Source organism: Varanus komodoensis, unplaced genomic scaffold (genome assembly GCF_004798865.1).
Source record: "Varanus komodoensis strain SLA01 unplaced genomic scaffold, ASM479886v1 scaffold37, whole genome shotgun sequence".
NCBI classification, from domain to species: domain Eukaryota; kingdom Metazoa; phylum Chordata; class Lepidosauria; order Squamata; family Varanidae; genus Varanus; species Varanus komodoensis.
Window position 1 is genome coordinate 3,413,865 of NW_025335889.1, and position 60,948 is coordinate 3,474,812.

The 60,948-nt window shown below is 43.4% G+C and overlaps 1 protein-coding gene across 1 annotated transcript; it reads left to right on the forward strand.

Moving 5' to 3' along the window:
* Positions 1–28,562: 28,562 nt before the first annotated feature.
* Positions 28,563–54,044, forward strand: LOC123028493 (thyrotropin-releasing hormone receptor-like). Its single transcript, XM_044440329.1, has 2 exons — positions 28,563–29,372; positions 53,664–54,044. Exons 1-2 carry the CDS (start codon positions 28,563–28,565, stop codon positions 54,042–54,044), a joined length of 1,191 nt encoding a protein of 396 aa, XP_044296264.1.
* The last annotated feature ends 6,904 nt before the right edge of the window (positions 54,045–60,948 follow it).

Below are 60,948 nucleotides of genomic sequence, written 5' to 3' on the forward strand. Positions count from 1 at the left end.
CTCAGAACAGTTGATTCTGATTTTAACATTTCTGTTTTTGCAGTTTAGTCCTGGTGACATCCTTTTTCACTCCATCTAGCTTTTCCAAGCTGAGAAAAAGTGGTTAAGCAAATAAAGAGAGGCATTTTGTGACTATGCTTTGATATGCATTCCTAAAGAATTGTCCGCTGAGAGACATCCAATGAAGGAAAATGTTAAGAACTATTGAAAAATATTAAGGATTAAGGCTCAGGACCAAACTAAATGCTGTTGCTGTTTCTTTGGTAAGTACAGCCTAGAAGATGAGGTGGTGATCTCTCCCTCTCTCTCTCTCTCTCTCTCTCTCTCTCTCTCTCTCTCTCTCTCTCTCTCTCACACACACACACACACACACACACACAGAGAGAGAGAGAGAGAGAGAGAGAGAGACTTTAACATTTATTTATTTAAAGTTTATTGTGCATGAGCAATAAAAGTTTATTTATTGCTCATGGACAGTATTGACTCATGGGTCCCTTAAATTACTCCCAGGGCAACATAAGAAAATAAAAAGAGCCATGCTGGATAAGGCCAAGCGTCCACCTAGCTGAGCATTCTGCTTACACAGTGGTCAGCAAAATGCTTGTGGGAAATGCTTATGTGGAACATGAGTACCTTCCTGGTTGCACTCTCCAGCAATTGGTACACCAAGGTGTACCGCCTCCAGTACTGGAGAAATACACAGTCATCAGGACTTGTAGCCATTGGCAGTCTTACCTGTGAATTTGAAATATGCCCTGGGTGGGGAATGATGATAGGTGCAGGAAAAGCTGTGGCAGCTGGGACAAGCCGGGCCTGTACTTGAACCAAAGATGGGCTCCACTTGAACCAAAATGGAACCAGATTGCTGGTGCATAACATAAAAAGGTGGCAAAGCAAGTTTTAAGTTGAACCCTGGGAGAAAGCTGCCTGGAGCTGGGAAACAGTTAATCCGGAGCATCAGATCAAATTATCCCTAGGGGTTTAAGAGGAAAACACTTCTGATTGTCCAAATGTAGGAGCAGAGGAAATAAGCCAAAAGCTTATGGCAAGGCAAGATAACCAGCTGGAAAGGCTTAAGTATTCAAAACTTGTAGATACAGTGTGCAACTACAACTTAGGAAAGGTAACACAAAGTCCAAAAGACCATCAGTATGGTTAACACACAGAGCCAAGGGAGCTATGAGAGCCAAGAAAACTTCCTTCAAGAAATGAAAGTGATGTCCCAATTCTGGAAAATGAAAGGAAGAGCAAGTTTGCCCAAGGTAGACATAAGCAGGCAATAGGAGAAGCAAAGAAGCATTTTGAGATGCACATTGCTAACAACATCAAGGCCAACAATAAATATATAGATAGCTTCCTCACTGTCAGAGGAATACAACAGTGGAACCAGCTGCCCAGAGAGGTGGAGGGCTCTCCCACACTAGAAACCGGACAATCATCTGAGTGGGATGGTGTAACATGGTGTCCTGCAACAGCAGGGGTTGGACCTGATGGCCTTCATGGCCCCTTCCAACTCTACTATTCTGTGATATCAGAAGAAGGAGAGAGGCAGTTGTCCCATTGGATAATAATGGAGTTAAAGGAGCACTAAAGAAGGTTCAGAGAAGCTGAATGAATTCTTCTCATCTGTCTTCACAGCTGAGGATACAGAACAGATACCTGAACATATGGCTCCAGGAAGAGGGTCTGAGAAATTAAGGCAGATTTTAGTGGCAAAAGATGAAATTCTCAATCTTATTGACAAACTGAATGTTAATAAATCACTGGACCCAGATAGCATCCATCCTAGAGTTCTTCAAGAGCTCAAATATAAAATTGCTGACCTTCTTATGAAAATATGTAATATGCCCATCATATCAGCCTCTGTATCAGAGTACTGGGAAATGGCCAATGTAACACCATTAAAAAAAAAGAATCTGCAGGAATCCAGGGAATTAGAGCTGGTTAGTTTAACATCTGCTCAGAGTAAATAGATTGAAAGCAAAGTCCACAGAGGGACAAGCAGTGAAGTGGCCAAATTTCTGATGACCTCAAACTATTAAGGTGGTTAAACCCTAAAGGGATCGTTCCAAAGGGCTCTCTCCTAGCTGGGAGAAGGGGCATCAAAATGGCAAATGCAGTTCAGTATATGCAAGTGTGAAGTGATCCATTTTGGAGCAAAAATCCCAACTTCAGGTATAGTCTGAGATAGCAATATCTGATCAAAAAAGGATCTGGGAAGGGGAAGGGGTGCCGCACTGCTCGATGAAAATACTGGTTCATTGCACAGCTCATGTGAAAGGGCCGACTCTGTGTTAGGCATAGTTAGGAAAGTAATTGAAAATAAAACTTACACTATCATGCTTTCCCCTTTGATGTGTCCTCACTTTGAATATTATGTACCATTCTGGTTGCCTTACCTGAAAAACGACATTATTGAGTTGGAAACAGTACAGATAAGGACAAATAAAATAATGAAGGTTGGAGCAACTCCCCTGTGAGGAACAGTTATAACCGGGATTGATGAGCTTAGAAAAATGGTGAGCAAGGGGAGACATGGTAGAGGTGTTTAAAGTTATGCATGGTGTGGAAAAATCGAGGAGGGAGACATTTTTCTCCTTCTCACATAATACCAGAACTTAAAGTGGGTTGTTCCATGAAACTGATTGGTAGGAGATTTCAGACAGATAAAAGGAAGCACGTCTTCATACAGGGCATAGTTTATTTATTTACTTATTTTATACTGTTATTTTTAATGTTATATTATTATGTTTGAAACTCAGTGTATTTTTTGTATTTTTGTATTTAATGGTAATTTATTATGTTCTATTGTATTTCAATGTATTTTATTGTGTTGTAAGCCACCCCGAAGCTTCAGCAAGGGGCGGCATAGAAATGTAATAATAATAATAATAATAAGAAGAAGAAGTATGGAATTCACTGCCACAGGAAGTAGTGATGACCACCAGTTTGGAGGGCTTGAAAGTGGAACTGGGCCGATTCATGCAAGAGAAGGCTCACAAGGGCCGGCGCTTGTCGGCTGTGTGCTGTTATCAGAGGTTGCAAGCCTGCATGCACTGGTCGTTGAGGAGCTTGGCAGGATGAGGCCTTTCACCCATCCTGCTTAAGGGATCCTGTAGGCCACTGGTTTGCCAGTTTGGGAATGGAGTGATGGATTGGATGAATCATTGGTCTGATCCAGCATGGTTTTTCTCATGTCTTTTTTCTGTTTTAACGTGCACTGGGATTGCACTCTTATCTCCTTTAAAAGCCATCCAAACTGATGGCCATCACTACATTTTCTGACACTGAGTAGAATGCAAGTCGTGCATGTGAGAGTATTCATTTTTAAAGCTTTTATATACTGTCTGACTACTACAGTCTCAGGATGGTCTGCAATAAAAAGAATAAATGAAGCACAGCATCCAGTAAGTCCAAAGGAAATAAAACCCACATTAAAACCTAATCAGCCTTAAAATAATGGGTGAATAAAAAGAATAATTGAATTAAAAATAATAATTGGACTAACTGCCTGCCTGCTAGGCACCGTTGGGCTTTCCCACATGCTTCGGTTCATCCCTGATCCACACCTGCAAAGCAGTAGCAAGGCTTCCTCCCTGTACCCTGGCAGACACTTCGCACCATCCGCCTCCTGCCCCACCACTCCACGCATTGCCCCCACGCGGAGTGCATAATTTCTTCATTAAGATTCTGCGCTACCCTTCAGCAAAGCAGATTATTAAGTATCTGTTTATTCACCAATGTACAAGCCGCTCATAAAGGAGCAGGGAAGCATTTAGGCAGCCTCAGCAAGTCTTTGAAGCTGTTCCTCCATACAGGCACCCTTGGATGGCTGACAAGTTATGACTTGGCAAAAAAGAGGAAATGCATCACTGAGAGGGGGTGGGGGGAACACTGATTTGCCTAAAATAATCATAAAGAAATTCACATATGGACATACACTTATAATTAATTCTTATACCTTAAGTATAATCATTATTAATATATGTCTATTATATGTTTTTATCTATGTTTATTCCTTTTATTTACTGCTCAGTAGCTGAACCTCTCAGGGTGATTTAGCTTAAATTGATATACAGAACATCGCGGCATAATGCAGAAGGCTGTGACCAGCGTGTCTTGCTCAGACTGCTCTTGAGATGCTGTTCATGGGCTATTCCAGGAACTTTCCTCTCACTTCTGTTGGTTCAGAAGTTTTAGAATGGGCTTGGACCAGACAGACCTTCAAAGAAAGGGCCATGCTTTGTAAAAGATGACACAGGGCCACCCTATCTTGAACTCAAGTACAAACACTCCATATTTCCCCTTCTGGCTGTTTTTTCTACAGTTTTTTCAACACTGTTCTCTGCCTAGTAGAGATGCCATCAGCCATCACAAGCCTTGTACGAACCATCTCCTAACCGTAAATATGAGCTGACATCTCTAGCTAGTAACTAAAGAGAGGATGATGGTGAGAGGGAGATGGTAATCTTCTCATTGCAGCTTTCCTTAATGTGGTGCCTTCTATAAGCTTCAGACTACAGCTCCCATGAACACAGCCAGCAGGCCCCTGCTGGCTGGGTTCATGGGAACTGTAGTCCAATGCATCCGTAGGATACTAGGTTTGGGAAGACAATATTGCAGCATATTAGCCAGTGAGGAAATCACTGGAACTTGTCTGCTATTTTTAGAATTAAGAAAAGCCATAAGAATGGCAGAGCACCAAGGAGCCTGGACCTGTGGGAAGGAGTTGAAAACACCAAAGATGGAGTTGGGGGGAAAAGATGCAAGGACTTGCTCAATATTGATGGGAAACAATGACTCAAATAAAATAGCCCTAAAGGAATAAACAAAAGAATCTAATTGTATAGCAAAGTAATAAAGAAATGGAAGCAAATGCCACTTTTGCACGCAAAGAACCACTGCATATTTTTTCTGAATCATAATTTTTGCATATTGCCTTGGAGCACAGAATAGGACCGGTGAATTAGATGCTAATGACATTGCATTAGAGGAGGTTAATATCCTTATTCCACTCACACAAGGTTTCCCAAGGCTAATTTGTGTACGAATGCAAACAGGTATGTGATCTCCCTCTGGATCAGGAGCTGCATGCATGATTACAGCCCCTCGGTGTCCACATCCAGCACTTTGGAAATGTAAAATACATCAAGCACCCAGAAATCTTTGGCTTTTCTGCAGTACAGAAATGCAAGTACCTGACTTAGGAGAATATAACCAATGAGACGAAAAAGAACACTTTGTAGATGTGTTGTGGTATCAGCCTTCCTTCCTAGGTTGCATCCCTATATCTGTTTACCTAGCAGTAAAGGAGGAATGCAGTGGAACACATTATTGACTTACTGTATGTAGGCTTGTGCTGCAAATTAGTCACCTGCAGGTATAACCAATCTAATAAAGCATAATCAGGGGATGGCCAGAGTAAACAAGTCTTTCAGGGTTTCTTAAAAGCTTGTAATGATGGAACCATAGGAAATTAAACTCTCTCTCTCCCCCCTCCTCACCCCATGATTCCACTTTCCAAAATAGTTATTTGAATTTCAGAGGAAGCTTCCATCTGTGCTTATTTATGGGAAGGTCTTTGGTGGTGCAGCCTGTATCTTTAGAGGGTCAATTGTAGGTAGGACCTCAGGAGTGGGGGAGAGTGATTAAACATGCCCTCTCCATTCAGCCCATCGACTCAAGGCTGCTCTGGTCCCTAAGGCTGCTGTCTACACTGCCAAAAACATCACAACGAGGTACTAGTAGTTGTTGTAGTGATGCTGCTCATATTAATAGTAATAGTAACAGTAATAACCAAATGCTTGTTCACTACATTTATTGGACCTGAAATGCCCAGGCACAGTTTTCAGTTTTATCCTGTCATTCTCTTGATGTCTTTCCCGTTTTTGCTTTGTTTGTGTCTTCCAGGCATGGCTAGTACAGTAAAGCATCCCCTGCTGCAAAAAGGATTTATAGTCAACTGACTGCATTCATGTACAAGCATTAAAATGCGGCAGCCAAAATAGCTGCGTGTTGATCTGCTGTGTGCACTTCGCTCTTGTGCATTCTTGGCTTCTTCCAGGCAAGGCCAGTGACCAACTATTATGAGTAATGAGGCAGAAGCAGTTCAGCAGCAAGAACACAACCTGGCATTATTTTTAATACGTGTTGCTTATCCTGCTGAATTACAGTAGTTAAAGGGGAAAGAGAGAATGATGTTTGCTCTGGTATGTTTCTTGTTCCTGTGGAGAAGACTCATGTTTATCACTTAATTTATTCAAAGAAATTAGTGAGAGTCACAGGGGCTGTCACAGTCAGGAGTTATTTGGTTGTGTTATGAATTCATCCATAGTATATCTTAAAAGGCCGGTTTGTAGTTTAGGAACAATAAGGCCAGTGAGAGACACTGAATGTGGCAAATTTGTCGCAAAAGCATTTGAGAGTGTTTTCCATGAGCCGATCTGCAGGTAAGTGTAATTTCTCCCAAATCACTTTTTTTTCAATTTTGTGATTCCCTCGTGACTAGTATTTAGTTGTAAAAGATAGAAAACATTCTTAGAAATATGCAGGCCCAGATACATAGTATTGCATTTATTATACTTGGTAACCATATTATCTATAATAATAAAAATATGTGCGACTGTCTGTTAGCACCATAGTGCCAAGAGGGTGAAACATAGCTTCTGAAACTTGGCAATGTTAGAAGTGTGCTTTTTAAATGCATTAATTAATATTAAGTTCAGTATGTTCGTGTCTTTGAAGCCTGCTGTTACATCTTCAGTCACTAGGTGGCAAATTTCCTTAGCTACTGCCTAGTTTTGCAGCTGATACAGTGTGAAGCCATGGGAGATCAAACAACAGCATTCTATTGTAGCTCCCTTCAGAGGAATGGTGTTGAGAGACCCCTCCATCAGGGGACAATAGATTGCACGAATGTAGAGGGTGTGCCAATGGGTGCCACAAGGCATGGCTTCACTCATATGGGGTGGATACTGTTTTGAACTCTGGTAATTGCATAAACATAGGAACATAGAAACAGAGCGAGTCAGAAGGGTCCTCCCGGGCCATCTAGTCTGACCCCCAGCTCCAGCCGGCTCCGCTCATGACAAGCCCACCATGTGCATGTCCAGCCTATCTTTGAACACCATCACTGATGGGGCCTCCACGACCTCTCATGGAAGCCCATTCTATACCCTTGGGGTCCGAACTGTCTGGAAGTGCTTCTTGGCATCTAAATGGAACCTTCCTGGAGCACGTCCTGCCTTCCACTGCAGGGGAGAACAGGTCTCTACTCATCTCCATGTGACATCCCCTCACATACCTGTATGTCGCCAACATATCCCCTCTGAGTCTCCTCTTCTCCAGGCTGAAGAGACCCATAAGTTTGCATGAAGGTTACTCTGCATTGAATTAAGAGTTATTCCAACCTGTGCAAAGAGGGATTTGTTTGCTATAAAACAACTCACGGAAATAATGAAACTTCATTCAGGCAAAGCAGTTCCAGTGGCTCTATCCATCAAAATCACCATTTGCACTCTCCCCTGTCAAACCAATGTCCCACCTGCTCACTTGGTAGCTAACAAAAGTGGTTCAACAGGTAAGCCAAGTTGTTTGTATCCACAGCGCAACACTGAACACCCTGCTATGGAGTTACCCCTGCTAATTTCCACTACTCATTCAGTACCTGGAACCTTGTCAGACAGACCTCTAGTCTTTGTTTTTTTACATTACCTAGGTAGTGGGTCTCCCCACAGCAGAAGACCTGTGGTCAGTTATCCAGTCTGGAGAAAGACAAAACCCCAATCTGGATGCTTCTCACACTGGCAAGTCTTGGGACCACCAACCATCTCCTGAGGCATCTCCTGCCTGAGTTCCATCCCAGCGAGAGGCAATCAAGCACCAATGGCCGTAGCAAAACAAAAACCAACCCCCCCCACCCCGTTTGGGATGGAACCGTATCATTCCATCTAATAAACCCAAGGAATAAATCATTCAAGCTTCCTAGCTTTCTTTCTACCAGGAAATATTACCAAGGGAACAGGGGACAAACGAAGCATAACATCTTGCTGAATCAGTTGTCCCTTATGCATCTATCCTTGGTTTACCTTCACAGCTACTATGCTTTAAGAAAACATAATTGCAGCCATGAGATTGTGGGAGGAGGAAAAGAGACATGAAGCTTAAAAATTTAAACTAATCATGCAGGAAAAGGAGATTTGGGCAAGCGTCACTGTCATGTCACTGGGTTAGAGTGACCAGGTGAAAAAAGAACAAGGCTCCTACTTTTTAATAGTTACACAGAAGAGGGAATTTCAGTCAGTGAAGAACAGTCCTCTTTTTTTACTTGGCCACCCAACTTAGAGTGGAAATGCTGGACTCTGCCTAAATTCCCTGTTATATTTCTACACTTACAAAAGCTCCATTTTCTGTTGCACTTAATTTATTTCCCTGGCTAAATTCACAATATCAGTTCCCAAACATGAACATTCACTCCTTATAACTCTTTTCTTGACCTAGATTTGGGAAGGCGACACACAAGAACCTAAGAAGAGCCCTGATGGATCAGAATACGGGTCCATCTCATCCAGTGTTCTGCTCACACAGTGGCCAACCAGCTGCCCAGAGGAAACCCACAAGCAAACGTGCTCTAAAGGTAAAGAGCCGCAGAACAAGAGGGGCAGGGCAGGGGCCTAGAAGTTGCCCATCCACAGCTCACACACTGAACAGGCAAGCAAGCTACCTGGTCACAATTTTCCCTACAAGGAAGAGGTGTATTGTGCTCCCATTTAAATCATAGCAGTTCTTTCTAAATGTGCATCTAGACATGCAAATTAACATATCCAATTGTCCGGACAAAAGTTTTCTTTGGTCCTCCTGTTTAGTGAAGTGCAATGCCCATGTGACACAATTAAAGCTTCCCATCTGCATGCATAAAACTCCAAATGGCTTTGACCTTCCTTCTCTGTGTCCCTTCAGTCTTTCCAGTGAGTGTGAAGGCAAGCTCTTCATGGTGACTTCTAGTCAGAATGGAAAAAAGAAAAAAGCTCCAGGAAGATGGTCCACACGGGTCAGTAGTTGCCTGTGCAGCATTTCCTTTTTCCATTGATCCTTCAGAGCTGAGTAATCCATAAAATTAGGGATAATCTCAGTCAGTAATTCCAAACCCAGCGGCTGTTTCCCTTCTGTGGGAATTTCTTCCGCAACTGCCTCATTTTGCCTCATGGTAGGGCTGGTCCTGTTTGTTCGTTTTTCCCATGTTACAGTTATTTTTACATTAGATATTATTTGACTTGTTTTATGACTTCTTAACAGCCTTAAATCCAGCCACACATGACTGGACAGCCCATTGGTCTCCCCGTCTTCATACAATCTCCCCCTCCCCCCAGTCTTCCAAATCTGCTCTGTAGGCCTTTGGAGAAAATGTGAAGAAAGGACAAGAGAGATGAAGGAAGGATAATTTTGCCAGTGATTTCGACTCAGATTGTCAGGGTTGGATATAAGTCATTGCTGTATTGCTGGTTTGCATTTTTACACTTTTATGCCACCCAGAAAAAAGGGGTTGTTGGGTAGTTTTAAAATCAAATAAATACATGGATTTATTCAAAAGTAAATCTATTGCATGCAATTAGACTTGCTTTCCCAGTAAGTTTTCTCATGGCCACTGTCCTAGACATTCATTCAGTTCTCATGTATTGTGTTTTCTTCTTACTTCATTTATTATCATTGCGAATAGTAGAGAATTACTGTTGAATGGGTTGTTCTGTAAATATGCTATTTTGCTTTTGTTTGCTTGTTTGCAGTGGGAAAGGTAACAATCAGGTGGTCCAATTGGCTGTTTAATATCCTGATTTCCTTGGCAAGCTATCCTAAAGTTTATTTTCCTGTATAATTTTGGCAACTGAGATACCAGCCAGATATGTAAATTGCCATCAGTATACTTTCTAACTGTGCAAGATCTAACTGTACTTTCTTTCCTCCAGTGGTTCTGGAGGCACATGAAACCTCTCAGTGTCTGGGTGCATATACTTTGCAATGCGTGATATGTCTGGAAGGAACATGAGGGTATATGACTAACATTATTTGCAATTCTTCCAGTTCATTATTTTCCATTTCAGGGTCTGGGTAGGCTCTGAGATGACAAGGCTTAACATTTTCCTCCTCTGAGTCTTTGACACTTTGGATTGTTCAGAAGCAGTTTCTGCTCATGCCAGTGCCTATGTGGAAATGTATGCCATCTAAAGTGCAGACTATCCTTCTTTACGTACGCATGTCGTCTCATGACACTTCAGGAACATGGAGTGGAGGGAGGAAACAGTGTGGACTCTCAGCCTTACCACAAGGACAGCCTTTGACATTTTGGTCACTGAAGAAGTGCATCCTAATGGCAGCCCAGAGTGGTGGAAATAGACCCACAAAGCAATTCACAGTCTGAGCCTCTTTGTAGGGAACACTGAAGTCTGCAGCTGTTAGGACTACCAGCTTTGCAAATGGCCTCTGCTCTTGTCACTTCAACAGCAGCAGATGCTAGTGGGTGATCATGTTTGCCTCTGACCGGTGCTCCTCGGCCGCTGACCAAGAAACAAAGCAGACCCATTCCCACAGATGGGCTACTATTGGCATGGGGTTGTCATGGTTGGCAGTGCCTTGTCCCCAAAGGAATGGCTGGGCTGGACTCAGGTCTCTGCCATCGCATAGAGGACTATATGACCTCATTTCCAGCTGCCATTTAATGTCATTATGGAGTAAATAGAACTGCATAAAAACAATGGTTTAATCTGGAGATGGTGGGTCTTGAACAGTCCCCAGTCATGGAGATAAAGGTAGGAAGTAGGCTAAAGGTTACTCTGGGCTGCAGGAGGAGAAAAGCCTCTGTTCCTTATTAAACTGACTGACTGAGCTCTTTTTCACACTGTTGCATGCACTCTTGTTCTTCAGTGAGAAGTCCAGGGGTGCAAGCATTACTCAGGATATTGGTTTTCTGGGAATAACTCTGGAAGCTTAGGCTATTTTTGTGCTATCTGGTTTATTTGCACACACATGCAGCTTGGGTATAAAAAAGAATTCACAACAACACCATCTTTCTATGCTGACCGCAGATGATGTGAGTTGTCCTCTCAGATACCTTGGGGGAGCTGGGTTAAGAGTGGCCAGAGTAAAGGATTTCAGACTAAACTTATAATGGAAAAAAGAGAGCCATAGTTTCTACGTCATAAGAAGTAGTTTTTCTACTTCATTTTGCACAAATCAGGTCTAGTCCAGCATACTCTGTCCCTTTCTGAGTCCCACAGTTTTAAGAAGGATATGCAGACAAATTAGAATGGGTTCAAATGAAGATGGTCAGCAGTATATACTCAATAGGGCTTAGAGTTCTTGTTTGGAAGTCCCTGTAAAGAAGATAATTGAGACCCCCAAAAAAGGCTCAGAGACATTGATTTTGCTCTTTCTCTCTAAAGATTATAGAATACATCTTAAAACCTTTGTTTAGAACCACATGGACAAGGATGGGGACTTTAGCTGTTGAAACCTCATTACTGGAATTAATGAGATAAAATTATGTATGAATTTTTATTTATTTAAAATTATTATTTAAGTCAGAAAAGGACTTACTCCCAGGAGATGAAAGGTTGTCTCTGGCAAATAAGCACTCCAGACTAGATTTTTTGGTGCTATTAAAAACACAGAATGGACCTGCCTTCATGGCGGGAGTCAGGTGCAGCACTATTGATTATATTTTGATCAGTGACGATTTATTAAACCAATGTAATGGCAACATTTAATCCAGGCAGCTAAGGATAAAAACTTGGCACTCTCCTGGAAAATGATACATAATCATTACTTCAAGAATTCCTCCCCTTTAGACTCCCTTATAGTGGCAAGCAACTGAGAATCCTACTTTCAAGAGTTATATGCAGATTCTATTGGTCAAGGCCCATTGCAAAAGATTCCCCCATGGCCCCCTTTCTCAGCCAAAGAAGTAGCATCACTCATCAACCAGCTCAAAAGAGGCAAAGCCCCTGGGATTGGCAACAACCCTCTTGGACTTCTTAAAAATAGTGTGGACTACTCCCTTTTTACTTTTATTGACTCCTTGGGTTGTATACCAGAGGTTTGGAGACAGGCGGTCATAGTCTCATTTTTTAAGGCAGGCAAGAGGAATGACCCAGCTAGCTGTAGACCAATAAATTTGCTGCATATTATCAGAAAATTATATGCTGGTCATCTCTTAGACAAACTCAAATGCTGGCTTGGACAAGAAAACTTAATTGCAGAGGAGTAAGCTGGATTCAGGGAAGGAAGGTCTGCATCAGGCCACAATGTAGTCGTATAACATTTGATTGGAAAACATGTGGTTTACTGCCCAGGGTTTCTGTCCGCAGCTTTTATTGATCTAAAATCCACTTTTGACTCGCTCTCTAGGACAAGGTTGTGGGAGAAACTAGAGGCCACGTCTATTGATTGCAGGCTACTCTTTTTGATCTGTGCCCTTTACTCCAACACAGCCCTCAAGGTGGGATGCAGTAAGAAAGGGCACCTCTCAAATCGAATATCAACATCCAAAGGAGTTAAGCAGGGATGTGTTTTAGCACCCTCGCTGTTCATTATTTACACAAACAATCCAGTTGACGGCTTGAACTCTCCTGATTTCCACCATCCAACATTAGCTCTGCAAGTTACCTCTGCTTTTGTTTGCTGACAACACAGTCATCCTATCGAGAACATCCGTGGGACTCAGAAGGGCCTTAAAGAAGTTCAGTCTTTCTTGCGGGGAGAACCAGATCTTGCAACTACTAGAAAACCAAAGTTCTATCTTTTGGCAAGAGGCCTAAGATCAGGGTGTGGAGTCTCAATGGCCGCAAGATAGAACAGGTTCTTAAATATAAATATTTTTGGGGGCATGTTGCAATCATCTTGAGTGAGAACTGCCCATCAAGAATATGCAGCTGAATTTGCCCAGAAATCCACCTGAGCAAGAGCTCAATTTTCATGTAGTAATGGTGACTGGTCGACGAGGGTATTCCAGCAGCACTTGCATTACATAAAGCTAAAACCCTTTCCCATCATTTATATGGGGCAGTACTAGCTTTCCCTCCCCATGTAGCTTTGCCCCTCTAGAATGTGTCTAATCGAGGTTCTAAAGATCTGTACTTCAACTGTCTGGCTGTGTTGCCGATGTGAGTTTGCTCTTAGATGCTGGCTTGGTAGTAACAGTTGAGGCCAGGTTTTCCCTAGCCTCTATGTTTTTGGCTCCAGCTAAATTACAACCCACAGGGTTTAACAACTTTAATCCTCTGAGATAATTTCCGATCTTCCTGGCTTAAGGCAGTCTGACTGATGCTGAGGAATTTGGGGTTCTCCCGGAAAGTTGTCCTGGCAATGGATATGGACCAGGCAAAAGTGGCTGTAAGGCAGAGGCTGTTAGATATCGAATGACAAGAAGGTAGCAGCAGAACTTCCTGGCAGCAGAGAATGGTAGGTATGTTGTAGCACCAGCTGCTTACCTCTCGTTATTAGAGTTCCCGAGGCAAAGGATGGCTTTCTTTCTAGCCAGGGGGAGAATGCTTCCCTCAGCGGTTGTGGAAGGCTGCTATAGGATACCCCTGTCAGAAAGGGCTTCCCCCTCTGGTTCAGGAGGAGGGAAAACAATACAGCATGTCATGTTTTACTACTCACTTTACCAGGGAGTACGTGGGAAGTTATCCTCTCCTTGATTAGAAAATCACTTGGATGCAGAGGTGGGCCAAGATTTTTCTAATGGGAACTAACCCACAGATCACAGCTGGGAGTGTGAGGTTTTTGGCAGTCACTTATAAAATCCAATAGGGTATTGTCCATAACAAGTATAAATTTTAATGTCTGGCTTTTTCCTTTCCTTTCCTTTCCTTTCCTTTCCTTTCCTTTCCTTTCCTTTCCTTTCCATGCACTATGTATCATCATCTGCTTAGACTCTGGATTTTAAATCTAAAAGTACAGCAACTGGGATTTTGATATTGTTTCTTTGATTATGCTTGTCATAGACTGTATTAATAAACTGATTTATGTATAGAAAGCAAGTCTTATGAGGAAAAAATCAAAGAACTCTGGATCTTTAGGCTGTACAAGAGAAGATGGAGAGGGAACATAAGAGTATGTACTCTTCAAATGCTTGATTTTTTTTCCTCAATAAAAGAGGATAAAGACCTTTTCTCTGTTTTACACCGGGTACAGGAATGTATATTTCAAATGCATATTAGAACAAACTTTTTAACAATATGAGAGCATTCAACAATATGACCAGTTACTGTGTAGGTCTCTCCATACTGAAGATCTTCAAATATAACTTGCGATAAACATCCCAGAAAGCTTTGGCAATTGAGAAGTACAGAAATGAAATGAATAACCCTAGGGGGCAGGGGTTAATCTCTCTATTTCTTACATCAATTAAGGGGCTGGACTAATTGACTAACAATCCCACTTCTTGCTCCCTGCTTGTATGGGGCCAAAATGCCCATTTCTCCATAAGGATTTTCAAATGCCCAATTTCTGGAGCTCATTCTTCCTGCTTATCCTGAACAAGTTCCAGGAAATGCAGCTCAAGGGAACACTGGTTTTTCTAACCTTAATCTGGGCTTTAACCTAAAACCTTCTGTGGGGCCAAGATACCCATGCCTCTGTAAGGATTTCCAAAATGCCCATTTCCTGGAGATTTTTCTTAACAGTTAATTCTTTCTGCCCTTCCTAAGCAAGTTCCGGGCCTTGAACCTTAATTTTTCTAACCCTAATCCTTACCCAAGCCTCCACCATAACCCTTATATGGGGCTGAAATACCCATGTCTCAATAAGGTAAAGGTTAAAGGTTTCCCCTTGACGTTATGTCCAGTCATGCCTGATTCCAGGAGGCAGTGCTCATCTCCGTTTCCTAGAGCCAGCGTTTGTCCACAGACGGTCTCCGTGGTCATGTGGCCGGCATGACTAGACACCGAAGTGCATGGAACGCTGTCACCTTCCTACAGAAGTGGTACCTTTTTACCTACTTGCATTTGCATGCTTTCGACCTGTAAGGTTGGCAGGAGCTGGGACAGAGCAACGGGAACTCACTCCATTGTGCAGATTCGAACCGGTGACCTTTCGATCAACCAGCCCAGCAGCACAGTGGTTTAAGCCACTGCGCCACCTGCATCCCCATGCCTCAATATGTCACCCTATATTCACACCCTTCTTCTGTCTACCTGTACTCATTTTCTGTCCTTTCTACTGTTGTCTCCCCCTTGTGTTGAAATTAAATCATCAAATGTGTTTGCAAAAGGCAGGATCCTATGCTTTCAAATATCCTGCACTTTGATGGGACTTAATTAGAAAATAAGAATTATAGTCAAGTTCTTCATAAGCAAGCATGCACATAATTCATCCTATGAATGCTTTACGCAAAGGTAAGTTCCAGTGAGTCCTGTGCAGCCAATTTTGAAATCACTGTGCATAGAATTGCAGCTATATAATTGGATAGTGACATTTCAACTGGCACCTCAACTTCCTTTGATGCCTTAACTGAATTAGCTTGCCATGCTAGACTCCAGCAAGTAGTCCTGCATCTATGGGTGCAGTTTTTGTCTGGGCAGCTAGATAACCTTTCCATTTAATAATGCATTCCTAAGAATAAGTTCAATCATATAATTGAAATCAATCTGTTTTTCCCCTTTGCCCTTATCACTACCACTCAGTTTTTGATGGGTCTTGATAGCAATTCTGCTTTGTAAACATGATATGTGCTTGAGGAAATTATTCTGAAAACTGAATAAAGCTTTGGAAATGTGCCTCATCTCCTTACTCCCATTCAGATGCAGAAAGCTGCTAAAACAAACAGAACCCAGAGGCAGAAAAGCAAGTGTTATGATATTCCTTCCAATTATCACTGAACTTTTCTCTTGTGTAAACAAAATGGCTAGATTTGACTCTCCTCCTCTGTCAAAGGTCTGTGGAACTGTTTTCTCAAGGCATGGCTCATATCTGGGGCTAATGAAATAACATAAAGTAGGAGCATGGGCAGGGATCGGCTTGAGTTCTTTGAAGCAGGGCTACTTACGCATCACCAAATGGGTATAAAATTTGCATACAATGTTCTTGTGTTAATGTATGTGAATAGAAGCAAGGTTGAAAATACTTGCTATAATTTAAATAGAAATACATCTCATCATAGCCGGGAGCCCCTGTTCATTCCACTGCTCTCTGCTCAGCTCCTTTCCCCTCCCTTCTGTTTTCTGTTCTCCCTTCTCCTGGTTCTTTATTCATCTTTAAGCTGAAATTTGACTGGAGATCCAATACAGCATCTTTCTCTAAGCTAGTGCCCTCCAGAAGTGTTGGATGGCAATTTCTGTCAAGGTCATTGGCTGGCTGGAAATTTTGGGCTATGCAGTCCAACACATCGGAGGACACCAAATTGAGGAAGGCTGAATTAGAAGATGCCCTCTTCCAGAAGACTTCAAATAAAGACCTATGCTCTCTAAGGTAGGAAACTTGGCCCCCCTGCTTTCCGACGTGATAGAATGTTACAACGATCAGTGTTAGTTTCCTCACAATGCTGCAACTGTCTCTGTTTTCCTAGGATAGCCCTCATTTATTTCAAAAGGCATTATCCCTTTATTTATCTGCTTGCTTGATTAATATTTAAATTACCCATCATTCTTAGAGATGCTAGGATAGCGCAGCAAGTGACAGTTCAATCAGCTCTACAAAATAAAAAGAATGGCCAAAATCAGTCATGCAGCATACGATATAGAATAAAACAAATTGTTTATTAGATTTTGACTCACCCAATAACATGGATTTTCGGGTGGATTGCGTGATAACCACAGCCTTTAAGCCTATATGCTACCCCCAGTATCAGAGGCAGTATGCCTCTGTACACCAGAACATGGGTGGGAGGGTGCTGTTGTGTTCATGCCCTGCTTGTGAGTTTTCTGTGGGCACCAAGTCGGACACTGCATGGAAAGAATGCTGGACTAGATGGCCCCAAACTCTGATCCACATGACTCTTATGCTCTTATTTTCTTAACTAAATGCAAGCTTCAAACACAACAGTTAACGATCATCCACTGCATAGGGGATGAAACTTCCCCCATGCACTATAAATTACGTAAAGGCAGCAATTCTAACAATGAGCACTTAAGCATTCTCAAAGAAACCACTGTACCCTAGAACTGAAAAGAACTGCTTTCAGCTTTCATAGAAGAGTTAACTCTGCGCATGAGAAATGAGCCCCCTTGTGGTGCACATAAACAAGGCAGTCAGCTGGGACAGCCCTGTTCCTTATAACCACCAAAATGCATTTGATGGCGATGCCGAGGACTTTTCTGCATGACACATTTATTGTGCACTTATCCCTCTGTACTCACAGTTGCTTATGGATCCTTTAGGTGATAACACAACCCTGGACTTTCACTTTTATGTCTATCTGGCACTTTTGGCAAGGTATTTTAGAGCAGGAAAAATGCAACATTATCTGTGAAAGTAACAGAAAGCACAATTTCACCTTGCGTATTTACACTATTCTGTTATACCATGTTGCCACCTAGAGGTTATTTACGAGAAAAAACATAAATGAAACATTACATAGTGCTGTGATCTTAATCTTATATTTAAATTGAAAGTAGATACAGTGGATTACAGCTGATTAATAGCCTCATGTGGAAAATGACCTTACCATCTAGACATGAACCTATAGGCGATGCCCTTTAGATTGGGGTCAGCAACTTGTGACTTCCAAAAATGTAACCAACTAGGCCAAGGATGAAGGAAGCTGTAAATGAAAAGTTACAGCTATTAGCTGTAATAGTCTATTCTAAATTTTGGCAATATGTATCACGATACGTTTTCTTTTCCCCTCTTGGATACACAGCTTCAAAGAACTGAGAGTGTCAGAGAAGTCAAGAGAAATGCTACCAGAAGGCCAGTCTCTTTCTTTCTCCTAGAGGGGTCATGCAAGGTGAAAAAAGCTGAGACACCAGACTAAGATGCATCCACCCTCTATAGGAGTAACAGTCACATCAGCAGGAGAGAAGGGGCATCTCCATTGGTGGTGGGAGCAGGGAAACGCCTAACGAGCAGTTGCGGGGTAGCAGTGATAGCAGAAAGTGACGCAAGCAGAAGATTTATTGTAGACAATAGCAGTTATGCTCTGTTTAGCACTGCATGGAAGACACGCCTGAATATTCATAATTTGTAAAGCCCATGATGAAACAATCCAGAAGGAAACAAGAGAGTGTGTCAGAAGATGAGACTCTCAGACCAGAAGGCACTCAACCAGCTACTGGGAAAGGGCAGAGGACAAGAGTCAGTAGTGCTGTCGCTGATGACACAGCTAGATCAAAACTGAAAGGGAAGCTTGGTGCCCAACATGCACAGCAACAAAGGAAAGTCCAATTCTGCACAAAAGTGGGACATTTAATGGCTGAAGTTCTCAGCACGTGGGGTCACTAAACAAAGGTGCACTGGATTGGGACATTTTCAGTCAGACAAACACAACAAGTTTTGTTCTGGGAACGAGAAACTGAGCAAATCTGAGGTGATTCTAATACTGAGGCAAGTTATCATAGGCAGTAAGGGACTATCATACAATGTGCAAATGGGTTTTGTGGAAAACCTGTCAACATTCAGGTCTGTGCTCCAGTAACAGGTGCTGAAGGACACACGAAAACTTTTACAGAACAACTGAGGAGGAAACTGACATGCTGCTAATCATAGGTGACTGAAATGTAAAAGTAGAAAACAAAGCAGAACCCAATGTTGTGGGAGAATTTGGCCTAGGAGCCAGAACAAGTAGAAGAACAACTGTGAACAACAGCAACAACAAACAAAGCAGGAGATTCTGTGAAGCCAGCCATCTGTCACTTCAACAACATACTTCAGGCAACTGATCAGACATGGACCACATGGACATCACGGAAATCAAATAGACTACGTAACAGGAAGTAGAAAATGGAAAAACTGTATTCTTCAGGAGCAGATGGTGGTAGTGACCATGAACTATTCATATCCACATTCAAAATAAAGCTGAAAAACATCATTAACAGAAGCACACTGCCAAAATACAACTTAAATAACACTCCTGAGGAATTGAAAGCGCACATAAAGAACCAAGTTGCATTACTGAACTCAATTGACCATAAGCCAGAAGAAATCAGAAACGTTATTAAGGAAAAGCGCACAAAGACAATTCCTGTAGCAAAAAGAAAGGAAAAGCTAGCTGGATGACAGTAGAAACACTTACCAGTTGCTAAAGACATGTGAGAAGCAAAAAGCAACAGAAATAGGGTCAGAATCCTGAAGGCAACATTTTAGCTAACTGCCATATGCAGACAAAAACAATTATCAAAACGAGCAGTGCAAAGAAACAACAAAAGAGGGAAAACAAGAGTCATCTTCTGGAAGATCCAAGAAATGGGAAATCCATACTTAGATTAGGAATGCTGAAAGATCAATGGGGACCGTACTATCTAACCATGATAAAATAGAGGTTCATAGGATCACCATAAGTCAGAGATGACTTGATGGCATGTTACAACAACATTTTCTTTATACTTAACATCTAACTATTATCATGTTTTTTGAAGTTAGTAAAAATGAGGGTATATTTCTGGCTCAGTCACTGTGCTATTTAATCCAAAGAGTGGACAGAACCAAGACCCACGTTTCCTCATGTGAGGTGGGGACTACAGGGCCATCTAACTCAGGGCTGGAGTTTTAAAGTGTCTACAACTGCATCCTATCAATATAACTATGCATTAAATCCCTAACAATATTGACTGTGCATGTTAGTTGCCTAGCAGCTCTGTTTTGGACTACGTGCAGTTTCTAAACCATTTTCACAGGTAGCCCAATGTATAAAACATTCCAGTAATGCAACTGGGAGGCTATCAGAGGATTGATAATTGTCAAAAGATTACTTCTGTCCAGAGAGGGTCACAGCTGGCATCTCAACCTAAGCCAAGCATGTACAAAACCAGTACAAAACCAGTTTTGTACTAGAGCCCCCATGAGTCCAAGCCAGCATGCACAATGGTCAGGTATAGTAGCTGGAGTTCAAACATCTGAAAGCAACCTAGTTGCCTAGCCCTGGCCAATGCTGATAAAAGATGTTCCTCGCTTCCAAAACCACCAGAACCTGCAAAGACAAATATGGAGCCAGCCCCCCGACCCCCCTCAGTCCCCAAACCATGCACTTTGTCCTTCAGTGGGAGTATAAACCCTTTAAAAACCATTTGAACACCATCACAGGCAAACCATCCAGGAGCAGCACCTTCATCTTGTCTGATTGCACTTCCATTTGCTTGCCATCACCTAGTCCCTTACCTTGCTCAGGCACTGAACCAGAAACCTTTTGTATGAGAGCTCCCAGAAGTCTTCCAGGAGCCCATTCCATCACCTTCTCTGCATGTCGTAACCGCGCCTCATTCTTTCTCACAAGAGCTAACAGTGGCTTGCTTGACAGGTAGCGAGCCAGTGACTGAAAAGGCATTCTCTGCTCCCCCCTGCACCACTGCTGTCGTCTGAGCCAGGCTGAGAGGTAGGGAAAGATGCGATGATGAAGCAAGTGAGAAGTCTGGGCACAGGGGGGCTTGGCAGGTGCCCAGCCATGCCTACTTTTGATACTACAGGCATCAACTGCTCCACTGATCCTTTCCCCAGCTTAACAGTGGAGGCTGCTAAGTGTACTTTCAGTGGGACTATCTGCATGCTGGCAGGTTTGATGCTAGATGTCTCACGACCATAAGAAAAGCTGTGCTGAGTCAGACCAAGGGAGTGTTCTGCTCCCCCAGTAGCCAGTGCAGCTGCCTATGGGCTGCACACAAGCAGGAGAGCAACACAGGGGTGGCAAATGCCCCTTGTGTTTCCCAGCAGTTGTCATGCAGAAGCACACAGACTCGGATACTGGAGGCAGTATGGAACCATCATGACTAGCAGCTCACTATAGCCCTTTCCTCCATGAATTTGTCCAAACCATTTTTAAAGCCTTCCAAGTCACTAGCAAATTCCATGATTTAACTATTATCTTTTAGTGTCCAAAAGTATCCTTTTAGATACTTCCTATTATCTGTCCTGAATCTTCTATCACTCAACCTGGTGAGAAGACCCCATAGGATTTGAGTATTATGAGAGATGGAGAAAAGTATCTTCCTACCCACTTTTACACCATACATAATTATGTACACCTCTGTCATACTTCTCCCTTTACTTGCCTTTTTTCATAAGATAAAAAGCGTTAAAATTTCTACCTAGTCAGCTTGTTCATTGGATCATCACACCTTGTTGAAGCCAGAGCAATTTAATACAGGAATACTTATTGCTTTTATTTATCCTTGGATTTACATGAACCACGTTATGATTATCATCTTCTGGGAATGATAGATTTCGCTGCAGGGTACTAGAAGTGAAGCAGAGAAGATTAGGAAGACCCTATATTACTGCAAGTGTTTTCAGCACTAGATTCTAGGAATACAAATTGCAGCTGATCAAATATAGTAAATGCATTCAGTTTTTGGTAAAGAAATTGTACATCATAAATTCTTTGTTTATGTCAAAAGAAAGGAAAAGACTCTTCCAATAATATTTTATGTTTTAAATCAGCCAAGATCACTGAATGTGCATCATTTTCAACTTCATTTCTTTTTTATGATTTCAAGGCAGTTCTTGAAGGATCAATGCCATTTGTGGAAAACCTGCATTCCAAATTAAATTTCCAAGAATACCTTTTGCTTTGTCAAAAAGAAAAAGGCTACAGTTAAACCAATTTTAGAGAAATCCTGATTTTTATTTGAGGCTGTGCTTGAAAAATAAGTAGTTATTATAGTCATTTAATAAAAGATTGATTAGATTAGATCAAAGCCATGTGGCTAATACCTGTATAAAGAACAGTTGTGTGAAATTCTTAGCAAAGGTGAGTGGTACGCTTATATCAAAAGACCAATGTGGTTTCTTCTTGAAGTGAGTGCATGGGTCGGGTCATTTCTTGGGGAGATGTTTGTCTGCATGTACTTACAATCCCACAGTTCTTGATGGTGTGTTGACAATCTCACACACAGATTCTCTGAACGTGCACTGCCAAACACATTGGTATACCCACCCAGCTCACTTCCAACTCCTGTACACACGGCACCAGTGAGAACGGATGCCACACGGGCGCAACTGTTCATGAGCAAGCTCCTCCATATGATCAGAAATTTCTCAGCGAATGAACATTCCTGAGATCCTAAACATATTTCAACTTGCTTAGTGTCACTGCAGGACTAAGATTCATCCTGAATATTTTCCCCCTTACCCCTTACTGGAGCTCAGGCTGGGAGAGTAAGCTAAACTTTGGAAGTCGTAGCATATTTTAGATCGGCTTTCAACTTAGCATCATGTTACATGCTGTGTCCTTCGACACGATTCTAAATATATTCCACATTTTCTTGGAGGTAGATGACAATGAAGTGAATGGATCTTCTTTCTTGCAAACAGAGCACCTCTGGGAGCACAATAACTATGGCAAAGTAGACCAGATCTGTGTGATAGGATAAAATTATGATAGAGGGGGATTAAACAGACAAGAAAGAGAAGTGCCTAACTTCAGGAAGAGAAGTGCTGAGGCTCAGGCTTATTCTTTCTTTATTTTTCTGCATTGTTATGGACACCCCCACACTGGAACAGTGTGTCAAGGTCTTTCTCCCATGGATATGTGCATAGATTTGTGCCTGACAATACAGAACTCTGTTCATAGAGATACATAGACGTGGGAACCAGTTGGCAGCCTTTGGATGAGGGAGCACTGGAGGCCTGGTGCCTTTTCATATTTGCCTTCTGGAGAGAGCTCGAGTGGCAGGCAGGGGAGAGCGCAGGAGCAAGAGCGGGAAGGCCAGCATTCAAACACCCACATACTTCTCTCAGTCTGAAGTACTCAGGGCTGTTGTGAGGATAGAAAGGAAGGAGAGGAGCTGCAAAGGGTTCCTCGGGCTCCTCAGAAGAATGCTCGAATATAAATATATTAAAAAAGCAAGTTTACACCGGGACATCCCCTGGTCTGGATGAGTTTTCCACTGACTGGTATCAACCATTTCTCACCTTTTGGTCCTGATGCTTTATCATTTTTACAGCTACACTTTTAAATAAAAAAATCTTTTGTCATGACTAAATGAAGCTTATAGCATTGTGACTCCAGAGCCTGGCAAGAATTAGACTTATTGTGCCAACTACTGACCTATTTTGTTAATGTTGATATTCAGATATTAACTGCACTGTTAGTTACGAGCCAGAAAATGAATTATCATCATGCTTCTTTGACCACATCAGGCAGGGCTAATGATTTTAGATTAATTACTGAATGGATTACTTCAAATGCTGTTGGCTGGATCAGGATGCCATGCTTTTTTGGATGCTGAAAAGGTCTTTGAAAAAAATGCATTGGGAATTTGTTGCTGTTACATTGAGAAATGCTGACTTTCTGGTAGAATTTTTTTTAATGCTTTGAAATTTGATTTTCGCTCTCTAGCTGAGGCACTTTGTAGTGGGAAGGAAGGAGGCTGAGGTGCCAGCAAGATAGTATCTTGGGAGTGCTGGTCTCCTCCCCTCCCCACCCTCTTCCTGCCCATTAAACCCCTTCTCCAAAGTTACTATGCAACCAGCTTTCCACACTGGCTGTGTGTCTATGTATGTGTGTGTGGGCAGGTGGTGGTGGGGGTCTAAGCATGGCCCCCCACTCAGAGCAGAGAATTCACACCATAGTTTGTCCTCCTGTCTAAGAGCTATAGGATTGGAAGATGGATGGATATGATGTAAAAGACAGATGCTAGAAAAATAAACATTTTTCCCCATAACACAAGAGATTGAGGGCACTTTCAACATTGGGATGGGTGGTGTTTAGATGCCACCAGGAAACAGATGACTATATGCATATTCAGTCTGCCTACCTCGAAAAGACTGTGAAATGTGAACATCCACTTTTTAAAAGAAGGCATAAACCACCATAACTATACAGTTGAATTTCTATATGTGAAATACTAATTTTGTCTATACAGTGATTTCAGTATAGTGCATGTTGGGATAATACAAGCATCCTCACAGCAGACCTGCAAAATAGTCAATGACTTCTAAGGGATATGGATATAATGTGAGGCTTTTAAAGTGGGTATATCAATTCATGTTGTTGTTACATGTCATTGAGTTGACAGCAACTTGTGAGGATCCTATGAACGAATGCGTTGACAGACCTGCTCAGCTTAGATACACTCAAGGCATGGCTTTCTTGATGGAATTGAGCCATCTCATATTTGATCTTCCCTTCTTCTGCCTCCAACTCTTCTTACTGATAGCAATATGCACATGTATAATCATAGACATAGATTTCATATGCACCTGTTGTAAGTGATGCATTTAAGTAAGATCATTTCATTTTTTCTTATTTTGTTAAAATTCAGGATGATGATTAATAAGATTGAAAACCCATGTAATGCAAGAAATTTCCAGAAAGCAGCATGGACAGCTTTCTGTCCTGAGCTTTCCCACCCCCAGTTTCTACAATCCCCATCTAGAATATTTCACCGTTCTCTTTTTCATTCCACCTCTTCCAAAAACTCTGAACTCCCCCCTTCCTCCCCCCCGCCCCACACAAGGAATGTCCTTTCCCATCATTTGGAAGGACCCGGGTATAATATGGGCATTTTCCCCAAATTGGGACTGGGACCTCATTGAAAAAAGGAGAGGCACCCTCCACCTCCCCTAACGTCATCCACTCCCATTGACAAAACACGTAGCAGCAACAACCCCCAACGATTAACTACCAGGCCTAACGAAGGAAAAGTCTCCCAGCAGCCACAACACTAATAAATTAAATGCATCTGAAAGAACCCCGAATGGACGTGCGCTTTTTCAGAGGAGGGAACGGGGTGAAGTGGGCAAACAGTTCTGCATTTTCCTTCTCTGTCATGGGTGTTCTCCAAACCTGGGGAGATGCCTGAGCATAAAAAGCTTGTCTGGGACTCTGCCATGTTCCTTCGGGGAAGCATCCCGCGCCATGGGCCGAACCTGGAGGAAAGCTGGTGGCCCCCCCTGGCTGGGTGGCGATAGAAATCAGCCGGTGAGGCTTTTCCTGGTACGGGGATGCAGCGAGGTGGGCGATCGAAGAGCCCCCTGCCACGCAGCTGCGCAGCCCCGACTGAGTACGTTGGCTGAACTCGGTGGGGGGTGCCTTGGGGGGCCTGAGGGGATGGGCTCAGTGAGGCAAGGTACCCATCCCGGGATCGCGTCTGAACTTTGAAGGAACTGCCCATGGTGCTGAAACCGAGCTTCACCGCAACGTTTGAGCCCCACGGGTAGTTCACTTAAAGTTCAGGCTGAAACGCGGAGGGGCCACGCCGCCGCCCCCCCCCCCCCCGCCGCCGCTGGCTGGGCTTGCGCCCGGGGCAGAAGGTGCGTCGGCGGAGAGCAGGCGCCTCCCGGCGAGGGAGACGGAGGGTCTTCCCTGGCATCCCCCTCCCCGGGCGCGCACGCCCCCGGCCAGCCGCCCGCCGCTTCCTCTGACACGCGAGGGGGCGCGAGCCCTGCTGCCTGCCGCCGCCCCCCGTGCAGAGCGGGCGGGGGCTGAGCGCGCGGGCTGCGGCAGTGCCGGGGTCCCCGAGAATAAAACCCCCGAAGGCAGGCAGGCAGGCAGGCAGGCTGCGCGAAGAGCGAGGCTGGCGGGAGAAGCACGGAGCGAAGGCAGGCGGAGGAGCCACCGGCCCGCCGCTCCCTCTTCCCATCCGCTCTGATCCGGAGCGCTGCCCTCGCAATGGTAAAGTTTCCCTTCTCTTCTCTTCCCTTTCTTCCCTTCCTTTCCCCACCGGCTTACGGGATGATCCTATGCCTGTTTACCCGGGAGTAAGACCCACTGAGCGCGATAGAACTTACTTGCAGTAGACGGAGAAAAGCTGGTGCTGTCAGTCTTCTTCATCACCCACCTTGCCTTCTCTCACGTCCTGCTTTCCAAATCTCCCTGCCCGGTGTTCTCCTTCCTCCTCTTGGATTCATCAGCAAGACCCGGAGGGAGGGAGAGCCAAAAGGATTTGAGCGGGGTGGGGGGTCTGAAGTTTCTCTAGGAATGACTTGGTGGAACGCTCAACTTTGATTCAAGGCACTAGCAATGCATGATCGGCAGTGAGGACAGACAGTGGTCCGAGCATCTGTGTGAGAGTGTGCACGTGTGTGTGCGTGTGATGCAGGGGAGTGTTAAGCCAATTTAGCCCAGGTTCCACAAGGTCATACCGACCATCCCCTGTAGCCAGCAAAGAGCCTTGCGATACCTGAAGGCTGGCACTGCATATCTTGTGGAAGGAACCTTGGGACCCAAGCAATGATCCTAGACGGAGCAGGTCCATTGGTCCAGCTAACCCACTGTTGTCCATTCTGACTGGCAGCAGCCTTCCAGGGTTTCAGGTAGAGGTCTTCCCATCAGCTGACCATTTACCAGGCGATGCTGCAACATGAACTGCAAACCTGTTGCTTGCCATGTGTGTGGTCTGCGGACACCCCATGGTCCTTCAATGGAAGGTTCTGCTTTTCATCTTTCAGCATCTGATGGAAGCCGGTAGCTTCTGGCTCAGGAAAACAAACATCACCAGAAATGGGTCAGAGGTCCAGTACTTTGAAGAACACACCTCTTGAAGGTGCAGCTCAGGACTCTTTTTTTAGGGGGAAAAATGTTAGGAAAATTTTGTTGCAAGAGCTGTAAGAAGGTGAGGGGTGGCTTGGTGAAAACTTTGCCTAGAATTAAAAAGAGACTTTGCAAGAGCTGGTGCTAGGGACAGAAATCGTGTGCTTTTCTATTAGGACAGAGTGGTGGTCATCGTTCTAGCTGCTTGGCAAGGTTTTTATTGTGTCCTTGCCCTGCCTGATTCACAACATTTGATGATGGAGGGGCAGTTCACATATCATCTGCTTCCAAGCCTTCACATTTTCCCAGGTTTCTTTTATCTTCCTTGTTTTGTTTTGTTTTACCAGATAAAGTCCCTTCTGAAGAAACAGATCAGACACTTGAAAAACGCTTGCTGCTGAAATGGCTACGGAGTGCTCTGACCAGTGTAACAGAATGGCGTTGTTTCTGTCATTGAATGAGAAGCTGATACGTAGCAACAAAGGATGCTCTTGGGCAGGGGTGCGCGATGTATGACCTTCCAGTTGTTGTTGGATGGCAACTCCCATCATCCTGTACCATTGACTAGCTCGGATGGGGCCAATAGGCATTGCAGGACAGCAACATCTGGAATGGCATAAGTTGCCCACCCTTTGTCTGGAGAGGAAGTACCAAATTCCATTCATGTTCTGGTTTACTTTGTGGTGGGAGAAATGCAGTTTGCTGATGCAAATTTGCACTCCTCTTGGGCCAGATTAATCCCTGGCTGTGCTCTCTTTGCACTTTATCAGCCTTCAGAAATTTCAGGATGATGATAAGCATCATCTTCATTATCAACATTATTAACAATGCTTTTTCCCTCTGAGTGTTACTGAAAATATTTCTATTCTGTTTTTCAAGGCTGACATGAATGGACCTGACAAAATGAATTTCAGAATGATTAATCTAAGTATTGGTAGACATTCTGTCTTTAATTCTGTTGCTCCGATTACTCGCTGTAGTGTTGGCTCTTTAATCTATTTGTAGTTTTATTATTTTGAACTTTTTCATTGTTGTCTTTACTGTTTCTCTTTCATTTTGACAAAACAGAAACAGTAACCTACTTTAAGGACTGAGCAGAATATAAATTTAATAAATAAATAATCACAACAATCCTTAACAACAACAAAGGGCAATGAAAATGAGCAAGAGGCTGTAGCAGCTCCCCTGTGAGGAGTGGCAACAACAAATGGGACCGTTCAGCTTAGGAAAAAGGCAACCAAGAGAAGACATGATAGAGGTGTTTAAAATAAAGCATTATGTTCAGCAAGTGGAGAGTGAGAGAGATGAACCCAGGGTCATCCCATGAAGCTGATTAGCCAACTAAGAGGAAATACTTCTTCAGTTATACTATGGCATTTGCTCCCACAGGAAGTGGTGGCAGCTGCCATTCTGGATGGCTTTGAAAGGTGATTGGACAAATTCATAGGGGTGGGGTGGGGGCTATCAGTGGCTACTAGGCCTTGCTGGTCATGTGCTACCTCCTTTACCAAAGGCGGCATGCCTGCGTACACCAGTAGCTGAGGAGCTTGGGCAGGAGGAGGTCTTGCACCCATCCTGCTAGAGGGACTCTGTGGACAGCTGGTTTGCCACCGTGTGTACTGAGTGCTGGGCCAGATGGACCTTGGGTGCGGCCCTGCATGGCCTTTCTTGTCAAGTAGGCAAATGTGTTATCCCCATATACAGATAGGTAGGTGTGCAAGGTTTAGATGTAACCGCTTGCCTCAGTCTACCCTGCGTTCCTGGCTAAGCTGGGCTTCTGCCTGAAATTTCAATAATCAGGAAGGCTATTAGGCTACACTTGTTCTTAACTTTTTCTCTTTTCCCCCCTGCTGGCCCAGGATACCTGTTAGGTTTCTCTTGGCTGGGAAGTTCCAGTCAGGTGCCGCCACTACCAGTGCCAAGAGAGACCATCCACCTGGGATCCAGCATGGAGAACCAGTCTTGGAACTTCTTCGAGACACTGGTGGGCAATGCCAGCACTAACCAGACCCGTATGGACAAGATGCCCCAGCTGCCCTTGGAAGTGCAGGTGGTCACCATCCTGCTGGTGCTGCTGATCTGTGGAGTGGGCATCGCAGGCAACATCATGGTAGTCCTGGTGGTCCTCCGCACCAAGCATATGGTGACCCCCACCAACTGCTACTTGGTGAGCTTGGCCGTGGCTGACTTAATTGTGCTGCTGGCTGCAGGACTGCCCAATATCTCTGAGGTGGTGGCCTCCTGGGTGTATGGCTATGCGGGCTGCCTGTGCATCACTTACCTGCAGTATCTGGGCATCAACATCTCGGCATGCTCCATCACTGCCTTCACGGTGGAGCGCTACATTGCCATCTGCCACTCCATCAAGGCACAGCTGCTCTGCACCGTGGCCCGGGCCAAGCGCATCATCTCCTGTGTGTGGCTCTTCACCGCTGTGTACTGCCTCATGTGGTTCTTCCTGGTGGACACCTCCCAGACCATGTTTGCAGACGGCATGCAGGTCAGCTGTGGCTACCGTGTCTCCAGGAACCTCTACATGCCCATCTACTTCCTGGACTTCACCGTCTTTTATGTCATTCCGCTGGGATTGGCCACTGTCCTCTATGGCCTTATTGCCCGTATCCTCTTCATGAACCCACTGCCTGCCACCCCGCAGCACGCAGGCCAGCTGAACAAGCACAACAGCTCCATCAGCACCTCCAGCTCCATGAAGCTCTCTTGCCGGGGAAACAAGGGTGCTCTGAGTTCCAGGAAACAGGTTCTTTTTGCTGCTGTTTCAGGGTGGTTGCAGATTGGAAATGCATGTGGCAGAGATGGGAGATGGAGATGAAGGCACCCAAACCTTTCAGATGTGTGCAGTCTTAGGAATCCCTCTTGTACCATCTTCTGTGTATTTGGAGATAACAAGTGCCCTCCTCTATCCACTTCTTCCCAAAATCCCTGGTAACCTCCAGAACAGGCCACCATGTGGAATCGTGCAAGGGAGTGGGCAGGGCCTGCAGATGGGACTCAACCCACCACAGGTAGCTGGGCAACTTGCAGGGCAGATTAGCTCCACAGGCTGGAGGTTGCCACACATGTCCTATCTGATCCTTTTAAATGGAGATGCTCTGTGCCCTCTGCATGCAGAACAATTGCTCTACCACTTATCTATGGTCCTTCCCAGACTTTTCTCTGGTAACAGCTAAGAATAGCCCTGAGTCAGAAAAGCCAGTCCCCCTCTCTGCCCTGCTCTGCGATGGTAAGGCAAGTACATCCACCTACTAGGGTGAATCTCCTCAAAGTCAACCTTAGGATGGTTATTTGTCCATGAGCCCGCAATCCTGGAGGGTCTGACAAACACCAGATAGTCGTACTTACTTGCTTTGTCTGCACACTGTGGCTTTTGCCATGGCATTCTTGCGAGATCTCTCAGAGATCTCTGCATGCATTTCTGAGCAATATTTTAGATACTATCCATCTACTGCTAGCTGTGTGATGTTTTATACTTATTTTGCATTGTTCAGCATTTGTTAAATGAGACATTTCCATGATTTATTGTTCCATCAGCTATAAGTTGTGTTGGTACCAAAGAATGATCTTGCAAATTTCATAAATTTGTTTATGAAATAAGTTTTGACTTTTGTACATAGCCCCTGGAGAAGTCCTTTGTGACTGAAATTCATTGGGCTTTCTTGAAATATAGAACCATCAGAATCTTGGGACAAGGTCTCCGTTTGGGTGGTCCACCCCAGGTCATTTACTGCTCTTTCACAGAATCTCAGAATCTGCTGCTTGAGGCAACCCGTCTCACCCTGCCAAATGCTGAGGTCAGATGGTCCTGGAAGGTGGGGGTTTGAAAAACGTATCCCTGAAATGCCTGTTTTGAACAGCGGCATATAAGGCATGGCTCACGAAGAAAGGGTAGAGAGAAGAATTAGTGCCCACATGGCACTATTCAGTGGTAGGACACCCACTATTTGTGCAGAAGCTTCCAGGGTTGATTCCCTGCTTCTTCCAGCAGAGCTTGAAAGTATCCTGCCTGAAATTCTGGAAAGCTGCTGCCAGCCAGGGCTGGTAATACTAGACACGGTGGACCAAAGGTGAGACTCAGTCGCTTTCCTATGACTTTGCAAAAGCCGCTTGTGGTCCCCAGCGGTCTCTCCTCCCAGAGCCAGACCTGTTTGTGCTCAGCAGCCCAACTCCATCTTGTGTCTTCTGGCCATCCTCTGAGCACAAACAGAGCACAAAGAGCTACTTTATGCTAGGTCATACTATTTGTCCATCTGGCCCATTTCCCAGGCCTAGCTTTCTCCCATCAACTGTTCCTTTTAACTGGAAATGCCAGGGACTGAACTTTACCATGTCCAAACAGTATTAAGTGATGGTCTCCCCCTCCGCCCCATGGATACCGCTTGAGGGAGGGAGAAGAACAGTGACCACAGGGCATTAGATTAAGATGCAGCTCTGATAAGGGAATTTTACCTAGGGGTTTTGATGTCAGAATGGAGGCGAAAGAGAAAATCAGGGAGACAGGTGGTGTGGTGTAGTGGTTAGAGTGGTGGACTGGAACTTGGCAATCTTGTTTCTAGTCCCTATTCAGCCATTAAGACCACTCACCACATAAGCCCCATTGAATTCCTTGAAAAAGGATAAAAAGCAGCATAGAAATCTGATAATAAATTAATAAATCTGGGAATAGATTTCTGGTACAGAGGCATAAAAATATAACAATAACAGAAGTTTCAGTATGGGAAGAGGAAAGGTGGAGCATTTCAAAATCCTAGAGTTAAATAGGGGATAATTTAGGGCACTGGGCTGCATCAACTGAAAGCAGTGGGGAGGGTTATGAATTGGTTTAATTTTTTTAAAAAGGTATACCCTGTCTTTCAGGCAGCTTATAAACCATCAACCATAAAATAATACTTGAAGTAACAAGGTAGGATAAAAACAATGGCAGATCCATCAAGGGTAGATATAACAATGGTAAAAGGTATCTCTATTTAAATATATATATATATATGAACAACACTAACACTAGAAGGCTGTGAGATTTAGCACCAGCTGAGCCTCCCTGCAGAGAGGAGAGGCTGGCTTTGAATGGGGAGGACTTTTGCACAGAATGGGGGCCCCTGAAGCAGGCTTCCCCAACCATTGTCCCAATGGTCATGCCGCCCGCTAACGATGGGCATCACCATCTGAAACGTCTGTAAGAACCCAGGTTAGGATAGCCTGTGCTGGAGGGTCACTGATGTGGATTAGAGTAGGGAGGAAAGAAGCAGGTGAGGTTCGAAGAAGCACACATGCCCCATTATGTCTCTGTGACGGTCAGATGGCCTGCTCACATGCTCTCCTAGGAAACTTGGTGGGAAAAGTAACAGAGGCGGCACACAAAGGTGTGCCATTCTGGCTACATGCACCTGGCACAATGTATAAAACAATATTCCATTGTCAGCCATTGGAGGTAGGGAAAGGGAGTTTATGCTATCTTTCTTCCTACAGATGCCGTTTTATGAATGATGACATGGTAAGGCTGACTTCTCCCAGGCCTTGAGCAATCCTTCTTTGTCACAGTCTTCAGTGTGTTGACTCCAGACTGCTGTCATGAGCTAAGGATGATTTATAAGGCCTGTCACAGGGGAGCTACACAAGAAGGCCATTAGGTTGCCATCACTTTCCCAGTGCTTGGCATGGTCACAAAGATGTCCTCTGGCTCCAAGGTGGGCAACCTTGGCCTGGTGGGAAAGAGGGAAGGCAGGAGAGACTGGGAGAAAGCAGGGCAAAATACCAAACAGATGGCATGGAGCAAGCGGGGTACAGTTTGCAACTTGCAAGCAGTGCAGTGAGTGAACCCCACCACCAGCCTTGGAGGGCATCCCAGACTCATCACGGCCTCGATTCTCAAGAACAGGGAGACCTTGAAGACTTGGTGATGGGATTTTTGTTAACTCAGGGAGATGCAGAGGCCTCTGAAGTACCCTCAAGATCGAGGTCCACAGGTTCCCAGGCCAACCTGGAGAAGAGGGACAGGCATTGCCGTGGCTGGTCCCTGACCCCATGATGAGGCACTGGGAGAGAGGATCTGCCCAGTTAGAGAGCCTGAGTGGGTCTTGCCAGCTGGCCCTTCATCAGCAGGAGCCTCCCTAAAGTGAAGGATCTGGGGGAGAAGTTCTCAATTCTGGTTCAGGGTTTTAGAGTTACTTTATCTTGCAGCTGGAAGTGCCAAGAAAGATCTGCATTGCAAAGAGATTCTCTAGTGGCTGGTGCCCAGGGGAAGAAGGGAAGGGCAAGCAGTCATCTGAGATCTCATGCATGGAAGACCTGTTCCTCCCCCAACAGCCTGCAAGTGGGGAAGGAGAGGGAGGGGAACAGAAATGCCATGTCAGGGAGGAAAAGTGATTCTTCTTTTTGCAACAGCCAGTCAGATGTCACAGAAAAGCTCATTGTGAGGACATGATGGCAATGTCCAAGCTTGGGAGCCAGTGTGGTGTAGTGGCTGAGCAAGCAGGATGGGAACTCAGGAGATTTGGGTTCTAGTTCCCACTCAGCCATGGAGCTCACCAGGTGGCTTTGGGCCAGTCACAGACTCTCAGCCCAACCTACTTCACAGGGTTCTTGTGAGGTTAAGATTGAGAGGACGAGAGCTATGTAAGCCACCTTGAGTTCCTTGAAAGGAAAAAATGGTGGGACATAAATTTACTAAATGAGTAACAAAACAAACTGCTATGCCTAGCAGGCAGTAAGCAAATACAGCCTCTGAAAGATGCTAAGTTTTTGCTGGCAATGGTGTCGACTGACAAGGGCATCCTCTGCATTTATTTGTGATGGCATCAATTTCTAAGCAGAACGAAAACAAGATTAAAATACCAAGGACATTGCCAAAAAGATGCCTATTCCGAGGAGCCCCTCCCTCTTCTTCAGGAACATTTAACAGGCTTCCTTTGACCAATCATCTAAGTTGCAATTCACTAACCTTCAGGCTTCACTAAACTCAATGGGACTTATGGCTGAATAGACATGCCTGGGACTGCATTGCCAGTTATCAAAAAGGGCTTGAGTTGCACTGAGGTAGATCCTTGGAGTCTTATCTTAAATGGCAAGGTTCAGCTTGGAAGGAGGAACAGGGAAGGAAAATGCATTTTAAGAGCATGAGAGATTTAAACATATTATGCCTTTAAGCAGGGACACAGTGCTGAGTGATCCCAGCTCCCTTGTGCTGCTTCACTTGGGCGTATGAGTAGGGTTTTCAGAACAACAGCTGCAAACTTGAGTAAATATTCTTCTCCCTTCAAAAGCAACAAAGGAGGATGTCTGTCTGTCTGTCTGAGCAAGAGCTTCATGATCATAAAAGCTAGAGGAAATCCATTCTAGAGCCCCTTTGATATGTAAGGTATGGAGGTGTTGGCATTTATGCAAAATGCATTCATCACAGTTGAGCACATGCTAATGAATATAGTGCAGCTTCCTCTACACTGAAGAACTGTCACACATAAATGCAATTGTGGGAGAAGTTCAAGGAGCTGGAAAGGGAACATGCGCAGGCAAATGACCCTTAAAGATCATTTGTGCTTGTCCCTGCTTTTTAGTTTGATAAGCTATATGCGGGTTTGCTGAAGTGAAGAAGTTGATTTTTTTTTTAAAAAAACGGGGGCAAATTGCCAACTCTACCTGCCCCCTCACAGCCCCCCCCTTGGAGAAGGAGAAGGGGTGGGAAGAGGAGGGGTCAACTGTGATGCTACTTCCTGCCGCCCTCCCACTTCCACTGGGGTGAAGAGAACGAGCTCAGCACTTCCATCTCCCCCCACCTGAAAGCGGTTCCTAAAAGCAAGTGCAGCCCTTTTCTGCTTCTGACTTTCCCATGAGTTAGCTCCCTTGACATCAATGTGATTTACTTTTGAGTAAGGCCATGGACATCAGTGTGATATACCTTGGAGTAGGCATCCGTTTTCAGCCCTGGAAAGGGAATGCCAACTTCATTTTGTCAAAAGACAGCAAAGAGGAGGAGAATAGCGTTGCACTTACTCTCCAGTTCACTGAGCCAGTCAGAAAGGGCTGTGGAGAGGAGGGAAGGGAGGCAGGAGAGCAGCTGAAGAATCGCTTCAGAGCGGCTGCTCTTTTGCCAAAGCCCCAGCAAGACTCTGCCTTTTGCCCCCAATCCATGGAAGATTTTCCTCCTGAACCCCAGGCAGTACCACAGGTTTAGCTCTTGCTGATTCACATACCCCACATATACCCCAGGGAAAAGCACAACATACAAAAGTGATGATATAAATGGTTTGAAGAAATCCAGGATATCATGGCCAAAATAGTGGAAGAAAGACAAGTTAAGGGGAGTGTCGAGTGATATGCAACATGCCAGTGAGTCAGGCATTACAATGCTAGTAAAAATGCCTGGTGTAGATTGCAGCCTAGACACTTAAAAGTTGGCCTTCATTCCCAGAGGATCCTAAAGATGAACACCTGGAAGCGATTTTGTTTTTAAACACATCACTTAATTTTAATTAATGTAAATACCCTTGCATTCGAAGCCTGCAGTACTGATGTCAGTCACTAGGTGGCAGACTAGCTTTGCAGTCTCTATGGTCTGAAGGCAGGAGCACGTAGGTTAATGGACGGAATTATAATGCTACCCCTTTACTACTACGTTGGGGCAGCCCCCCTTAATGGAAACAAAGTGGACAGCTGTAGGGGTACGCTAAAGCAAGCACCATGCCTCGACATATCAGCAAGCAGGGCTTCACTCAGCCAGGATGGGCTTTGTTGAATCAAACTATGGGCTATTCCAAAATATGCAAAGCTTTTTCTGTAACTCATGTTTCAGCAACAACCCACAATTCAATGACACGCTGCTCTCGATCCCTGAGCATGAATTATCACATTGTCTGAACCCAGTCACTGGGTAGAGTTGAAAAGGCTGCACAGGTACCTGATGGGACACTAGACAGAAGGATGTCCTCCATAAAAAGGGGAATTTCTTATGCGGAAGGGACACAGCCAAAGGTGGATGAAGCCAGAGTAAAAAGTTAGAGCTGTAGGGTAATTAGAGTTGCTGTCCCTGCCACTCCCCTTCCTCCTCCTCCTCTGTCCCCCACCCCAAGACCCACTTTACGAAGAGGAAAATCCTTTATTTAAAGATTTGCCAGAGGACAGTCCTGCAGGGCTGTCTAGTCCATATCTGGCTTAAAGCTAAATGAAAGCTACAAAAACACCTAAGAACGGAGACCTGTGCGGCCTAGAAGTCACCCATTGACAGTTAGCAGTTTGACTGCAGTTGCAGGAGGCTTACAACTCACCTGGTCGCAGTTTTCTCCACTAGGGTGAGCTGTATTGTACTTATATTTACATTTTATACTCCTAAATTTTCCTCTATACACAATTAATATAGATAATTGATTAACACACTGAATTTGTGTGCACCTTGGTGTCTTTTCCTCTGACAAAGCGTGACTTCTGTTTCCACTGTGTCTGATGGGCCATTCTATTCCCACCCACCCCTTTTCTCTTTGTGCAAGGTCTTTTTTCCCTGGCCTCTTCCCTTAATGCTGCATCTCCTTCTCTGTTCTTGCATATAAAAGATAAGAAGTGATCCCCACTTCTTCTCTCCCTGCCCCCACTTTCAGTAAAAATCTCCATTGGCTGAATGCCTCATAAGCGCTAGTCTCACCGAAAATGGCCACGGATTTTTGCAGCGCATGTTAAAGCCGAAAATGCACATGCATGCAAAATTGGGGAAGGGCCATGAAGTGGGTGAGAGCAAAGGCAATTACTGCTGCTGTATAATTGCCAATTATGTGCCTGCTTAGGAGAGCACTAGATTGTGCCATGCTATCCAGTCTCCCTCCAAAATGAGATCTGGTTTAATTAGCTTCTCTAATTTAAGATCATTGTTAAGGGGCACACGCATGTGCCCGCATGCGTGCACGCACACACACACACACACACACACTAAAGCAGAGAAACATTGGTAAGCAGCTCCCTAATGCAGTTTTCAAAAGGCTTTTCTGAATGATTCATTTACTGCATGGCAAAGGTATTTGTTTTTCTGCTGTTTTCACAGTTCTCACAGATACAATTCTATCATCATGTTATCTGACAGGTAAAAGGAAATATTTCTTCACAGGGCACATCGCTAAACTATGGAAGCCACTTTCACAACAGGTAGCGATGGCTCCCCATTCAGATGGCCCTAAAAGGGATTCATGCAAAATTTGCCAGTGGCTCCTAGTCCTCTGGGCTTATGCAGCTTGCAGGACCAGAGGTGAACAGCAGTTGCCGCAGTCCACAGACTCCCCCATTAAGGGGGAATGTGTTACATTTATGTTTAATTAATAGCAATGATTTCAAAATGTGCATCGATACATAGAAGTCAGCACATGCAGATCTCTGTCCTTTTTTTGTCTTCTGTTTTGTGGTGGTGCATTCTCTCTCTCTCTCTCTCTCTCTCTCTCTCTCTCTCTCTCTCTCTCTCTCTCTCTCTCTCAATTTCTCTTTCTCTGTCTCACACATTCTCTCTTGGCAACACCTTCGAAGCCTGTACACAACGGTTTTCCCCTGCAGGTGGCCCCATGTAATGTGTGGATTCTGGGAGAAGGGACAGGTCCAGCCAGTGGCTTAATTTGGGGGGTGGACTCTCTACTCAGCTGCCCCTTAAACATGTGAGCACCCTTCATACTGAAATATTTTTAAATATAACTAACAACAGCTAACAGAAATTAAGTTAATTTCCACAACATTAAAATTCATAGTTTCACAGTTCACCAAGTAAACTAATAATCTAATCCAAGCAGACTGCATTCCACCCAGGGACTGAAGATCAGCTGAGGAGGGCTTGGCCCGAGGAAGGTAGCCACCACACATGGCAGGGCCTTTTCAGTGGTGGCACTCCAACCTTGAAATATTTTTCCAGTAAAGATTTGGTTGTTCCCCACACTGTTGTCAGGCACCACAAAGCCTATTTATTTGTGCCAGTTTGTGCAACAATAGGCAAGCACTCCTTAAATGATTTCCTGACTTTGTTATTGCATTTTATGATATAATTTTGACTTCAGAGTTGTGATTTTAATGTAGTCCATGCAGTGTGTTATATTTTCTGTAATTGCATTCATTGTTTATTGTTCTGCCCTTTCTCACAACCAAGAAAGGAAAGAAAACTGCAATGGAAATAAAATAGGGCACTTAAAATATTCAAAATTCAAATCTTCCTGAATCAGGTAAAAAGACTCCTGTAAGATACTCTTCCTCCAGGAGTGCCTAAGTGTTTCTGGTAACAAACAAAGAGATCTGAGCCAGCTTCTGTTGTCTGCTCCCAGAACCTGATTCTTAGAAATGTACCACTTCTGGACATGGAGCTGGCCCTCCACGAATTGTATCTAATTAGGCTGGTCTTTCTCCCACTGCTGGTTGTACTTTAACACATCTGGTAACCACATCTGGTAACTCCTGGGTAACCCAGGAGACACCACGAGAGGTACAGAGCTCCTCTCTTCAACAGTCCCTCAAGTGTAAATGGGAAGAGCAAGAATCAGCCGGGCAGTGGTGTCCATTTGGGGGCACTGCAGCTCACCCCGTTCCTGTGCTGCCCCCTTTCTTACTCCCACCTGCATGAAAGGCGCCCCTCACCCGAGCACCTTTCTCAAATGTGTCAGAGACAAGGGGAGGCAGCTTTCACCCCCCCACCCCTTCTCCCTCCTGCTTGTAAGAAAGGGTGGTGGGCAAGAGACCAGCTGCCCCTAACTGGGCACCGTTGCCCAGGTAGCTGCAGCCCCTCTCATTCATGCACGCAAGAAGCTTCTTGCCAGGGGCAGCAGCAGAACTGGCTGAGCAGCACCGCTCCCTTCTGCAGCACTGCCCAGCTTTAGGAAGGAACCCATGGGCAGGGCGGGCTTGTCTGGCACAGCTATGCAAAGCATCAGCGGCGAGTGGCTCTTTCTGGCCATCCCCTTGCTGACAGTAGCAACAGCTCCCTCACTCATACCACAACGGATGTTTTTTTCTGAGTTCGGACTACACAACAAGCCATCATAGTATGGCTAGAAGAAACTGTGGAACTGCTATTTCAGTTCATGATTTCTAAAGGCCAAGCATACCATCCTGGAATACCAAACTGGGGTTTGGATGACTTGACAGACCAACAGTGCTAAGACCAACCAGCCCACCCACCCACCCACCCACTGAGTCACCCAAGAATATCGTGAGCTGATTTGTCACAGCTTGAAGAGCCAAGATCTCTGAGCCTTTCCATCTGGGCAATGGTTTTGTGTTTTGTGGTAATTGTAAGGCTTCCTTTCATTTGTTGCATGGAACCCTGATGGCTTTTTTCAAGGAAGTGCCTCTGTTGTGTGGAAAGATGCACGCAGCTTTAAGCTTTAATCAGCTTATGGGGTAGATAGATAACTAAGACTTAGCTGAAGAATTGGAGTTATAATTTATTTGTTAAAGTCAAATAAATAATATCTATTTGAAACAAACATTTGTTTGTTTCTTTGGGGCTATTATGTTTCTGCTTTGTTATTACAATAGGGAACAAAAATTTTTTAATGGTTTTTCCTCCTGGCATGAGTGACCAGTTACAATTTAATAAAGGCTATTTTGTGCTTATTGCAGTATCTCTAAAAGACATATTTTATTGAGGCTTAGAAACGTATATATGCATCTGCATGATTGATTAAACTTAATGAATTGGTTACAAATGATGGGTAACTAATTCTATAGAATAATTGGCAACTTTCCTATTGTCAGGGCTAGAGTCAAGCTAGGAAGCAGAAATGCATAGATGAGCAGCCCTCTATGGATCTGATTTTCTGGTGCTGGTTTTGGATATTTTCTTGAAGTTCAGTGTGTGGGAGGCTTTTGATGTAAGAAGGCAAATCAGTAACTGAAGGCATGAATGACAAGGTAGAGAAAGCCATCTCTCTCGCTCTCTCAAAAGAACAGATAGGGCCTCTTTAACAATATATCAGCCAGAAGATGTACAGAAACAAAAAACAGCTACGGTGCAGCAGATTGTGAAGTTTTGTGGTTGAGGCCAGAGGAACTATAAAGCAATGCTAGGTTGTGATTCTGATAGCAGAAAAGTAATACGTGAATACTGAGCACAAAACTATAACTACAGTGTCAGTGACTCCAAAGCCTTCTTTATTATCCACAACTTTATACAATTGCCAAGATCTATTCAGATCACCACATACCATGGATGCCCAAATTTTTGGGGCCATTGGGAACCCCAACTTGGCATTTTGAGAGAATTTTCAGGGCACTCTCACAAAATGGCCACACGCGCTGTAGGTGTAGCCAGCAAATACTCTGTCGTTTCCAACTTATGGTGACCTTATGCATAAAAGTTCTTGACAGTCCTGCTCAGCTACTGTAAGGTCTAAGCTCTGGCTTCCTTGATGGAGTCGCTCCATCTCATAGTTGGTCCTCCCCTTCTCCTGCCTTCAGCTCTCCTAGCATGATTGTCTTCATCAGTGGCTCTGCCCTTCTCCTGAGTTGCCCAAGGTATGCCAGCTTCATTTTCTTCGTTTTTGCTTCTAGGGAAAGCTCTGGCTCGACTTGCTCTAGGACCCACTTTTCCTCTTCCTGCCAGTCTAGAGGATTCGCAAAGCTCTCCACCATCTTTAGAACACATCCATATAGAAGTAGCCTATTCCACATCCACTTTTTTCCTCTCAGTTTTCCTCACTGTCCAGCTTTTCCACTCATATATAGTGATCAGAAATACAATAGTGTGGATGTTCCTGGCCTCAGTTTCCAGTGAAATGTCCTTAGACTTGATCATCTTTACTAGTTTCCTCATTGCTGCCCTTCCAAGCCTAAGTTTTTCTTGAATTTAGCATGACTGTCCCTAGCTTCTCATGATCTACATAGTCAAAGGCTTTGCTGTAGTCTACAAAGCATAGGCTAATCTTCTGAAAATCTTTGGTGTGCTCCTGTAGCCAATGTATATTTACCATATGGTTCTAAGTGCCTCTTCCGTTTCAGAAGGCAATAGACATTTCTCACTCGATAAAGGGCGAAATTCTTGGTTGCAACTCCTTAAGATCACTTTGTTTACTTAGGAAATTAGTGCATTGGCCCTATAATTGTTGTGCCATTTTCCCTCTTTTCTGGGGAATTGGCATATACATCGAACATTTCCAGTCTGGGAGACACTGTTTTGTTTTGCATACTTGTTGGCATATCCTTGTTAGGATTTGAACCATTCAGTCTCCACAGCTTAGAATAGTTCTAAAAGTATACTGTCTACTCCAAGTTCTTTATTCCTTTCAAGTGCTTTTAGAGCAATGTTCACTTCACTTTCTAATATTGCAGGTTCTTCCTCAGAGGATTCCTCTTTAAAAGTCTGTCTTCCTTTCATCTCTTCTGTAAAGTTCTTCCTATTATTTTTCCATCCTTTCTTTATTTTATGCTATTTAGATAATATTTTCCCTGTTGGTATTTCAGCACTCCGCTCTAAATTTGAATTTCCCTTTGATTTCTTGGATCTTTTGGAAGAGGCCCCCTGCTTTTCCTCTTTTGTTGTTCTCTTCTATTTCTTTGCACTGCAATTCATTGTAGTAATTCTTTTTATTGCTATGTAACAGTCACTGAGAAGCTGCATTTGGGATTCGGACCCTGTTTCTGTTACCTTTTGCTTCTTTCCTGTCCTTAGCTATTGGGTGCCTTCTGTCATCCATCGACACTTTTTCTTTCTTTTTGCTACAGGAATTTGCATTTTTCCATAATAATGTGTCTGTTTTCAGTCTGCAGTTATTCTGGTGCATAGTCAGCTGAGCTGACTTTAAATTCCTCAGGAATTTAACTTAAGTTGTATTTTGGCACAGTGCTTCTGTTAATGATCCTATTATCAGTTTCATCTTCTTTGGCATCTGTGGCTGGAACATAGACTTGAATGGTGGTAGTGTTGAGAGGTTTTCCAAAAAATTCAGCATTGGACTTTCCTTCTGCCTCTGTGCATGTCAGCCACTAGACTTCCTCTCAGCTTTGATCTAGTTATGTCATTAACGGCAGTGATAGTCATACTTGCCCTCTGCTCTTCTCCAGTAGCTATCCAAGTGGCTCCTAACCTGGGAGTGTCTTCTTCTGGCACTATCTCTTTGTTGTATTTTGGATCGTTTCCTCATGGGGTCTACAAGGTAAGAATATTCAGGAGTGGTTTACCATTGCCTTCTTTTGCACAGTACTAACCAGAGGTAGCTTGAGCATCACTGCAGTTGTCTGTGAAAGACCCTCAACTAGTTCTACCTTCAACTTGCTGCTGCTCCTGAAGTAGCTGTGCTTCGTTTTGCTGCCCCATCACGGCCACAGAGATCCATTCTCTTTTACTGTTACTCCTTAAGGTGACGGCTTCACCTGGTGTCTCAGTTTTGACCATTCCACCTTGGGTGATCATATGAAGGAGTCTAAACTAGAGAAAGTGTTTGGCCTCCTGGCGGCATCCTCTTGGCTTCCCTGACACTCTCTAACTACCACACCGCTTAAAGTGAGTATCCAAAAGTAGGAACAAATACTCTTAGGACCCTACAATTCTCTGCTGCCACACCCCTTCCACAGAAGGCAAACCAAGGAGGGTCAGAGACAAGTAGGTTGGTCCTGACATTGTGGAGGTGGAATTGGAGCCCCTGATGGCGAATCTCATAATTGTTCCTAGAAAGCCCAGAGGAGCATCCTTTTCAGAGAAGGTGAGTCAGTGATACACAAAGGAATTCATACAAACAAACTCCTTTGCCCCAAGATCACACAACTCATGAAAATCCTGGTAACACACACACACACACACACGAGGGGGGGGGATCAGGCAAATGTACACACCACACCAGAAACAAACTAAGCAACACACACACACAACCTAAGTAATACACAACCAAACCATACTAGCTAACATGCACTACAATACACCCTCTAAAACCCCAGGCAAATCAGACCTGCACAAGAGACAAAACACACCTCATTCCTTGCCACTCTTTACATCGCCCTGACCTTGGATGCTCCTCCCAACCCTCTAGGAAACTTCCCACTCTACCCAGCTTGCCCCTTCTTTTTTTCTAAGTTTCAGGGTTAAGAATGAAACATTGGGCTGCAGCAGCTTGCCAGTTTTATTTTCCAAGAACAAAGCTAGTGTTGGAGGGTTATAAGTCACTTCAAACCTCCAGGCTTGCAGGGTTTTAACATCAGTTCAAGAAGGCTAGAAGGTCCTTGCTGGCCCAGCGATGCCCGTGCGCACCATGACGGCATGCCTAGCAATGCACAGCGCTGGTGGTCCAGTCTCACAAAGACCATCCCAGAGCAGAGAAAGGACAGGAGGAAGGGCAAATGTTGGTGCATCTCACTTAAGACAAGAGCCTAGAGTGCAGGGCGGAGGTTATTGTTTTTAGAAATGGGTAAAGATGGGCATGCCAGAGACTTGCAGAGAAATGATGTGAGACTTCTTCCCTCTCCCTCTTTCTTTTAATGAGAACTTGATCCAGTTTCTTCCTGTAACTGGTTGGCCATTCAGGACTGGCAGAGGATGTCCAACTGGCAAGCAGTGATTCTGCGGAGCATCTCATGGCCATGAATTCCCTGCTTGCTTTTCGCTTTCCTCCTATTCATTTTGTTCTCAATACTGTCATGTGCCCCCTTGACCTATTTGTCTTGCTTCTCAGGACTTCTGCCTCTATTTTATTCTACTCTGTACCGGCTCCCTGCTCCAGTTTGGATTCAGTATAAATTATTCTTTGTTCTCCTCAGGTCTTCATATTCTTGGTCCTTCTATTACTGAGCAACAATTCTCTTTCATCACGGCAGAAATAACAGATACAGGTAGGGCAGGGTTGCATTACATTGTAGATCAAGTTGCTTTTTCTGCATAATAAACTGCCACAAAATGCATTTTCCTCATGCAAGGTTTTTGAGAAATAGAATATAGTACTAGAATATAGTATGCTTTACCAGGCCCTTGGGTACACTCAAATTATGAAGGCATTGCGCTCCAAGGAAGAGGCTGGAGATCTAGTGTCCTTGTTTTTCTTTGCACTAGAGCTAGGGAAATTAAATCCAGGCTGGCCAAACTCATATACTTTTTGAGGTGTGGACAGCATGCTCTTTTGGCAGGATTGCCAAGCTTTTTTTTAATTCCTTTAATAACGCCGCATAATTCCAATAAGAAACACTACAGCCAATGAGGGAAGCCATTGCCAGAAAGGAAGAACTGCATCGCAGACCCACAAAAAAGATGGCAAGCAAGACACTAAATTTCGTAATATTTACATATGCAAATTTATATGAATAGTGCAGACTTTAATAATAATTGTAATAAATAGAATTATAGTGCATCTCACCATATGGGGGAAGGAGAGGAAAACACTGAAACCAGGTGGCCTGCATAGCCTGAACACCAACACAAACTTTTTAGGGGCAACTTTAAGCCTTTAATCCATTCATATTTAAACTGTACAGTCTTTCAAAAAGAGGATGCTGTCACACTGAGAACTCTTCCCTGTAATGTAGAATGCCTGGCCACTGTGTACTTAAGCTTGTAGCCTGCAGTACAGTCATTTTAGGTAACACTGAAATATTCCAGGCATTTCTTGGCTATTGCTCAGTAGCACCTTGCCTTTTCTGATTTAAAAGTCTTGTGATAATTGACCTTGCAGCTACAAAAAGTTTTATTATGAATCCTGCTTTTCCAATAGAAATAGTTCCAATAGTTCTGATGTGAGCTGCATTTCACAATCCACAGTTGTTGAAATAATTCTTCCAAATGCCTTGCAGACATTCTTTAAACATAAGGCCATACCAAGTCGCAAGGGGGGAAATCCCTTTAAAATAAGCTCCTTGCAACATTTTTTAAAATACAACAGGTAACACTTGCACATAATTTTAAAATACCTTTAAATTTTAATCGTACACTACACAAAAATTGCAGGTTGTCTTCCAAATCTGCTCCATGCTTTGTGGTGTGGGGAGGGAGCAGAGAGTTAGAGAGGGCTGTTTCCAGCAACTGTATTCCTAGCTCCATCTAGAAGTATACAAACTATTCACATCCTATTATTGAAATATCTTTCATTTCATGAATGCACTCATAGCCTTTGATCTAACAGAAGCATACTTGAGCAAGAAGAATACTTCTGAGTCTGTTCTGAGCTTTTAGCTCAAGATTAAAAACTGATAATCATCTCTAAGTACCACATGAAGTGTGTCTGTATACTAACCATTCATAATGTAATAACCTCACATATATAGAAAGCACTGCAACATTCTAAATCATAGCTTAATCTGTAGATAAATTCCTTTCTCAGGAGCAGAAACAGAACAATGGGAAGATGCTTCTTTCAGAAATTTTCTTCCAACATTCTACATGGCAGGGATAATGCTCTAGCCAGCCTGCTGCTACTGAAAACCCTTCTCAAAATAGACCCAGCATAGCTAATGGTTAGAATGCTGGGACACGGGAGACCTGATTCTGGTCCACACTCCACCGTGAATCTCACTGGGTGACTTTCAGCCAGTCATTAAACCTAACCGACCTTACTAGGTTGTTCGGATACAAGGGAGAAGAGGGTTGTGTATGTTGACTTGGTAAGCACGTGCTGCTGCTGGGAAGTTCAGCTTCTTTGAGCTTGATGGACCTCCTGCTGCCTTCCAATCCAATGGTCAGAAGTGGGATAAATGGGAGATTTTTTTCATGGATCCCTGGATGGGCTGCAGTTTCAGCGTTTTTAATGCTAAGCAACTTTGTGCAGATAGTAACTTGAGGCTTCCAAAACAACTTGAGAGTTCCAGCCCTTGGCTGATTTAGAGAGCAGAATGCCCTGCAGCAACTCAAAAGATCAACCCTGTTATATACCATATTCCTATCTACCCCTTCTCAGAAAAATATTCTGTTCATTCTTCTGGTTAAAAAATGGAGGTAAGTTAATAATCTCCAGTATGATTTTTTAAAAGACCTTGCAATAAAGGAATTGCAGTTTTCCCCATTCTCTTTCTCCAAAGCAAACCACCATTATATTTTTGTTGATCATATAACAGATTAGATTCTCTCCCTTTTCAATGCCTGAATTCACATGGCAAGATAAACTACCCTGATGTAGCGTCCCTTTAAAAGGAAGGTTTGGGGGTGGGCAGTCTTGAAGATCTGCACCATGACACACCCACAGGTCTGTCCCAGGAAACATCCACCTACGTCTCCCAGAACCCTTGCTCCTATTTTAAAGGGTCTCCAAGCTTTTGCAATCAACTGCTTTTATCCCATTTTGAACTGTTTTAGTTCTGTTTTGAATTACTTGAACCTATTAAATGTTGAAGAATCAATTCAAACAGCCCTAAAGGCATGACATGATTGCTGCTTCTTTCTACAGATCTCATTTGATCCTGTGCTAACTTACCCAAACACAACTTTCTGGTATTTGCATAGAAATAAGAAAACTTCCAATCAGCTAAGAATAGCAACATGAGACTCTAGTTTGCTGTGGCAAACTGTTTCCCAGAATAACATGTATGTTTAGTCAAAACATTTCTACACCTCCCAGCATTCCCAACATGTGAGGATTGTAGGATATTTTTCTGACAAAACATGGCTAAGATAACACCCTTTCTATTATTTTATATTGTAATGGTTTTGAGTCACTTCAAGGATTCACAAAGCATCAAAAGCCTTCACAAAGCAGGACAGAAACATTATAAACTCTAAAAAACTACCAATATCACCACCATTTATAATAACAGGATTAAGCATCTTCTCGGATTTCACTCTAACTGCAATTATACTACAACAACCCTTTGGAAAAAAATATTCACCATGAATTTTCTGTAACAGTGTTCGATCCTAATTTATTTTATTTATTTATTTAGAATATTGATATGCCATCCTTGCGCAAAAACCTTAATTGTGATTATCTCTTCTACTTGAGTTGGGGTACAATCCCATGGCTTGCAGCATTGTCTGGGAGGGAAGAAGCAAGGCACCGGCGTTCTTTGAAGAAACCCTGCATGGTACCCTTTGCAAGGAGAGGAAACATATTTAGATGGCTCAAATGTTTTGAAGGGCAACAAGAGTGCAGAGGCAATCCAGGCCTCTGTACTTCTTCCACCGTCCGTTGCACGCTTGTAATCCTTCAAATTGGGAGACTTCAAGTAGGTACATTGGATGGTGCTATTAACATTATTTATATTCTGTGTTCAACGTGTCTGATTTCTCCTTTTCTCCTCCACCATGAAAATATCCTTAGCATCAACACTCCATTATGATTGTTGGTGTTAGAAGCAATATTCAGATGGAATATTGTGGAGTATAGCATGGGTTGTTTGCCATTTCATGTGAACCCATATTCATATTCAGATGGAATATTATTATTTATTATTTACATTTATATACCACCCTAATAGCCCAGAGGGCTTTCTGGGTGGTTTATAAACATTAAAACCCATCAGTCCTAAACAAATAAATAAATTGGCTATGCTACAACAGTATAAAATAACATAGTTAAAATGAATTAAATAAATAAATATACCATTAAAATTAATTAACTTTAAAATATTGGTTGAATAAAAAGGTCTTGACCTGATGCCGAAAAGCATATAATGACGGCGCCAGGCGGACCTCTCTAGGGAGCGCATTCCATATATTTTATTTATTTATTTATTAAAACATTTCTATGCCGCCCCTTGCAGAAGCCTTGGGTTGTTTGCCGTTTCATGTGAACCCACCCTCTGAGTTGGTATTCTGTACAAATCAGGACTATGTGATTGAAAGGGTTGGGAGAGCCCAGTGAGGAGAGGGCCAGGGGCTAAAACATGGTAGAATTAAGGGAGGGGTGTGGAGCTGAGGCTGGAGTGGAAGGAATGGGTGTGATGAAGCAGCAGCACTTGCTATCTCCTGCCTTAGAGGTCTATTTTTCTCCTGCCTTTTGCAAGTGACTAGTCCACTTTGTTCTTAGTGAGAACATAATCCACAGTGCAATCATTGCAACCCTGAGAGCTGGTGTGTAGTGGCTAATAGTTTAGGACCGGGACTGGATTCGAGTCCCCACTTGGCTATGGAGCCAACTGGGTGACTTTGGGCCAGTCACAGACTCAGCTCATCCTACCTCACAGGGTTGTTGTTGTGGGGATGAGATTGAGAAGAGGTGGAGGAGAATGATGTAAGCTGCTTTCTGTTCCCAAGAAAAAAAGTGGGGTATAAATCTAATGAATAAATAAATAAATAAATAAATAAACCCTGTGCAATGTTTTGACACTCTGTCATGTAGGTCTGTTACAAAATGTTTTCCTTACTTTAGCCTCTTGGGTAAAACAACTTAATAGCTCCCTTAAACTATTGTTAAGTGATAAGAGAAAAGATTATGAACTTGAAATAAGACAAGCAGCTTAATTTCCTCTGCATGTTTATTTGGAAACATTGAGTTCAACAAAGCCTAGTAAACATATTTCAGATTATAGATCAAAAGGATTTTTCTGCCAAAATGACTAATCTTCAATTCCTAGTTTTACATTTAAGATAATATTTATTTATTTATAAATAGGACTATCTGGGCAGTGAGTAGGCCCCAGCAGACAACAGACTGCATTTCTTCTAATATCAGAACTGTATCCCTTTGAATCAGTGCACATCAACTGAAAGGGAGGATAATCATTCATCCCACATATAATTCTATCTAGAGATTACTGTGATTATGGCCTTTGAAGAGGAATGCATTAAAAAATGGGAGAAAATCTAGTGCATAGCTGAGATGAACAGAAGCTGATTTCTTCATTCATAATGCTTCTTTTTTTTTTTCTCAGTGCAGTCATCTGGATGTGTGTGTTCCTTGGCCACGCTGTATAGTTAAAGGGGGGGGGGCATGGGGGTGTGGTAGTCAGACCAGGTCTGGAACCCGTGCTGGGGTTTCAGAAGGCCTGGCTCCAGCCTTAGATTCATGTGTTTCTGCAAGATGGAATGGAAAACGTGGCCGTGAAGCTCACCGGGTGACTCTGGGTCAGTCACTCACTCTCAATCCTACCTCACAGGGCTATTGTTTACTAAGATAACATGGCGTGGATGAAGGTTATTGTAACTGCTTTGGGTTCCTCATGAGAGTCAAAAAGACAGGGTATAAATGCAGTGGAATGAATAAGAGGCACTTCCATTTTTTGTTGAAACGGGGGCAGGGAAGTGTGACAGCATAATTGCCTTTGTCTGCCGATTTCTTCTGGCATCCAGACTCATCCCCTAACTCTTCATAACAGAACACTGTTCTTACTGGGCCACGTATGTATTGCCAACAAAAGAGTACAGAACAGGGTGAAGATCTGAATTAAAAGTGCAGACATTAATGTATATGTATTATACATTATGTGGGAATAATTGTAGGAATAATTTCAATCACTGAAGCAGTAATATGCAACTCACCATACCGGGGCATCTGTGTGTCTTTTCAGTTTGCTGTGTAGCTGCTTGTTGCTGGGGGCTTTAAGGTCTTTGCCTCTTCTTCTTAGGGCTCCCTATATCTCCATCACCCTTGGACCAGATAGCTTTCAAATAGAGGGCACGATCACATAGAAGACTGACCTCTGTAAAGAAGCACACAAGGACAGCTTGCCAGTAGAACATTCTGCTAAGACTGGACATGATTTTCAGCGGCTCAAGTTCCTTTCCATCATCAATTGCAGCCTTCCCCAGCCTGGGATCTTCCAGATACGTTGGACCACAACTTCTAAGATCTCCAGCAGACAGAGGCATTGGACATGCTACTCAGAGATAATGGAAGTTGTAATCCACCACCTCTAGAAGGCACCAGGTTGGAGAACTGGTGCAATGGATCCAGACTTGGATGTGCTTTGTGTGAACCTATTGAAATCAACAAGACTTAATTTAGTCATTACTAATCTCAATTTATTTTAATGAATCTACTCAAAGTATAACTAAAGCTGGAGTTTGAGATAGTCAGCCTTCCTTCCTTCCTTCCTTCCTTCCTTCCTTCCTTCCTTCCTTCCTTCCTTCCTTCCTTCCTGAAAAGGTAACATTTGCTAGGGTGGATATTAAAAAAGCAGAAAATTCAATGTTAAGTAAAGTTGAGAGGTGAATATCTGTTCGTATGAATCACCTGCTCTGTAGGAGTTCTCTTTCTTAACTTGTCAATAAGCAAAAAGAAAAGGTGATAAACTCATGTCCTCTTTCAAAGAGTTCTGTCTTGGAAGGCAGTATATCAAATGATTATTCTCATGAAGAATCTTAATGAGCAAGAATCTTCCAGGGTGGTAGTGGTTATGACAGTCTGGAACTTAAATGTTTCAATCACCATTAAAAACGACAGTATCAAGCCCTATCTGTTCATACTTGTTCCAGGTAAATGTGTATGCTAAGTAAACTTCAGTTAATAGGTTTTCCATGTCTCATTTCCAAGTGATCTTTTCATTAGCAAACAGTTTAACATAAAAACATAACCATCAACAAACAAAAATAACATTTTGTCAATGACCAATATACAGCAAGACAAATATTTAATACTATAGAGTTAAACCCCCTCTGGAGGGTCTGAATTTAATTAAGAAGTCCCAAGGAGACTGTGAAGCTTTCTTGTGCTGGCTGAGAAAAGTGATCCATACATGTCAGAACGTGTGAAACTCATTCTCAGTTATGCTGCTGTACATGGCCCTTGGCTCTTTTCTAGTAAGTAACAGCCTTTCTACTGTTTCCAAGGAATAAACATTCTCCTGTTTGTTCCTCTTCTTCTAGGTAATTATTTTATACTGTTTCATTATATTGACTGCATTTTATTGTATTTAGACATCAATATATATTGTATTTCTTTGGGGGGGGGGGTTTGGGGGGAGACAGGAAATATATATATTTCTTGCTTTTCCTTTTTTCCAGAATCTATCTAGTTTTTAAGGCCATGCTGTTTTGTTTTGTTTGCTCCTTTAAATGTTTGAGACGCCATTCTGTATTGGTTTCTGAATCCTAATCGAATTATTCTTCTGACCATGGATTCCAGCTAACATTTCTCCATTCCTCTTCCTACCTCGCCTCATTCTGTTTGTCATATCTTAGACTCTGTGCACTCCTTTTGCCATTATCTTTCATCATGATTCTATTCTTTTGCTCTCCTTCATATCACTATCTTGTTCATGTTAGACTCATGCATTCCACGCCTCTTCCTCCTCTACTTCCAAACATTTCCAAAAATGTCATTCTTTAGAACAGGCCAAGGAACCTGTGCTCTCTGAATGTTGTTGGCCTTTAATCCCATTGGCCCCAACCATCAAAGCTGATGTTCATGGATGATGGGAACTGTAGTCCAACTACCTCTGGAGAGCAACTTGGTTATAGTTTCTGATCCGATCTCAGCCTCACAACATCCTAATCTCCTTTCCAAGTATGTTCTCATATCCAGTTCCTGCCTCTTTCTGGACTGCAGTTTTGCAAACATCAGATTCCTTTGAAGTTTTCTTTTGATTGCTCACTCCCACTTCTCTGTAACGTTGGTTCTCTTATTTTTAATGCTGTGTTGCTGAACATGACTGGCACAAAACTTACTATTCTACTAATTGCAAATTCATGCTTTTCTCCTATTCACCCGCTTTATTTTCTGCTAGGTAATCTACATTTTCTCATTTTATGCAGTCCTTCTTTTCCTCCCGTCATCAATGTCCAGTTGCTACTTTCAGGCCTTGTCTTCATCTACCTTCTGCTCCTACATTCATTAATTTGTGCAATATTTCATTGATTAACATTTTTATAATTTGTTTTGTATTACCCTCCCTCTCTTCTAGAAGGCAATTCTCTTTTCTTTCTCCAGTTTTATTCAAACCACCATCTGTCTTCAGACCACCACTGTTCTCTTGTTCTAGTTCCAGTTCCAGAAGCAGTTCCATCCCTTCTTCTGTTCTTCCTACTCTTATGCCCATCTACTCCCCTTTGCATCTGATGCCATCTCATTTTCTTCAGACAGGCTACTGCTTTCCAACTCCTTTAAAAATCTTCTTTAGAAAACCAACTCCTCCACAATTCTTGGTCCTTTCCTTTTCTCTCTCTGGCACTGAGCTACAACACACAAATAATTGGTCTTTTTCCAATGCCACAACTTACTTCTAATCCAGTTTCTCATTTTTACCTGTTCCAGTCTGATGTTCAGTCTCGTATTGAGATTGCTTGATGAACTATCTTTAATTAATCTTCTATATATTCTGTCCAAAGGGTTGTAACTCTCTGGAAAAGTACATGCTGCTCCTGTGCCCCAGTTCAACCCCAGGCATTTCCAGGTAGGCTGGGAAAGAAAACTGCTTAAAACATTGGAGAGCAGCTGCTAGTCAACATACGCAGGTCTGAACTAGTGGGCCCAGTTCTGTGTCTCCTCTGGTCCAGTCTATCTTCATCGCTTCCATTCTGTTGCCCCGAGCCTTCTGTTCATCATCTGTGACATTTCTTACTAAAATGCTATCCCTTTTGTTAATTCTTCTCTTGTGCTTTCCCCTTCCTCTTTAGGTAACAGAGTAGAACCGGCCTTTGTCCAGGTTTTAAGAAATTACTAAAAACTCTCACAACTCTCATCTTTATTCTCTTGCATCTCCTTCATTGAATTTCTTCAGTTGCTTTCTAATTATTGAGCTAATATTGATCAACATCAACACCTCTTTATTTTATCTTTGAAGTTTTCTTTTCCCTTAAACCATCCTTCCAAAGCCCTGCTACTTTTATGCCTCCCCCACCCCCACCCTCCAAAAAAAAACCTTAGTAAACTGGCTGCAGGCAAGGACCTGAGTCTTTCATTCATGGGTGACACCTTGCATATTGGAGCATTTAAATAAACAGAAGAGTTCAGATGCCAGGAATGAAACAGGCAGGTGTTATTGGCATGTGTTTCAGGGCCAGGGTGACACAGATTCTTCAGATGAGGAGGATGGGGCTAGGAAATGAGCCCCCCCCCCCACACACACACACAGACGGTGGAGGTGGAACTGCTTGTGTCAAAGTGTTCAGGCAGACCCTGAGAACAGTCAACTTCTGGAGGTGCCAGGAGGGGGCACAGGAGAGGTGCCAACAGCCTCTGGTATGATCCTTGACCCCATGGTGTGGTGTTGGGAGAGAAGAGCCAACCAACTGGAGCAGCTGCGTACCGCTAGGAGGTTGGCCTGCCTCTGGAAGGGCACTCCCAGGGGGTAGGTCCAGGATTACGCGAAAGGAGGGTTCTTGGGAATCCTTTCTGGTGTGGGTTCAACAAACCACTCTGTGCATGTTCAGAGACCTAGCTATAGTTTGCTGGCTGTACCTTGGAAATAAAGTTCGTTCACTAAAGAATGGTCTGTTGTGAAGGGGGAACCTAGCTCCTTACATAAGCAGAGATGTCATAGATGGGACCTTTTGGAGGGCTTTCATTCAAAGGGTTGCCATAAGTCAGGGATGACTTGACAGCACACAACAACAAAAATAATGAAATAATACTAACATAAAAGTATTAGGGGCTAGATGCAAAATTTAGCCCATAATATTTTGGTATTTGAAAAAATACAAAGCAAAGTTACAGTGGTCTAAGTAAATTATTCATTATCATTAGTAACTGTGTTGCTTGTTTTCATAATTATAAAATAAGCATGAATCTGCTATTGAAGGACAGGGTGTTTCAGAGAACAGAAAAATGCTATTCATATATTTCTTAATTTCTGGAATTTTAGCAAAAATTTTCTGCATATCTGGAATGCTGGTTTCAACAGCTGCAAAGTCTCGAAACCTATCCTTTAATAAAATGTAGACAAATAATTCATTCTCTGCTGCTGCCAAATCCTCGGCGTTCTTGTGTCATTGGAATCTTCCAATGTCAACAATGTGTACCCCATTTCAGCATGCGCTATTGGAGTTATGCCGCAGACTGCTCTTGCCAGCATTGTAGCAACACCAGAGGTGGAGAAGCAGCACTGAATACCGCCAAATTCTATACATATCCTGAATCTTCTATTGTGTGGCTTTGTTCTGTCTTTAGCCCAAAGGTCAGTTCTTCCAGGTAGTGAACTTCATCTTCTCTTCTCTATGTTAGCTTATTAAGTATATTTTCAGGCTGTTGCAGGAGCTGTAAACTCACTTGCGTGTTTGTTTGTTTGTTTGTTTGCAACCTCCAAGGTGACCAAAATGCTGGCTGTGGTGGTGATCCTCTTTGCCCTCCTGTGGATGCCATACCGCACGTTGGTGGTGGTCAACTCCTTCACGGATCCTCCTTACCTCAACAACTGGCTTGTCCTCTTCTGCAGGCTCTGCATCTACCTGAACAGTGCAGTCAACCCTATCATTTATAATGTGATGTCCCAAAAGTTTAGGGCCGCCTTCAAAAAGCTATGCCAATGCAAGCAGAAGAGAACTGAGATCACCACTCAGTACAACACCCCGGTCTTCTACAGCACCATGAAGGAGTATTCGCATGACAGTTCTGAGCATGACGTCACAGAACAAGAAGACCTCAATGGCTACCCGCCAGCAGCACGGAAAAGCAAACCTCCCAAATAGGGCCAGCTTCAGTGGCAGCATCTACCCACTGTCAGCCAAATATGTCTCTCCCCCCATTTGGATCCCATCTTTTCATAAGGCCAGTTGGCTTTATTTTAATGTTAACCTAGGCTTATCCTTGGTAACCATTTTTCATCATTAGAGTATGTAAAGGATGTTGTAGCGCAATGGGATTTCTCATTATGTATCTGCTGATACAGCAGTCTCGGCATTAACCCTTGTGTGACTGCCATCCTAGCAAGCAAGGGGACACTGGGGCTGCATTTATTCACCTCACTTCTCCATCACATTCCTGTATCCAGGCCTTGGGGACAGGCAAATTTGTGAGTTTCTCTTTCTCCTGCAATTTACTTTTTAAAAATCTCAACATCTTTCTCTCCCAAGTATGAAGAACTTTGCAAATTTGGGTGCATTCTTACTAGATGCAATCAAAAGTGAAATTCTCATCCATCTGCATAAGCCAAATCCAGCATGCAGGGGACGGAGATGTGCCTGCCTGCCTGCCATGTGACTATTGAAGGCAAGGAGACTGTCAGAAAAAGCAAAGCAAAACAAAACGGAGGTGGACACTGAATTCAGAACTAACATGGCTGAATACCTGGGAATGCCATCCCAGACTTGTAAGAGCAAACCATTCAAAACCCTGGGCTTGGATGGACAAATTGGTCAGTTTCAATTTCTTCCCCATTCATTCGTTTGTTGTTGCTGTTTTTAATGACGCATGTTTTATCCAAAATATGGAAAATTCAGTGAATTTGTGTAGGCGCCTCACATGATGTGGCTCTCTGCTCACCGGGGGATGTGACTCATGCAGGGAGCCTGTGAATGAACTGGAGAGGTGATGCTGTCTAGGCTTGTGCCGCCCACATGGGCATGGAAGCAGAGCTGGCAGGGATGTGCTAGAGGGCAGGGACACTGCACTGCGACCCCACTCTCCCCTCGAATGCAACTGTAACTTTGTGGTGGCGAATGAACAAACAAGGCTGATCTTTGTAATATACTGAGCTTGGTTGTCATCTTCAGGTGGATCTTCCAAGGAATGTCCCGGGACTGGAGTGGGCACGGAGCTTCTTCCCATTACTCCGTTTGGCTTAATACATCCTAACTCACATTAGCCAAAGTAGGTTTCCCACAATGAGTAAAAGGAGAGTTTTTCTGAAATGCATGGAAGCCCCCCACACTCGGCCATTCTTAAAGTAGCGATCAAGTTACTCATCTCACTGTAGTAGGCAGACACTTTCACAGAAGAGGAGGGCATGAATCTCAAGGGAAAGGATCCACCACTCCTGCATCCGGGGACCAGGTTCATCTACCCCTTGCATTAGAGTCCCCATTAAGCCATGTGACTTCCTGACGCAGTGAAGCAGGGAGCTGGTACATCGGGCCTCTGTCGGCCTTTCAAAGACCCCGGACCCTGGCATGTACTGATGATGCCATTGGGAATGCTTTAGAAGCTCGAGTCAGACTGTAGGTCCCTTTAGACCTGTTTTGTCAGCACTGACTGGCGGGGGCTTTCCAGGGTCTCAGGCAGGACTCTTTCGCAGCCCTTCCTGGAGAAGCTGTGGAGCAAACCTTGGGCCTTCTGCATGCAAAGCGCATGTTCTTAGCACTGAGCTACAGCCCCTCTCTGGGGACTCCCTTGTATTAGGGTGCTGTCGTAGAAAACATGCCATGAGAAATGCTTTTCCAAAATGCATTGGACCTCTTAAAAAAAAAAAAATCTGACTCTGGAATGTCCTTCTTGGTTCTTGTTTGTAAAAACAACTGGAGGTTGCCCGTCCCTGCCATAAAGCTTTAAATATGGCTGCTATTGTTGCTGGATTGCAATCTGAATCATGCTAGCCTCCCTAGAGTAATTTCTTTGGGAGTAAGCACTGGTTTTTTTTCTACCATGCCGCCTGTCACGTGGAGTTGCTGTGCCCTCAGGCTGCCATTGGCTGCCCTCCTATACCTGTGGTGGAGGAAGTGTTTCCTTGACAAACGTCCTGAAAATAGCATGTACATATTTGCAGTCTTGAGTGGCTTGATGTGACCTGGGGAAAAGCAGGACGATGTTTATTGTGATTACAGCAAGTGATGTGAATATGGCCAAATCTACATTAAAGTGAAGCATGTTTCTTATTTGCGGGTGCTACTCTTTATTGATCTATTGCAAATATATGCTGTCTTCCCTTCCAAGCAACTCTTGGTTCTCTCTATCTCTCTCCCCCCTCACACACTTTAAAGAATTCTCATGGCTGTCCTGTACAGTATGTGGCCAAGAACCTGGGACCATCCGTAGCTATGATCTGGGTGAGCCTGAGCAGCTTTCCTGGCCACTGGTTGGGCTCTGACTGTAGCTGTATAAGAGTTCCAATGGAAGGCGATTTCTGCTCTGCCTCGTTAAAGCCATTTCCCCTTCTGCCTAAGCAGAGGGTAGCATAAACTTAGTGTGTTCACAGCATACTTGCTGCGAATGGAAGCCTACTCAGTGATGGGAAGATATATTTGAATAGGATGCTGAAGTCAGAAGGCAGTTGAATATCTGCACCTACAGTGCAGGAAAAGGGCAGGCCTTACATATGCATCGAAGCAGAAGGTCTGTGTGTGTATGGGGTGGTACTTGTGGGGAATTCATGTGAGAAAATAAGTTTCTTCCGCAGTCTCCAGCCTGTAAACCTAAGCAACGTTCCCCACCCTTTGAAAGTAATCAGCAAAGCAAGTGGACATCAACAGCTGACACAGCCCAAAATACTCCTGAGCTCTCTGATGTTCTTACTAAAGTGATGTGCAAGTCAAATAGTTACACTTAAAAAGAAGCTCAATTGCCACAGTTGAGCTTTTGCTACTTTGACCCCTATGATTTCTCTTAGAGGCAAAATGCAAACCAGTAGCTTTTGGGAGGGCTCTGCTGTTGGATTGCTCCACTTTAGACTGCAGATGGTCCTGGTAAGATTTAGTACTTGAGAGCTCCCACTTGTAGCACACATGCACAAACCCTCCTGCATGCTCAAAATGTGCATGTTGGGAGGTGGAAAGGCTAGAAGTTCTCCCTGACATGTGAACATGGTATTTCCAGGTATTCAAACTAACAGTTTCACACCACCTACAGTCTAGAATAGCACAGTTCTGTCACAGATGGTAGCCTCAGGTTCAGATGAAAAGGGAGGGTACTGCACACATTATCATTAGACCAAAAGTTGCCCCTTTCTTAGTAATGTAGGGGAAATTGCTGTGAAAGGGATTAAAAGTGTCCATCCCTTCAAGAAATAATGCCCTCCTGAACAGGCTTTCTTTACCCACAATGACATAATCACATTTATTTATTTATTTGATTTATATCCCTCCCCCTTTCTTTTACAAAGAACTCAAAGTGGCTTATATAATTCTCCTTTTCCTGCTCCCAATCTTATCCCCATAACAGCAACCCTATGAGGTAGGTTAGGCTGAGAGACTGTGACTGGCCCAAAGTCACCCAATTGGTTCCATGGTCGAGCAGGGACTAGAACTCTGATCACCTGAGTCCAAGTCACTCTTAACCACTACACCACACTGTCTCTCGACATTTGCTATATGATCCTTGATTGCCTGGGATCATTCTGTGATGAAGCCCTAAACAAGAAGGGGGAAAGGTATGCAAAGCAGCAGCTCATGGTGCATGTATACCTTCCTTCCACCTGCACTGCAGACGTGGCTGGATGTTCCATCCGCATCACTTGAGCTTTGCATGAATGAAGTGTCACAAGAAACAGCAGCAGTGAGCAGGTTTGGGGGGAAAAGGTGCACAGTCTTAAGAATGCCTGGTTTGGAGTGGGGCTGGTGTCTGTGTGTGTGTGGGGAGGGGGGGGCGGTATTTCACACACATCCTCCAAAGTTTTCAGCCTCAAACACTGGAATGGGCGAACAGCAGTTGCAGCTGCCATTTGCACACAGCAGCTGAAATTGGCAACAAGGAACCCCCACTTGAGGCAAAGGCAGGCGAATGATGGCATGCTGACTATTTTCTGTTTTGACAGGCAAGATGTGGCATCAGAGCAGCTGAGCCCCAACATTTTTCATGCTGCTGTGCTGACTGAACCTCCAAAGCCACCTGCAGTGCAGATGGACCTGTGGCCAGTGAGGTGCGGAGGCTATTCTGAAGGTCAAATTCACAGCAAGTGTGCATTAAACATTCAGGAAGTTTGCAGAACAGTTCTAGCTCTGCTAAAGTGAAGGCGTTTCTTTCTGTAGAAAAGCAAACTGAGAAGAGATGTTTAAATGTCTTGTAAACAACATATTCTGCAGAAGGCAGCAACAAGCCAGGCTGTGTCTGGTCAGTGTTTAAGGGTGCAATCCTGTGTGTATTTAGACAGACAAAAAGTCCTATAATTCCCAGCAAGTCCCAGCCAACCATAGGAAGAAGCTGAGAAATCGTAGGACCCTTTTTCCATCTGAATATGTAGAGGACTACAAACTAAGTATCATCCCTTTGAAGTAAGTTCAGAAGCAAATAGGTAACCAGCAAAACTCTTCTAAATATTGTCAGGATATAATCCAAATGAGCAGTTTTCTTTTTCTTTTTTTTTTAAATATTTTAGCTACATCCTTCCTTTTCTCCTTCAAGGAATTCAAGGTGGCTTACATGATCCACATCATCTTCTCAAGCTTATCCTCATCACAACCTTGTGAGCTGAGATAGGCTGAGAGTCAGTGACTGGCCCAAAGCCATCCAGTTGCCTTACAATTCCAGCATTATCTGGAGAAGTTTCCAAACTATCTGCAAAGGTGCCCTCATGTCCTGCTTGTGGATTTTTCAGAGAAGGTTGGTTGGCCAGAATGGGACTAAACAGGACTTTGGTCGAATCCAGCATGGCTCTTCTTATGTATTACACTCCATCCTTCAGTGGTGTACATTTCTGTGCATTTTTTCAGAACAGCAGATCTTCGTCTCTTCCAATAATGTTCATACTTTCCAACAAATAAATTAGCATACATTTTCAGAAACTAACAAAACAATTCTAGTGACTCTGAAGAGCTCAAAGAGACCATGCTGCTATGAAATATACAGGTCAAGTTCATGAAAATTCAAACTCATTTTAATTGGTCAAATTTAATTTCTTTGGCTTCCCTGTCTAGTCAAATGTTCCACCTGTGCTGGAAAGCTGGGGCTCTGGTATTTCAAACAGAAAGCTGTTCTGACTTTTTTGAATACCTCCATCTGGTACTCAGGGAGGTTCCTGTGGGAGAAGAAAGTGATGCTTTGGATTTGGATAACCAGATTCTATGTATTTTCCTGGAAAGATAACCCTTTTGCCCTTGGAGTACATTTGTTGCTGTTATATCACACTTATACCCACTCTTTTTCCACTTTGAAGGAACCCAAGGTGGGTTATATGAACACTCAAACAACAATTCAGTTGGACAAACACAAACATGCTCTATATACTGTCAGTTCTCAGTAACGTTTTATTCACATGAAGACTTCAACCATCTTTGCTCTAATCAAATCAGTTCCTCTATATAAGGAATTAGGACTGAGCACTGCATACATTAAAGTTAATGGAAAGATTTTAACTTCTCTGAGCAGGTGCTATGTTATTTCTAGCATTTTTTAAAAAATGTGTCAACTAAATTTGCTAATTCACCTTATGAAGCTTGAATATGATTTTCTTAAATGATTTCTTATACAGATTTGTTGTTGTTGTTAGTCGCGAAGTCGTGCCCGACCCATCGCGACCCCATGGACAACATTCCTCCAGGCCTTCCTGTCCTCCACCATCCCCAGGAGCCCACTCAAGCTCACACCAACTGCTTCAGTGACTCCATCCAGCCACCTCATTCTGTGCCGTCCCCTTCTTCTTTTGCCATCTATTGTATACAGATTTAGCAATGGGCAAACATTAAATTTTTAGCATGTTACTAAACTCAAAAAGAAATCTGCTTAATGTCAAGAACATTCCAGTCACAACATCTGTTTTTCAATTAATTGTCAACTCAACTGGTGAGGACCAACATAAATGAAGTGGACCACTGAGAAGCAAGAGGGAGAGATAAGCATGTTCATGGAGACCCAGAAACCTGCAGAAGTAACAAAGGGGGTAGAGTGAGTCCTTTAAAAAAATAAAATAACCCAGTGAAATCTAAGCTTGAGAAATAGTCATGGAATGTTACTGTCAGCTGGAAAAGAAAACAGTTGGTAGTATCATGGATGAGAGCAAAGCCAATTGACCAAGTAATGGCTATTATTAAAAAGAGAGAGAAGTATAAATCAAGCATATATCACATTTTTACAAATAATGCTATCTTAAAAGAATGCAAGTCTTTTAAAAAATTATACATTATTTGCATAGAGTATGTTAACCATTTAATCCTGTACATGTGTACTCAGAGGTAAATCAGATAGAAATCATCAGGTCACAGCCCAGGTAAGTAGGTATAGAATTGCAGTCTAAGGCAGTGGTTTTCAACCTTTCCACAGTTGGGGACTGGAGGAAACAGGAAGGCCAGCTGGGAGACTGTATATGGACAAAAAGGACCATATACATAATACAGTATTCTGTGTATCAGTTTCCAAACACAGTACTAAGAAAACGAAAATTCTCCAAATCAACCAGAAACTGAACAAAAAATGCCAGCAAAAGAACAACATACCAAAATTGGTACAATTTCCCTTTGATGGGTGAACCCAGAGTGTTTGAGCAACACAAACTTCTCCGAAATTAAATTTGAAGCTTCTATGTGTTGCTTCCAATTTCATTTGACTGGGGAGAGTATGCAATTCAAACAGGAAAAGTACACACTTGTGTGCTTTTTTCAAAGATGCAACATTTTTCTCCCATTGTGTGTGTGTATGTGTGTTTAAATGCACATTTCAAAGTATGCCCCCATTTTTAAAAGTACATTTGCCAAATGCAATCACACACAAATGCACACATATGCTGCCATT

Coding starts and splice junctions, on each gene's coding strand:
- LOC123028493 (XM_044440329.1), top strand. CDS start 28,563: ATGGAGAACCAGTCTTGGAACTTCTTCGAGACACTGGTGGGCAATGCC. Junction 29,373..53,663: donor CTCTGAGTTCCAGGAAACAG/GTTCTTTTTGCT, acceptor GCAACCTCCAAG/GTGACCAAAATGCTGGCTGT.